General features: G+C 44.8%; 2 protein-coding genes across 9 annotated transcripts; one reads left to right on the top strand and one right to left on the bottom strand.

The window, feature by feature from the left end:
• Positions 1–44,889: 44,889 nt before the first annotated feature.
• Positions 44,890–55,970, top strand: GTF3A (general transcription factor IIIA). The gene is given in 10 exon segments (XM_012502035.2): positions 44,890–45,000; positions 45,002–45,265; positions 47,429–47,529; positions 50,192–50,288; positions 50,855–50,943; positions 53,037–53,110; positions 54,420–54,500; positions 55,084–55,313; positions 55,408–55,467; positions 55,708–55,970. Coding segments are annotated over 10 exon segments (1,272 nt in total). The 3' UTR covers positions 55,873–55,970.
• On the bottom strand, positions 55,918–71,262 carry MTIF3 (mitochondrial translational initiation factor 3). Of its 8 annotated transcripts, none has more exons than XM_030818596.1 (7): positions 71,169–71,249; positions 65,691–65,759; positions 62,319–62,482; positions 61,591–61,655; positions 60,565–61,025; positions 57,388–57,545; positions 55,918–56,168 (listed from the first exon to the last, which is right to left on the bottom strand). In XM_030818596.1, exons 5-7 carry the CDS (start codon positions 61,022–61,024, stop codon positions 55,950–55,952), a joined length of 837 nt encoding a protein of 278 aa, XP_030674456.1. In that variant the 5' UTR covers position 61,025; positions 61,591–61,655; positions 62,319–62,482; positions 65,691–65,759; positions 71,169–71,249; the 3' UTR covers positions 55,918–55,949. The 8 variants fall into 8 exon arrangements, with proteins under 8 accessions (XP_030674456.1, XP_030674458.1, XP_030674455.1 ...); XM_030818598.1 differs by lacking the exons at positions 61,591–61,655; positions 71,169–71,249 and adding exons at positions 70,516–70,582; positions 70,728–70,845; XM_030818595.1 differs by lacking the exon at positions 61,591–61,655.
• Between the last annotated feature and the right edge of the window lie 254 nt (positions 71,263–71,516).

Below are 71,516 nucleotides of genomic sequence, written 5' to 3'. Positions count from 1 at the left end.
TATTTATTTATTTTGTAGAGACAGGATTTCGCCATATTGCCCAGGCTGATCTTGAATTCCTAGGCTCAAATGATCTTCCTGCCTCAACCTCCCAAACTGCTGGGATTACAGGCATGAGCCACTGTGCCTGGCCTGTTATTTTTCTATCCTTGCATCAATACCTCTTGGTCTTAATTCCTGTATGTTTATAATAAGTCTTGGTTTCCAGTAATGTAGAAACTTCAATTGTAATCTTCTTGATGAATATCTTACCTATTCTCGGGATTTTGTATTTCCATATAAATTTTGGAAACGGATTGTCGATTTCTAAAAAAAAAAAAAATGCTGGCATTTTTATTTGGATTATATTGAATCTATAGCTCAGTTTGGAAAATAAGTAATTTAACTTTTCTAAGTCCTACGTTTCTCTTCTGAAAAAAAAAGAAAAAATGCTCACTGAGCAATTTTTAAACTGGAAAAAATCATTATAGAAATGCTGGATTTTTATTATAAAATGAGAAGGAACACAGGCAAGGACTGGGGCAAGGTCAGCCTACAGTGGATTTCCAGAAGGTTGGAGTGACTCTGGAATCTGGTTGCCCTCCGGCGGCACTGGCCCAGGTTGCTGGAGCACGGGCTGTTCGGCTGCCGGCTGCCGCTAGTTAGGAGTCAGGCTGGCTTCTAACTCAAGAGGCTTGAGTCCAGGAAGAAGAGGCCGTGGGGTTTTCCTGCACCGTTGTTCCCATCCCATCCACAGGGGGCGCCACATTTCTCCTGATGATTGTGTGTTTGCCTTCCTGCATCTTTTTCTTTGTAGACTGGAAACTGCAGAGCAATCACATTACCTTTATTTTTCAAATATGTCCACTGTGTGTCAGGCCCAGCTCTGGGTGGATTCATCTCCCCGCTTGTTCTGTACAGAATGGCACACTTGGAGAGAGGACCAGATGTGCCAATGGGGAAAGGGCATCAAGAGAGTCCCTCGTGACCCCCCGCTGTCTCTAGGGTCCCCCTTTTGTTCCCTGGAGCAAGTCCTGAGCCAACCTAAGGCCATTTGTGTGTTCATGTGACCAGGGCATAAAGGGGACACAACCTTCTTTCTCTGGAGTCAGCCTGTTTAGCAAACGCAAGGGTCTGACACCTCCTCTCTCCACCCTCCCAGCCTCAGCCTGCCAGTTCCAGTGGTTTCTTTCAAAGCTTTCACCGCAGTCCCCCGAACAAATACTTTTTTCCCAAGAGGCGTCCCCAGGCTGAAACAGGGGGAAGTAAATGTGACCCCACTGCAGTGCCTCCCACAAGTCATTCTGCCTCCTTCATCCTGTCCTGGTCTTCAGGGAGCCCCTGGGAGGGAGACCTGTGTCTGCAGTGGCCAGTGTCTAGCAGAGGTGGTGCCTCTATCCAAAGCCATGGCCCACTCTCCTGAGTGCTGAGTGAGCCCCAAACAAACCTTGGAGAACCTTCCTGCTTTCAGGTGTCCCAGGATCCCTGAGCACTTCTGCCCATCTAGCCTCCTAGAGGAAGCCCAGTCGGGGGTGGGTGGGGGAGGGGCGGTAGGGGAGTTAGCACCCTCTTGAGAAAAGCGGCAGGCAGCCAGGCAGCAAAGGACAGAAGGATGCTAGCTGGAGTATGCTCAGCCCAGGTGCCTGGGGAGGGTCCTCAGTGTCTGCAGCGGAGTCTGGATGTCCCTGCCATGGGCAGAGCCCCACACTGGGCAGGGCGGAGCTGGCTTGGTGAGGAGTCCTACCTGCCTCCACCGTTCCCTGAGTGCTGAGCGGCGTGTGGGCTTTGCCGGGATGGCTGAAGGAACAGAACCGGACCTGTGGTGTCCTTCTTTATCCCAGCCCCTCTGGACCCGGCCCCTCTGAGGCAGTGTGGCAGGTGAACCCCCTGAGGACACCCTCAGGCCCCCTTCTCGTTCCTAGGGTCAGGGGACGTGCTGCAGCCTGACCCCAGGAACATTGGGATTCCTACCTGTCCTATCCCCCCCTCCTGTTGGGGCAGCCAGCCCCAGCTGAGGGGAACCAGATGTGAGAGTCGGAAGCACACCCTCACCCTCCCTTCCCAGCAGCTGGCTAGAAGGCCTCTCTTAAAAGGCCTGGGTACCTGGCCATGGGGGTGGGGAGGAAGGAAGGGAGTGGGAGAGAATTAGACAAAGGAAGCCCACCATAAAACCAGCAGCAGGTCTGTAATCATGACAGCCCTTTGTTTAGAGCCGGTTTAAACAAGTTGTGATCCTTTGGAAGGGGAGGCCATAAACCGAGGGGGGAAATAAAAGTGTTTACAGCAAGGGAGACCCAGGTGCTGGGGGATTCGTTTGGCCAGGATCAATGCGGGAGCGGGGCTGGTGTGGCCTGGCCTGGCCTGGGCTTGGAGAATGGGCTTCCTCTTAGTGCCAGGCGGCTCCAACATCACAGACTCAAACCCGACGAGGGGCGGCCCTCCCCACCCACACCGGCAGTCGAGGGGCAATCCCACATTCCAACCTGGGGGCACAGGGCAGGGAGCCCAGATCTGCATCATCTAGAGATTAATTGCCTGGGGCCGCAGAGCTTACAGTCAGCGTCTCTGCTTCTCTACAAATTCCTTCATAATAGACTTGAGGGAGTTACACTAATAAGAGGGTGTGAGGACAGTTGTTTCTCACAGACATGCCTCTTAGTCCCCACTTATCAGGCTGGGAAAGTTAGGGTTAGGGCCCGAGGGAGTAATATGGTTCTATCTGACATGTCCCCAGCCCTGAGCCCCCCACACCTACCACCATTTCTGTCCTCCGTTCTGTTTAGCAATGCCGAATACATAAACATCACACAATCAGTCAGTCATTCCGTAAGTTTAATGAGCACCTCCGGTAGGGCAGAGAACCAGGGCAGGGGCCACAGAGGTACAGGACACAGTCTCTGTCCTGAAAGTAGGGCAGTTTGGGGATGACTAGCAGTAATATTCTCAGGACATGTCGGCTGGCATATACTCATGTTTTTAAAATAATTAATGCTCCCCAAGAATATATGTGTCCATGCAACCTGATACCTTTGGAGAGTGGCAGTACCAAATAAAGCTAACATGTTCCTTGGAAGAATATCGTGCTGATGTCCTCTCCATGTAATTTGTTGTTTGTGCTCAGCAGGAAAGGTTGCCAGACTTTTCTGCAAAAATTCACACCCATACTAATAAGGAAAATGAGTAGTCAGAAGCACAAGATGGATCAGGCCCCTCTTCCCCCTTAAGACATTTGTGTGGCTCTTTAGCCTGCAACATTTGTGGAAGTGGGGCAACTACGTTGGGGCCTCTTAAAGAGAAAAGTCCCCATGAAAATGTCCCTTCTGACATTCATGGATTCAATTCTTGGATCAGCCTGCCAGTTAAAGAGATGAGCTGTGTTCTGCAATACCCAATATGTTTTCTTCATTAGGAGAACAGTTCAGAAAATAAGCAAAGATGCCAGTTTCATCTTTAAAATAACTTCATTATTTATAAATTGATTTCAAACTCATTCTAGTCTAAGCCTGGCCACTCTGGTGACCTCCCTAGGACCATTTCCTTATTTGTAAAATAAGCATATTTATAATCTCTGCATTCCTGCTTAGTTAATAACAACAACAAAACCCAAATAGGATTCTAAGTAGCATAGTGGCCTGATCAATTGCGCTGGTGAGAATCACATTCCTAATCACACAGTTAGGAAGCATTTTGCGCCCTCCAGCATTTGGTAATATATACCATTTACTGGTGTAAGAGGCACTGGCCCCTCTCTCTCTTTCAGTGATTGATGCAAATTCTCTACTCTCCCAAAGCTCAGCTCCCTGGGGGAGAAGTCCTGGAGACTGTCCTTACTGTGCACTGTGAAGTCCAAAAGGTGGCAGCAGGCTTTATCTCTAATGGCTGACATCTTACTGCCTTTGCTGAACCCATTCCTGTGGGTCTCCCCATTGCTCTAAGGCAGGAGTGTGTGTCCTTCAACTGTGATGTTGAGCCATTGCATCAGGCGCCTCTCAGATACATAGCTGCTGGAGGACCAACCCTTGATATGGGGGTGCTGGGAAGGGAAGAGCGTGGTCCCTTTAAATGATACAGAAGGGGGGAAGGGAAGTGCAGGGGAGAGGAGGGCGTGGTCCCTAGCTAGGGCTCCACCCCCATGGACTTGGGTGAGGACAGGCATTTTTGTTGCATTTCTCAAGACCACCCTGGCCGACTTGCCATGCCCTTATCCTGGGCCTATAAAAACCTGAGACCCTAGCAGGCAGACACACAAGCAGCTGTACGTGGAGAAAAACACATCGATGAAAGAAGACAAGCCGGGGGACATCTAGAGACATCAAGGGGAGCATGCTGGCAGAAGAGCCCTCGGACAGATGCTGGCAGGCCATTGACCCGAGGAAGGAGGCGGAGTTTGGACGGGGCAGTCTGAGGAGAGCCTAGGCCGCCAGGTGGCCCAACTCTACAAGGAAAACCATCTCCCTTCTGGCTCCCCCGTTTGACAAGAGCTACTTTTACTCAATAAAACCTTGCACTCATTCTCCAAGCTCACCTGTGATCAGGTTCTTCCAGTACACCAAGGCAGGAAACCCTGGGATACAGAAATCCTTCTGTCCTTGTGATACTATGGAAGGGGATCTAACTGAGCTAACACAAGCTGCCTGCAGACAGCTAAACTCTTAAAAGAGCACCGTGTAACACATGCCCACTGAGGCTTCAGGAGCTGTAAACATTCACCCCTAGCCACTGCTGTGGGGTTAGAGCCCCACAACCTGCCCATCTGTGTGCTCCTCTAGAGGTTTGAACAGCAGGGCACTGAAAAGGTGAGCTGCACCCTCCATCGCACGCCCTGTGACACGGGGGGCAGGGAACTTTTCCGTTTTAGCATCAGGAGAGCCAGCTCAGCCAGCTCGGAAGATCCTGAGAGAAGCCAGTACATGGAGATCGTGCCCCCTGGGTCCTGAAGGATCCGTTTTATGAGAGGAGAAAACACGGTGCAGGGAAAAGGCATGAACTTTCAGATTTGAGTCAGTTTTGGATCCCATCTCTGCAACTTAGTAGTTGGACAAGTTATTTAACATCTCTATACCGCAGTTTTCTCATCTGCAAAATGGGGATAATAAGTACCCCCTCCCAGGATCTTGTTATGAGGATTACAGGAGATGATGTCTATAAAGCTTCCTGGTGTTATGAGTCCCTCCCTCCCTCCCTGCCTGCCTCCCTTCCTTCTCTCCCTTTCCTCCTGTGAAACAAAATTTAGTATCATTCTCTACAAATTCTGAAAAATGAATTATAACAAAAGTACTAACCCCTGTAGATGAACCCTTCCTGTGTATGAAACATTTCAAATTCCTTCATCAAAGGAATGCAGTTTCACTGTCCCTATACCCCAAATGGTGTTGGAGTGGTACTTCCGGTTCATGTACTGGAACAGACAGTGGAGGTATAAAAATGAATGGAACGATCATGAAGCACAAGGCAAATGAACACAGAAGCAGATAATTTCAAAGGCATGATGGATTTGGGGGAAGACAGTGGAGGGCCCTGCCTGACTTGGAGCAGGAGCTGGGAGAATGCGGTTCTGGTGAGGTTAGTCTTCCTGAGAAAGTGATGTCTTTTGTAGACAATAAATCTCTAAACTTTCAAGATACGTCAACTAAGTATCAACAAAATTGATTTAGAAATGATTAGTGGTGGATTCAACAGGAATAAGGATTTGCTCCATATAAGGTCTCCTGACAAACAGCTCCTGGGTGTCTACTCGTGAAACTGCACAGATGTGGAGATACAATGTATAAAAATGAATAAGAAATGACCCGTTCTCCAAGGAGCTTGTATTCTAACAAGCAAGTGAAAAACACTGTGATCAGCGTAGCTGATTCTCTGCTAGAAGTGCATAAAAAGTGTATTGAAACTGCGTGGCTTCTCATTTGCAAAGCTCCTAGTTTTCAGCCACTCAATTATTTTAGGGGCCACTCTTTGCAGGTCCATGTTCCTTTCCTGGCCCTGCTTGTAGGTGATTGGAATCTCAGAATTTGCTCTTGGCTGGGCAGCAACAGCCTATCTCTTTGTAAAACGTTTTGCAGTAACGCTTATCAGAGAAGTGAGGCACTCATCTTACAGAATTCACTAGGGAGTGGGTCCAGGCCAGGCAGTGTTGGGGAGGAGTTTAGATAGGGCAAAGGAGATGCAGGATCAGAGGCATCTGGTCAGGTTGGCCACCTCCCCCAACTTCTGCATGCTGATTTCTTTCCTTGAGCCTCCTCCCAGAGTCCCAGCCTGATGGTGCTTGAGAGGTGGGTTCCAGATGGAAAGAGGGAAAGGAAGAAACCCAACATTTAGTGAGCATCTATTCCAAGCCAGGCACGTTCCATTGAATGGTGACATGGGCTCTGGAGATGGGCATGGTCCCTCTTACAGTTCAGGGAGCTAGGGCTTGGAGAAACCTGTCCCAACACCCAGTGAACCTCGGAGCCGAGCCTGAGCTCCACCTGTGTGCTCCGCATTCTTTGCACACCTGTGCTTCCTAAACCAGAACACTCCTACGCATCACCATATGTGCTTAGTGGGGTGCTGGCAGATGAGGGCCAAATCTCAGTCACTTTCTCTTCATTACGGCACATGATGTAAACCTCAGTTTTATACTCCATCAGACTTGAGCATATCACGGAGTAGAATGCAACATGTATGTGTGTGTTAAGGGTCAAGAGATCGAGGCCATCCTGCCCAACATGGTGAAACCCTGTCTCATCTAAAAATGCAAAAATTAGCCGGGCGTGGTGGCGGGCGCCTGCAGTCCCAGTTACTCGGGAGGCTGAGGCAGGAGAATCGCTTGAACCCAGAAGGCACAGGTTGCAGCAAGCCGAGATCATGCCACTGCACTCCAGCCTGGTGACAGAGTGAGACTCTGTCTCAAAAATAAAATAAAACAAAATAAAATAAAATAAAATAAAATAAAACAAAACGTGATCTTCAAAGACATGTGAACTTTATTATCAATCTGTCTTCCGTTGTGCCCTTCCCTGCACCCAAAGTGCCTGCATCATTCCAGCTCCCTGGGAACTCTGAATCAGAGCCCATTGATTGAGCCTGCCTTGCACATCACAGGATATGCACACATCTGCCATGATCCACATGGAAAGTGCTTTGATTGAGGGCTGAATGCTGTGACGAGCATTAGAAATACAACAGGGATTCAGAGGGCCAGAAGTCTGGAAGGCTGGCAAAGCCAGGGGAGCACCTCTCAGGGGAGGCGGGTGTGGATGGGTGCAGAGGAGGGGTGACAGTCTGAGAACCCTGAATCCTGGAGGCGGCACTCTGGTGTGCAGTGTGTGGATGCCAGGAGGCTGGATAGTAAGGAGGACTGCTGGGGAGGAGATGAACCGCTAATGGCAAGATGGGGATCCATTTATTAAAGGACCTAAGGCTTGCGTTTGCTATGAGACTTTTGCTTGTGGGTTTGTGACACTTTGTGGTGCTGGAAGCACAGGAGAGACCAGAGGGAGGAGGCGGCTGGATGTGTACAGACTTCTATTTATTTATTTAATTATTCATTTTTGAGACAGGGTCTTGCTCTGTCACCCAGGCTGTAGTGCAGTGAAGTGATCACAGCTCACTGCAGCCTTGAAATCCTGGGTTCAAGTGATCCTCCCATCTCAGCCTCCTGAGTAGCTGGGACTACAGGTGCACGGCACCAAGCCCAGCTAATTTTTTTGTATTTTTGGTAGAGACAGGGCCTTACTATGTTACCCAGGCTGGTCTCAAGCTCCAAGGCCCAAAGGATCCTCCTGCCTTGGCCTCTCCCAAAGTGCTGGGATTACAGGCATAAGCCATCACACCTGGCCTGCTTTTTCAACTTAGCCTAAATTCTGTGGCAGGCCATCTACTTGCTTCATTTTAGCCCCTAAGTCTTATGCGATTGGTAACTGGTTGCACCACCAGTGTGCAAAGGGCTGAGGCGCTGGGGAGGAGGCGAGGGTTGAGGACTGCGCCAGGTGCTAATGCCCACTTCCTGTCACCTCTGGCTGGCAGCTCCCCTCTAGCCCAGCCGTGTGTGGCCATAGGGGGCTGCAGAGGGACGGGCAGGCTGGGGCGCCCAGAGCCCACAGTCTGGTGCTCGAGTCTTTGAGACACTACACAGCAACTTTTCTGAGTCTGATTTTCTGAAAACGTGTAATGTGCATGCTCCAGCTGCAGAAACATCAGCAGCGACCCCCCCCCCCATCTCCCCTCCTCTTGTTTTTGAAAAGGGATAGAAAATAAAAGAAAAGGGGATGTTCGCTTTCTGCTGGGTGGCTTGGAAATAGAGCTCAGAGCTATGGTCTTTTAAGATAGATTTACAAACAGATGCTGGCGCATCTGAGCAGAAGAGTTCTGATTTCACTTTGGCTTCTCAGTGACATGTTCTAAGGAGAAACAGAGACGCAGAGAGGAACAGGCAGAGGCTACACAGGCCTCAGGTTTGTGGAAAAGACGCTTGAACGCTGCTCTGTTGTGGGTATGTGCCCTCAGCCCTCCTCGCACAGACCCACGTTGCAGGAGCCGGGAGTGAGAGGGACATGGAAGCAGGGAGGGAGAGAGAGAGAGAGAGAGAGAGAGACAGGAAAGGAGCATGGGAGAGGGAGAGGGAAGGTTTAGAGAGGGGGAGGGGAGAGTTGTAGGCGGGAATGGATGGGATGCAGAGAGAAAGTGCAGATAAAAACAGAAATTGTCCTTTTGCATCTCTTTATTCTCCAGGCAAGTTTGACCTACTTTGCCTCCTGTCATCTGCTTTGGTATCTAAATAATGCTTCCCAGCCACTGAGTTCAGATTACTATCCAGTTATTTGAAGATCTGTTATCTCCTGACGGGGAGATGCTAACTGTCTTCTCATTCTTCACACCCTGCCACACCTCACAGCCCTTGGCTCTCTCCTTTGCTTAACATACACTCATCTGTGTGAGGGCCAGGGACTTGCTGGGTGGCCAGGGAGTCTGCTGCCTCCAACCCACGGAAGTGTGCAGACCGTCCTGTTGTTCCTGTTCCTCATCTCCTAGGCCTCAGCAATTACTGCTGCCTGCCTTGCTGGAGTTATCGAGAGGCTAGAGAGTCTTCAACAGAGATCATAGTATAATGACCCCCATGTACCCGTCCCCAACTCCAGTTGTCAGCTCATGGCCAAGTTTGTTTCCCCACCCCGATTATTTTGAAATACATTTTATTCAAAATACATTTTATTATTATTATTAATTATATCCCATATAGCTCATCATTGATAAATATTTCAGTATTTCTAAATGCTAAAACTAAAAAATATAACCACAGTATTATCTCATCTAAAACAGTAACCATAACCCCTCAATATAATTCAGTTATCCAATCAGTGTTCACATTTCTTTAATTGCCTATTGCCATGAATTGTTTTAAAGTTTACTTGTTTGAATTGAGAGCCACAGAAGGTCTGTGCGTTGGGATATGTCTCTTGAGCATCTTTTAATCTGTGTAGATACCTGCCCCCCTCCCTCAGAAACTGAATTGTTTCTCCTGTAGCGCTGCCTATAGGCTATGTTTTCTGCTGAAATTCCTCTAGGGGTCTTTAACGTGTGCCCTGTCCCTTGTATTCCCAGAACTAGAGGCTTGGTCAGGTGTGTGTCTGCGAGATTGCTTCATGGGTGGTGTGCGTCCTTACTGGGAAGTACACAACGACTATTTTTCTCCCCTTGTGTGATGTCACTAACTATTGGCGGGCACTGCCTAGGGCCATTCATTTATTTGGATTGCAAAATGATGATATTCTAATTCTTTCTTTTTTCTTTCTTTTTTGAGACAAAATCTCACTCTGTCACCCAGGCTGGAGTGCAGTGGTGCCATCTCCACTCACTGTAACCTTCAAGCGATTCTTGGGCCTCAGCCTCCCAAGTAGCTGGGATTACGGACGCCCACTACCACGCTCAGCTAATTTTTGTATTTTTAATAGAGACAGGGTTTCACTATGTTGGCCAGGCAGGTCTTGAACTCCTAACCTCAAGTGATCTGTCCACCTCAGCCTCCCGAGGTACTGATATTACAGGCGTGAGCCACCACACTGGGCCTTCTAATTCTAGCAATCCTTCTGTATTTATGAGCAATACTGTATACTATAAAGCAAAGCTTCCCTCATCAACTCTTTGGTTACCCTGAGGTCCAGATCTTATAGAAAATAAAGAACAAATGCCTAATTTTTTCCCCTTGATTTACCAGTTCAAAAATAAAGATTTGGTTCCTTAAAATCATCCAAAGTTACCAGATAAGCTACTGTTATGTTGTGGTGGTGTTTGTATTACTGTGAACTTGGGGACTTAAACATCTTTGGCCTCTTCAAGCTTGGCTCCAAGTCTTTTTTTTTTTTGAGATGGAGTCTTGCTCTGTTGCCAGGCTGGAGTGCAGTGGTGCAGTGGCACGATCTTGACTAACTGCAACCTCTGCCTTCCGGGTTCAAGCAATTCTCCTGCCTCAGCCTCCCCAGTAGCTAATCTACTGTAGCACCACCACGCCCCGCTAAGTTTTGTATTTTTTTAGTAGAGATGAGGTTCCACCATGTTGGTCAGGATGGCTTGGCTCCAAGTCTTTGGCGCCACCCGAGTAGCCTTGAGAGCTTGCTTGCTTTCTGGTATGAGAAAATATGGTACTTTTTCTGCCCCAGACATGCAATGGGCTGTTTCTCCAAGGACTCCTGGTTGCTTTTCATGGGAAATGCTGTGTAGAGATCATGATCTGGGTACCGGGAGTGTTAATGATCCCCAGGGGGATCATCTTTTCTAGGCGTTTTCTGTGAACAGATGTAGAAAATATGTATACTTTATTAAAGATAGAACTCGCCATAAAGTATTATTCTGATACTTCAATGCAAACCCAGTATTATAAGAACTGTACTTAACTTCATCAATCTTACACCCTATCTCCTTTCAATCACAGAGAAAAGTTCTCAAAGACACGAGCACCATTACTCATTTGATTTGTCCCACAAATACACAGGCAACAGTCTCAGAATAACAGTATCTGTGTGCCCATCAACAACATGATTACTGAAAGCCATGGAAGGCTCTGTTTGCAGCTCTTTTTGTCCTTAGGGTATATTCCACTGAGCATGGACAGTCAAGTGACAGTGCTTTCAAGTCAATTGCAATCATTCCTGCCTGGGTGGGGACACACTTGGGTCCATTTGTTTCCTTTTACTTTTAATTTTAAGAAATTGCTTCTTGATTTAATTTTGTTTTGTAATTATGTAGAGTTCTTACTGGCTCCAAAATAAACTATAAAATTTGGTATAGGAAAAAAGTTCATCCCATGGATTGTACAGAGTATGAAAGGAAAAAAACAAAAAAGAAAAAGGTCCACGTTTTTTCCTGGCATCTTTGATCTTATTCTTTTCTTCTATTAGCAAGAGTTAAAAAAAATTATGGCTTATTCTTCCATTTCTAAATATTTGTACATACTTTTATGACGGCTTTATTGAGATATAATTTACATACCATAAAATTCATCCTGGCCAGGTGCAGTGGCTCATGCCTGTAATACCAGCACTTTGGGAGGCCAAGGCGGGTGGATCACGAGGTCAGGAGTTCGAGACCAGCCTGGCCAACATAGTGAAACTCTGTCTCTACTAAAAATACAAAAATTAGCTGGGTGTGGTGGCACACCCCTGTAGTCCCAGCTACTCAGGAGGCTGAGGCAGGAGAATCACTTGAACCCGGGAGGTGGAGGTTGCAGTGAGCCAAGACCATGTGATTGCACTCTAGCCTGGGTGACAGAGTGAGACTCTGTCTCAAAAAAAAAAAAAATTCATCCTTTTTAAATGTGTGTGTGTCTTTTCTAAGATAACAGTGGCATCTACTAAACACGTTACGTTACTTTTTGCACTAACAATACATCCTAGACATTCCTCCCTATCAGTATATAGAGATCTCCTTCATTCATTTGCACAGCTGCATTGCATAAAAGTACCATAAGAAGTATCACAATTTATTCAACCAGTCCCCTACTGATGGATATTTGGATCATTTTCACATTTTTGCCATTACAAATAATGCTGATGTATTTTCATGTTTTGGCCAATGTACCTTTGGGATAGATTTGTAGAAGAGGAATTGCTGAGTCAAAGGGTGTCTGTGCAGGGCAAGGAAGAAAGGACTCGAGTAATGAGGGGAAATGACATTACTTTTATTGCAAGTGCAGCCTCTAGAGGCCTCTATGGATTTGCCGCGTTCTAGGCAGCAGGGGAAGCCTTTTCAAGAATCAGATTATCCCAGCTATCAGCCAGTTAATGGTTCATTTAAGATGCATTCCTAGATTTTACATTCATTAATATAATACATAGCCTTTGCATGATACATCTTTACAAAAGAGTTGTCTATCAGGCATGTGGTGCTGCGTTTAGAAATGAGAATAAGTTGCAGAAATGCAACTAACCATTCCACATATTCTCAACATCAGCAATGGAATAACTCTGAGGCAGGAGACACGGGGACTGGAAGTACCTAAACTTCACTGCATACCTGGTACCGTGCTGGTGGCTTTGACATGTACTCTCATATACTCCTACTGCCAATACCTCCTAGAAAGCATGCACAAACACCAAGCAATGGACCATTCTCTCCTCATTTTACAGATGAGGAAACTGGGATTCAGAGGGGTGAAGTAACCTGAGCAAAGTGAGTGGCAGAACCAGGGGAAAGGTAAAAATTATAATAAAAAATGCAAATTGTGATAATAGACATGATGTTATGGCTGGCGCAGTGGCTCACGCCTGTAATCCCAGGACTTTGGGAGGCTGAGGCGGGCAGATCATGAGGTCAAGAGATCGAGACCATCCTGGCCAACATGGTGAAACCTCTTCTCTACAAATTAGCCAGGCGTGGTGGTGTGTGCCTGTAATCCTAGCTACTCGGGAGGCTGAGGCAGGAGAATCGTTTGAACCTGGGAGGCGGAGGTTGCAGTGAGCCAAGATGGTGCCACTGTACTCCAGCCTGGAGACAGTGAGACTCCATCTCAAGAAGAAAAAAAAGATGTTAAGAAAATGTAGATGCTTTAACTAATATATTTGTTATGAATCAAGACTAAGCACTTAGCTTAAGTAAAATAAATATTCAACAGGCAATCCATTGCAGTCTACCTGATTTCAGAACTTATTATGTAGTTACAATTATCAAGAGTAGGTGGTATTGGTGGAGAGATAGACATCCAGATCAATGGAACAAAATAGAGAACCCAAAGATAGACTCATATGAATATGCACAACTAATTTTTGAAAAAGATGCTATGGAGGAAGGAAGCATCCCCTTTTCAAAAAGAACTTAACCTGATTCTCACACCTTACTACAAAAATTAACTTTAAATGGGTCACATACTGAAATGTAAAATGTAGAACCATGAAATTTTTAGAATGGCTAAAATTAAAAACAGTGACAAAGTCAGACATGGTAGCTCATACCTGTAATCCCAGAACTGTGGGAGGCTGAGACAGGAGGATAGCTTTAGTCTAGGAGTTTGAGACCAGCCTGGGCAATACAGTGAGACCCCATCTCTACAAAAAAAAAAGTACAAAAATTAGCTGGACATAGTGGCACATGCCTATAATCCCAGATACTCAGGAGGCTGAGGTTGGAGAATTGCTTGAGCCCAGGAGTTCGAGGCTGCAGTAAGCTGTGATTTCACCACTGCACTCCAGCCTGGGCAACAAGTGAGACTCTGTCTCAAAAAATTAACTAACTAACTAACTAACTAAATGAATGAATGAATGTGACAGCACCAAATGCCGGCAAACATGCAGAGGAGCTGGATCACTTACACACTGCTGAGGGCATGTAAAATGATGCCACTAGTGTAGAAAACATTTTGGCAGTTTCTTTAAAAACTAAGCATGCAATTACTACATGATCCAGCAATTGCACTCCTGGACATTTATCCCAGAACAATGAAGATTTATGTCCATAGAAAAAGTGATACACAAATGTTTATAGCAGCTTTATTCGTAATAACAAAAATTTGCAACCAACATCGATGCCCTTCAGTGGGTGAATGTGTGAAGTTTTGGAACATCTAGACCATGGAATAATACTCAACAACAAGAAGGAATAGACAGTGAACACACACGACAATGTGCATGAGTCTCCTGGGAATTGCGCTGAGTGAAAGAAGCCAATCTCAGAAGGTTACATACTGTAGGATTCCACTCACATTACATTCTTGAAATGGCCGAATTATAGAAACAGAGAACAGATAGATAAGTGGTTGCCAGAACTTAAGGAGTGGTGGGGACTGGTGGGAAGTGGTATTAATAAAGAGGGCCGTTTTTGGTAAACGACTTAGCTTGCCTATTTGTCATTTTCCCGACTTCACTGGATTTCTACAGTTTATTCTTTGAGCATCGTGTGTCTTTGATCAAAGGCTAATTTAAGGCTTTGGTCTTAGAAGGCCTGATGAGCAGATTGAGGAAAACCCCTGTTGTCATCCAAAGGTTCAGGTCAGCCATAGTCTTCACAGTTAAGGTCTAGAGCAATGAGCAATATGTACACGTGAACATTTTCATGTGTTTCTTTGTATTTAATTAATTAATTAATTTTTTTTTTAGAAATGAGGTCTTGGTATGTTTCTCAGGCTGATGTCTTTCTAATGCAGGAGTTCTGATTTTTTTGGTCTTTGGGCCTCTTTACACGGCCAAAGAGCTTTTGTTAGCATGGGTTATACATCTACCCCTATTTACCATGAACAGAGGAATGTAAAAATACTGATTTGAGGCTGGCGTGGTGGCTCACACCTGTAATCCCAGCACTTTTGGAGGCCGAGGCCGGTGGATCACTTGAGGTCAGGAGTTTGAGACCAGCCTGGGCAACATGGCGAAACCCCATCTCTATTAAAAATACAAAAATTAGCTGGGTGTGGTGGTGCACATCTGTAATCCCAGCTACTCAGGAGGCTAAGGCACAAGAATCGCTTGAACCCTGGAGGCGGAGGTTGCAGTGAGCCAAGATTGTGCCACTCCACTCCAGCCTGGATGACAGTGAGAAACCAAAAATACTGATTTGTTAATTCACTTAAAATAACAGTAGTAAATCCTTTACATGTCAACATACATATTCTTATCAAAAATAATTATAGTTTTCAAAACAAAACATTAAGTGGAAAGAGTAGCATTGCTTTTCATTTTTGCAAATCTCTTTAATGTCTTGCTTTGTAGTTTGCAAATCCTTTAACAGCTGGTTCTCACGTCTGTTTCCATCTGTTGTAATAGGCTGTTGAGTTGCAGGATATTAAGAACACCCAGCATCACTAGATATGCTGTTGGGAAAGGGAGAAGCCTGGGGACCTCTGAAAGTGTCTTGGGTCCCCCCAGGGATCCTTGGACCACACTTTGAGAATGGCTGATCTGGGGGATTTCCTCAGGTTTGGTCTGATCTTTCCTCTAGGTTGCAGTAGATATGCAAAGCTGGACTTTTTTTATTGGAGTCTTTGGGCAACGTGGTCTTTTTAGAAAATTTGGGGAACAGTCAACTGAAAATAGGATAAAGAGGGAAGACAGCATCTCCAGAAGGCTTTTTTTGGGAGGAGGCGGTGAAGTCTGTTTTTTTCTTATAAACAAGATTCTGAACACAAGGTCTGCACGCGCTCAGGAGGCTCCAGCATTTGGCGGGACTGAACAATGCTCCGAAACTAGCCCGGCCGCGGAGGACGCCCAGGTGATCCAGTCCTGGGAAAACGGGGCGTTTTAAGCAGCTGTGTAAAAGCAGCGTCTATCATGGCTTTCCTTTTAACGAGATTAGTCTTGCTTTTCCCCTCCTCTTTATTTCACTGTCTGCGGGCCACCTCTTGGCTCTCATGGTAATGTGATTAGCTGGCCTGTGGCCCACACCGAGACCACTGTCACAAAGGTCTCTGCTTACTTGAGTGCACCTCTCTCCTGAATGCAACATCTTGTGTTTATAGTCACAGGGGGTATTGTTAACTCTGGGATTCAAATAGAATGGGATATTTACGACACCCTCCTACCTCCCCCACCACCATAAAAGTTGATTCAGGGAGACATTTAGGGAAGAAATAGACAGAAGACAGATGTGTTGCCTTCCCCAGATGCTGAGGAGCCTCAATTGTTCTGCTTATGTAATGACTTTTTATGGCTGCTTGCAAATGCCTCTTTCGACTTTTAAAAAGGTGCCAAAGTCAAATATAGGTGGTTACTGAGAACGTTTTAGTAATCTCACCGGACACTCCAGCTGGCTCAAAACCCTCCATCAGAGGATATATAATAAGCATACATCCCTTTCCCACTTCATGGATATAACTGTGGTTTCCTCCTGTTTATATTTAAGACTGTGTGTGTAGCTACAAAAAAGCAATAGCGTCTTATTTGGACAATGAACGTTTTTCCGTAAATCCTTAATGATTCAATAATTGTTTTAAAGGCAATTTATATAATTACAGCAAGAAGAAAATGAAATTAATGGAGATTGTGCACCTCCACTTCTTCTCTTTTAATGCAAATCAATAAATCCAGTTATCTCTGAAGGACAAACTTGATTTCAGTGATTTTGATAATTTAGGTTAAATTGAATAGGAAAATGTCCAGGACAGTGAGAGTTCTCCTCTCCACAATGCTGTATTTTCATCAGCTTTTGGCCTCTCACTTTAGAGACGTTCTGCTCAAACACTCTCGCACTAGATGTGATCCCAGCACATGGGTCAGCATTGTGCCCCTCAGCCTTGACTTGGGAGGGATGTGTAGGAGGGTACTGGGTGCTCCACAGACCTGCGTCCACTGTTACTTCTCTCCTTCAGAGCCTGCAGCTGAGAAGCAAATCCGCAACTGATAGAAAAATGGCAAGACAGGGCAGAGTGCTGGAGTACATGCTTCCCAAGAACAGAACTCACTCTCCGCCTATGAGCCTAGTGCGAATGTCTTCTCACCTTTGAACAGTAATGGTAAATGTTTAACAACTAGCTCTTTGGGGAGAAAAAGAATAAACCCTGCTTTGTTGTGTTTGCCATTCCTGTGGCGTAAACACTCCCCTGTGGCTGATTTCAAGCCACCACTGTGACGTTGCTGAACCTGGGGTTGGGAAGAGAGGTGGGCACTGGCTCCAGCACGCCTCTGCATGCACTTCCGCTTTTTTCTGCTTAAATTATTGGTTAGATGCCCACACGCTCATCCTTTCAGGGAGACTGTAAGCATGGTGAAGGCAAAGGGAGTGTCCTATAGTCCCTGCATCATTCATAATGCCAGGCACTGTGCCCCCACAATACAAAGTCCTCCATAAATTGTCACTCAGTTGCATCACTACACTACTTGTGTTGTTGCAGTTGTTGGTATTGCTAGTTAATATTTATTGACTAAAATTTATTCTTGTTTTTTCCTTTTTTTTGAGACAGAGCCTCGCTCTGTCACCCAGGCTGGAGTGCAGTGGTGCCATCTCGGCTCACTGCAAGCTCTGCCTCCCGGGTTCACACCATTCTCCTGCCTCAGCCTCCCAAGTAGCTGGGACTACAGGCACCCGCCATCACGCCTGGCTAATTTTTTGTATTTTTGATAGAGATGGGGTTTCACTGTGTTAGCCAGGATGGTCTCGATCTTCCAACCTCGTGATCCACCTGCCTTGGCCTCCCAAAGTACTGGGATTACAGGCGTGAGCCAGCATGCCTGGCCTTTTTTTTTTTTTTTTTTTTTTTGAGGCGAGAGTCTTACTCTGTTGCCCAGACTGGAGTGCAGAGGTGCAATCTCTGCTCACTGCAACCTCTGCCTCCTCGGTTCAAGCAATTCTCATGCCTCAGCCACCTGAGTAGCTGGGATTATAGGTACACGCCATCATGACAGGATCATTTTTTGTATTTTTAATAGAGATGGAGTTTCGCCATGTTGGCCAGGCTGGTGTTGAATTCCTGACCTCAAGTGATCTGCCGGCCTTGACCTACCAAAGTTTTGGGATTACAGGCTTGAGCCACTGCACCCGGGCTAACATTTATTCTTATAAGAGCTTCACTTGCATTATTTCATTTGGTGATGACAAACATAAGCATGTATTAGAGAGAATTAGTATGTTGGTTGAAAGAATTGAAGAGTTGCTATTAGAGTTGTCTTCATTTGATGTCTGGAAACCAGGAAAGAATGTTTATTTATGTTCTCACCTCGTCTCCTCTTGCTCTTCCCTGCTTCCCAGAGCACTTCTTCCTCCCTGTTCTCTTTCCTTTTCCCACCCATTGCTTGTCTTCTCTTTTTAATTTTTGTGTACATATAAATATTTGCAAATAATTCTCAATCATTAGAGTGAAAACATTTTTCTTTATTCCACTTACAATGATCAACATCATCCTCTTGCAAAAACAAATCTTTTGTGTGTTTCCCTTATCAAGTAGTTAGGGGAATCCAAATATCTTTTCAAATCAAATCTGATAACCCTCCTGGCCTTGAAGCCCCAGAACGCCAGATGAAGGATGAGTCAGAAAGGGCAGATGACAGGACTACGTTTCTTTCAGGCCTTTGCCAACCTGCGAAGGTTCTCTGGACAGTGCTCTGAAGGGGACTCGAAGGTTCAGTGACCCAGGAGCCCAGAGACTTAAGGTATCATTTCAGCTCAACTACAGAATTATGTAACTTTGGGCAAATCATTTCCCTCATATTCATTCAACTTTGGAAAAACTTCCATGTTCTAATTTATGTATCAATCACTTGGGAATAACAACACATTTTCTTATAGGTCTTTTTTCTTTTGTCAAGTTCAAATATATGAGTTTGTGCTTTAAAAGAAGTATTATTCTTTGCACTTTAGACAAGAAAGTCTAAAGTATATGGCTTTAGATACCGACGTATAGGTATTTTACCATACTGATCCAAACTTGTAAAAGACTTCTCATTAGCATTGAGAGTATTTATTAAATATCCAGTTTTCATTTTTGTTGTTTGCTGGGCCCAGCAGTAAAGGCGATGATTTGTCTTTGAGTACAGTGAGGAGCCATGTGACCAAAAAGTGGAAACATGTTTGGCTGAACCTATGACTAATGTCCTAGGAGATGCTGTCAGTGCCAGCTCCTGTAGGTGATATCTCAGCTACATTGCCCCACATTTCTGGATTGGGCAAATGTGACAGAAATGTCCAGTTTCTATTAAAATACTTTCCTGTGCTTTTATTAATTTAGGCTGTTGTTGCTATAACATATAACTTTATCCTCAGATATTGAAATTTGGCCAAAATATAGATAGGACTATTTAAACAAGATTTTTATTTCAACTATTTTAGTCACTTGCCCATATGTATTTTTGGCATACATTCAGAGAATCATTTTCCACTTTAGGTTAAGCACTATTTAGTCAATAACTTGTTGAATGAATGATATTCTAGATTCACAGCTAGTCTCCTCAAAATGCTGCTATGAGAGCTGTCGTTTTATTCAGGAAGGGGGTCCGGGAAGGGGTCACGTCTCATCCTCCTCATCCACTAGTCTAAGGACTTCCAGTTTTTAAGACAAATGTACTCATTGTGGCCTAACAGGAGACACCTGCCTAAGCTTGTCAAAGGGTCTCGTTCAAACAACCAGTTTTATATTCTTGGCCCATTGGAGAACTCTGCCCCCACCTGGGCTGGTGCAGGGATGAAGGACTGAAGCATATTCCAGATAAAGCATGTTCACCTGTCTTGTCTTACTGGTCTCATGGCCTCCCCAGAAACAGGGGAGAAGTGACTGTTCTGTTGGGATACCCATCAAACACACATGGGTAGGGAGGTGCTGAGGAAGCAGACCCCAGAAAGCAGGATCCAGTGAGCCACTGGGAGGTGAAGGCAAATCGCAAAACCCATCAGTCCACTGCTCCCTGCACCCTGGTCACTACCAAAATGAGTCAAGTTGAGAGCTAGGTTTACTAGAAACAAAGGAACATTTAAAACTCATCAATGAAGCCCAGCCGGCAAGAAATGCAGAAGCATTTCAAAAACCAAAATGCATTTCCTGTTAAAAGACCTTTTCCTTAAAGCAGTTGTGTCAAGGCACCATCTGGGCACAAAGACACGAGTCTATTTGGAAGTACACAAAGGCTATCAGTGTCGACATTATTCAGACTGTGAGTGACAGTTCCATTCCTGCCAATGCTGTCTGCATTCTTCCTTCTCCAGGTAGGTCCCTCTTGGAAACCAAACGGGTGGATCTCAAAAGGTTGCCATTTCCCCTGACTTAAAGAAAGGAAGTTAGGCCTCTGCCCACTTTGTTCAGGCTTCTTAAGTCAAGAATTGTTTGTTTGTTGTTGTTCAACTTATTATTAAATATTATTGAATAGATAGTGCTTATTTAAATGTATTTTTTCTGTAACATTTTCCAAAGGGCAGATTTTAGCACTCAAAACTTCAAGATGGCTTCCAAATTTATATAGGCATTTTTCTCCCTAGGAGATCCCAGATGAGAGCTCCTCTGAGAAAAGAATAGTTTCAAAGTCTGTATTTCCTTACTGAAGTAACCTGGGGTAGGAATTGGAACCTGGAACAGGTCAGAAACAGCCCTTAATGGAAGCAGGGCAAGGAAACAGGGCCCATCCACCTCCAGCACCCTCACTCATTCCAACAAAAAAGTGGAAGCAAAAGATGGAGGGAATGTTTCTGTCTTATTTCTAAATGAATGGGTCCTTTTTGAAAGAAATTCAGATCCGTTGTCATTAAAAATCAGATAACGTGGGCCAGGCACAGTGGCTCATGCTTGTAATCCCAGCATTTTGGGAGGCTGAGGCAGGTGGATCACCTGAGGTCAGGAGTTCGAGACCAGCCTGGCCAATATGGTGAAACCCCGTCTCTACTAACAATACAAAACTTACCCAGGTGTTGAGAGGTGAAGATAGCTGGACTTCCTGGGTCGGGTGGGGACTTGGAGAACTTTTCTGTCTTACAAGAGGATTGTAAAATGCACCAATCAGCATAGGTAGGATTGTAAAACGCACTAATCACCACTCTGTAGCTAGCTAGAGGTTTGTAAAATGCACCAATCAGTGCTCTGTAAAAACGCACCCATCAGTGCTCTTTGGCTAGCTAGAGGTTTGTAAAATAAACCAATCAACACTCTGTAAAATGGACCAATCAGTGCTCTGTAAAATGGACCAATCAGCACTCTGTAAAATGGACCAATCAGCGCTCTGTAAAATGGACCAATCAGCAGGACGTGGGCAGGGACAAATAAGGGCATAAAAGCTGGCCCCTCCCCTCCTCAGCCAGCCACGGCAACCCGCTTGGGTCCGTTTGGATGCTTTGGAAGCTTTGTTCTTTGGCTCTTCACAATAAATCTTGGTGCTGCTCACTCTTTGGGTGCCTGCTGCCTTTAAGATCTGTAACGCTGGCTGCGTCCACAGCTTCATTTTTGAAGTCAGCAATACCAGGAACCCACCAGAAGGGAGAAACTCCAACTTTGGACACAACGTGGTGGTGGATACCTGTAATTCCAGCTACTGGGGAGGCAGGAGAATTGCCTGAACCCAGGAGGCGGAGGTTGCAGTGAGCCAAGATCAAGCCACTGCACTCCAGCCTGGACGACAGAGTAAGACCCTATCTCAAAAAAAAAAAAAAAAAAACCATGAAAAAAACTTTAAAAATCCACATTTGGCCAATAAAAGGACTAATACAGTTACTCGCATGGGGGAAAAAAGCATTTTTAGTCATTGGATCGGTATCATAAAATGTGTAAATCATGTATACACGTCCTTGGAAATGTCCTTTGGTATTGGAATTTGAGTTTTATGATCTGCTTATAACTAAAGTTTCTGGTTAAGATTTTAAGGGAGAGAAAACGAAACACTTTCAAAGCCAACACCTTGTTTCTCAGGACATAGCCCGGGGCAGAGTTTTATGACTGCGCTAGGCTTTTAGTCACTGGCTGGCACTTTCTTCCTAATTCTCAAAATGCTTCTAGCACTTCTTCTTTATGGTGGGGCTGGGCTTCCGGCACCTCCAGAAGTGCAGACTTGCCCAGCCCATCTTGGCTGTAGACAGACTGCTTAGCCACAGCTCGGCCCGAGCGGGACACCGGCAGTGACTGTGCCAAGGGGAGTAGGAATGGGAAACACATGGAAAAACCAGACTTTCCTAAATCACTGCTGCACTCAATGGTGTGCCGAGGCTGGCTGGCATAGGCTGGCAAGCATCTTCACGAATCTAAATATTATATTTAATAACTTCCCCGTTATTAAACATGGCCACTGTTGATAATTAAGTTTTATAAAGGTACACTGAAATAAGGTATATAAAAAACAAAGGTAAAAATGCGCAAAGCTCATTACTTCCTAATTTGTTTTTTGCTGCATTGTATTACAATTTATGTTCTTGAGGTTACTTAGGCTACTGAAGGTGTATGGTAGGAATACTACAGAAAGGTGTATTACTGTGAATCTTTCCCCAACTCTGCGGTCAGTGATGCCTGTCAGTAGACTGAAATCAACCATGGTGGGAATGTTTACCGGAAGAAGGGCAAACACCACAAGCCAGGGCTTGATTGTTTAGTTGATTGCCTAGACTTAAGAAAGTGATGGAGAAAATGTTAATGATGCAGATTAAACTTAAAACTGGGTAATGTGCATAGCCATTAAATTGCAAATTGCTTAAACATTGAAAATACCTTCTTCTAGCTTTTGAAATGCTATCTGATTTGGCAAAACAGTCACATCATTGATAAAGGACTGAAATTTTGACACAGTCTTTGTTATTTCACACTTTTTTTTTTTTTTTTTTTTGAGGCGGAGTTTTGCTCTTGTTGCCCAGGCTGGAGTGCAATGGCCCGATCTCGGCTCACTGCAATCTCGGCCTCCCGAGGTTCAAATAATTCTCCTGCCTTGGCCTGCCAAGTAGCTGGGATTACAGTTGCCTGCCACCACACCTGGCTAATTTTTGTATTTTTAGTAGAGTCGGGGTTTCATCATGTTGGCCAGGCTGGTCTCAAACTCCTTACTTGAAGTTATCCATTCTCTTTGGCCTCCCAAAGTGCTGAGATTACAGGCACAAGCCACCACGCCTGGCTTTTTTATTTTTTTTCACTAGCCAAGTGCAGGAGTGAGAAGGAGGAAACTATAGAATAAAGAGTTGGATCTGTAACTAACTATGAAACATCAGTTGAGATAACTCACTACCTTCAGACCAGCCACTTTTGTCTTACTCTTAAACAAAATGACAACTAACATTTATGTTGGTACTACACTTGTTCATCGGTTGCAACTACAGTTTGGCTATGGATACAAGATTCAACAAAAATCAACTGAAAGCATTTAATGAGAGTCGGTTATATGGGATTTATGATTAAGAGTATTGTATATTTAATTGTATATTTATTTGTAAGTTGCACATCACACATCTATATCAACATTTATCATAAACATGTATTAAACATGCACACACACAGACACACTTTTTACCCCTGAAAGCTGGCTGCAAACGTCTCTACTAGCACACCACTGCATACACTGGTGTAATGTAATTCCAGACTTCTAGGACTGGAGCCTGCAAAACTTTTTTGACAGCCCCCTACTTTGACAAGCCAGAAACCTCATGGCCTACCTCCCTCATTCACTTTCCATATGGCGTAGGAAAAGGGATTCCCACACACATCTGGCAGAATCACATACTTTTTTTATTTAGCAGTAGTGGCATGGGTGGTTCATATTTGAACCCAGTGCATTTATGTGTTCAAGTGTAGTTACCAGAACAGCATAGGCAGATGCTAGAATATACCATCACACACTAACCAAAAAACCCACAGCGAACTAAGTTGGCAATAAAGACACAAAACCACTGTAAGTTATAATTCAAAAGCAAGAAAAGCAGCAATTGTAAAGCATGACAACCTCAAGACAGCACTAATAGCAAAGAGTTCCTCTTCCAAACTCCAGGAATTCCAACTATGCCGCCTATGTGGGCCACAGGGCTGAGCCCTGCACAGCGGCCAGATCACTGGAAAGGAACTGAAATTAAACCCTGGGTAAATGCTAGTTCTATGCTAGTTTTAGTGTGTGCATGATAAACTGTACTGACTCCTAATGACTCACTTCTTAGGTCACAAATAATTAGGCTTCTATAGCAATGAAAGTGTCTGTAACCGCCTGTCATTGACACAGTAGACACGGAAAAATAACCTGAGTGGTTGTATCAGTGATTTGCTTAGCAGGAGGCAGGCTGGGCATTGGGTTAGCAGTACTAGCTCTAGAGAATTCTACCGCATCACTGATATCTTACACAGAACAGCTCTCTTCCTGGCTTGGACTTCACTAAGGCCATTTCTAATCACCACCAAGTTTGATTTCAACTTTGGAGTCAATGCAATCCTTATGCTAAATGAGATCCTTGCCAGTAGTTACTGGCACTGTCTGGCGTATTTGTGGAAGCATTAACTCCTTGAGGTAGTCAATTAGTTGCTGCTGGAGCTAAGTCCACGACAGAATTTCTGCAGTCAGCTCTAGGCAGGCCCACCTCCTGCCACACTGCTCTCCAGGCACATGGAAGTGTTTCCCTCACCACCAGTGACTCCTGGGGCCTAGCTCGGTCTCAGGCAGGGCAGCGCTCAGGAAGACAGCCATATATCACTCTACTCGAGGCTGCCTCTGATCTGGAAATTGTGGGTCTGCTTCTCCGTGTGCTGTAAAGAGCTTATCTTTCTGTTTGTTTCTCCAGATCGAAACAGCATTGGCAGAGGGACAGAGCCAGCACCGGGACTGACCAGGAGCTGTTCCTCCTTCGCCTCATTTTAGAGTTGATTTGGGGGTTAAAGATTACGCTTTTTGAGAGAGGTAGTAAAACATTAATTATGGGTAAAGTTCTTTCTCTCTTGCTCCATAGATTAACTGGCTGATCCTGTTTGCTCTATAAAGTGAACCATATTTGCTAAGGGTAATTTGAAATCAGCAGTGCAAATGGCCCCCTGACTTCCTCCTGCTGTTGGGCACTGTGTTGAGGTGAGTGCTGCAGGGCTCACGGTCATCAAGTCCCCCCAGTGGGACAAATGCTGCATATCTTGTGAGAACCACTGGATTACTAAGATGTTAGCAGCCCCATGGACTTCCTGGAGCCTGTCCCTCATCAGGAAATGTGCCATCTAAGGCATGCACATCAGTTCACAGTGATGCACGGTAAAATCGAAAGCCAGGGGTCTGATTACCTTGCATCACTGAAGGCTCTGATTTTATTCCCGTCCTGGGTGACCTGGGAGCATGATTCAGACTGTGCACCTAGGGTGTGATGGGTTTATTTGTTCATCACTGTCTTCCTTGGGTGTAGAGCAGGGTCTGGCATGGAGCAGGCGTTCCGTATTTGCTGAGCGAACACACAGATCGTACGACCTGCTCTACACCTGTTGCTTGCTGCCTCCACGTCACTTACAGTCTCACTGGGGAGATGCGAGTGTTACACGTGAGACCATGAGACAGCAGGAAAAGACTAGCAGAGCCAGGAGCTAAAACGTGGGCAAGGCCAGCAGGTCCCGGCAGGAAGTCTGCAGGCTCTGAGGCCCTCGTGGGCACAGGGCTGAGGTTGGGCAGGCGCCTCCGCGTCTGCTGGGCAAAGATCAGGTTGGCGCCGGGGTGGGAGGCTGGACAGGTGTGGAGGAGCAGGAAACACATTCCAGGTTTCCCTAAGGAAATGGGAAAAACCAGTTGTTTTAAAAATTGAACTGAATTCTTTTTTTTTTTTTTTTTTTTGAGATGGAGTCTTGCTCTGTCACCAAGGCTGGAGTGCCGTGGTGTGATCTCAGCTCACTGCAACCTCCACCACCTGCAAAAATTGAACTGAATTCTGTCTTAACCAACTTCCAGGGCATGGCCAGAGTCATCTGTAGCAGCGTATCCCCATGGACTGGGTTTGGGGCTGTGACTTAGTGCCTGGAAACATTGGCACCAAGCTGAGGCTCTTACGGTTCCATTGTTTGTGGTCTTGAGACTTGGCCTTCATAAACACAGCTCAGCAAAGGCCTCGTTATTGGGCAGGCCACTGCGAAGTTGCCCGAATCTGTGGAAGCACCTGGTGAATTCTGAGCACTCTCTAAGCAGAGTGAGAAGAACCCTTAAAAGTCACATTTTTGAAGTGTCTCTTATGAGTGTTGAAGACGGGGGCGTCTGCTGAGCTTATGGAGGCTATTTGCTCATTTGAGGGCTGAAGTTTGTATAAAGACTGGTGGTGCACGTGTATCACCAGTTGTAGCTGAAGCAGCTTGAGGAGGCTTTTCATGGTTGTTCAAGCTGTTTATAACAGCTGTGTATCCGCAGGTGACACTAGTGCTTGGAGCAGCAGAGAAGCCATGCTCGGGCAGCAGCTGCTTTGCAATCCATGCATTGAAATTCTGTCCCCTGTGCTGGTGGGGATGCTTTCTGTGGTGTCATTGAACTCAGTGTGTGTTGTTGCTGTTTGCAATGTGCTAAATGACTCAGATGCAATGATGGATGCTTCCAGGAGAGGCAACATGAGTCCTTGAATCATACAAATTGATATTCCACGGCCTCATGAAATCACTTCTGCTGAATCAGGTTTCTCCCTGATTTGGAGGGTGTGGCTGCACAGCATTTGACAGCACGGAGAGAGCAATCAGACTAATTTCTTATTATGTTCTAACAATATAAAAATCCAAACCACATAATTGAGGCAAATAATAAATCTTTCTGGACCATGATTACCCAATTTGACTGTTTAATCAAATCACAAAATAATGATCGAATTTGGATTTGATTATGTGCCTATAAAGATAACCAAGAAGCAAATGTAAGTAACTGTCAGTCAAAGTCTTCTCAGACAATAGCTTGCATTACAACACGCCAATTACATTTTTATCAGGTAGTTAAGTTAATTACCTGTGGTAAATGTGCTAGTGGGACAAGTGTAGATTGCTGTAAACATTTGCTGACCACTTTAAAATGCTGCTGGACCATATGGGAGGATTCAAGGGTACAATAGCATGCAGATGTATTTACACCTGCTAATGCCATATAAAATCCAATAAAGTGTTCATGGTGAAACCTGTGTGTCTTTTTTTCCACCACAAGATGGCTCTGTGGTGGTTTCTTCTCAGAAACCACCGGGGTGGCAGGACAAATTCATGGTTGTGAAGTAGCACACACACTCTGGGCAATGGTGTTGTCGAAACTGGACATTTGGTTTGAACCAGTGACTTCAGCCTCTTTTCCTTGCTGAGAGAAACCCTCTCCTTCCCACCCTCTCCCCCAAGCACCCGGTGCCTTTGGCTTCCCTCTGTTGGAGGTTAAAACAGCATCTGGGCTGGCCGTGGTGGTTCACACTTGTAATCCCAGCACTTTGGGAGGCGGGCGGATCACCTGAGGTCAGGAGTTCAAGACCAGCCTGGCCAATGTGGCGAAATCCCGTCTCTACTAAAAATACAGAAATTAGCCAGGCATGGTGGTTCGCGTCTGTAATCCTAGCTACACAGGAGGCTGAAGCAGGAGAATCACTTGAATCCAGGAGGCGGAGGTTGCAGTGAGCCGAGATCGCACCCCTGCACTCCAGCTGGGCGACAGAGTGAGACCCTGTCTGTCAAACAAAATAAAACAAAACCAACAACAAAAAAAACCCACCAGCATCTGGATCCTTCTGTGTTGGCAGGGACTTCGCCTATTTCGTTCATCACTGTCTTCCCAGTGCTTAGAGCAGTGCCTGAAACTGCACTTAGAAATTTGGGGTGTGCCGGTGGAGGCTGCAGTACCCGTGGAAGTCAGTGTCAATTCCAGGTTGTATCCACCTCCATTTCAGGGTGCACTGCCTGAAATTCATTCCCTGCATGGAAGGGTGGTCAAGCTTTATATAATTTTAATATACAACTTCTTTCATTTGTCTATTTATATTAAGATAATTCCTTTCCAAAGTCCCCAACCCTGTGTAGTTCAAAACTTACTTTCAGTTGGGAATAAGTCAGCCTTATTCCAATTTCTTCACCTACCATTCCCAGGCAGTACCAATTGCTGTCAGTTCTTTTTCTCAGGAAGTCTGTGGACTTATCTCAGCCTCTTCAAAATATTTTCTTTTTCTGCCAACCTAAAGCTTTCCACAATAGTTTTACTGCACTTGACTGTTTGCAGTGCTTAGTATGTGTTAACTTATTCAATTCTCCCCATGGCTTCTTGCCTCTGCTCAATCAGTTACCATCCAACTTTTGCTTTCCAGCATCCAAAAATGTTGTTGCTACAGTCTCTTGTCTCTGGTTCATTTGTCCTTCTGGGGTAATATGCTTTTTTGAAAAAGGACCTCACCATTACTTATTTGAGGGTTCAGAGGAAGCAGAAGTAAATGCTCATATTCGATCCAACATCTTTTATAAGGAGCCCAAAGTGAGCCCTTTGCATGTAGTGTCATTGACTCATCACAATAATCCTGCACTGTTATTATCCTCATTTCCCAGATGAAGAAACTGAGGTACTGAAAAGTAGAATAGCTTGCCAAGACCCCACCGTCAGGAAGCGGGACAGAACTAGAATCCAATTCCAGGCAGTCTGACTCCAGCATTTACCATCTTTTCTCTAAAAGAGGGGAGGTGCTAGAAATAGAAAACTGACTGAAGATCTGTTTAAGAAGTACTTAGACCCCTAAGCACACCGCACACATGTGCATGCATGCATACACACACACAGAGACACATACTCTGTACTGATTCTCTTCTATTTACCATGTTAGTGAGGGGGGATCTTCTGCCCTAAACAGTATAAGATGGCTGAACACATGACACCCAGCACTGGGCTGATGAGATGACAGCAGTTCATCAGTCACACACACTCACAGCCAGGGGAGGAGGACGCCACACACGGTGCAGGGCCACACAGCGGCTGCACTGGAATGAACCAGTAGGGGCTGTGGGAGGAGGCTTTGTAGTAACAGGAGGGTGAGGTGCTCCCTGGTTTCCACGGGAGGATGCGATTGGTTTGTTTGAATAATTCCACAGACTGGCAAGGAGGTGAAGCCTGTTAGGTGGAGGATCAGGTGGAGTGCTGCTGGTCTGGCTGAGAGGGGAACTGGCCAGGTGGACGAGATTTGTTGCTTGGGGGAGCATATCTGGCCAGAGCAAGGAAACTCATAGTCAGGCCTTTGGGGCCCTGTGAGGCTCTAAGACATTATGCAGCACATGACATTTTAGGTCTTACAACATGCAACAACACACACACAAATGCCCTCACTCCTCACTGTGGCCAATTTCGCCTTTCTGTTTCCAGAAGAAGCCTGGAGATAGTTATACCCAATGAAGACATAAAAGCACCGGGTCTCTGGATTGATGGGAATGGTACAGTTGAGGGTACAGAAACTAAGGAAAAGTTTATACAATGAACAGGGCAACTCCCACTCTCTTTCCCCACAACTAGCAGCCAGAAGAACGCAATGTGCAGGGACTTGAGGGCTGTGACCACCCGGAGAGGAAAGCCCTACAGACACCGGGGCTCCCAGTGAAACAGCCCAGCTCTTGGTCATCACTCATGAGTCCAGCGCTTCAATTAGTTTTTAATTAAATATGAGAAAGCAGCCAGGGATCTGTAGGGGAGGGAAAAAGGGCTTCCCTCCACCCTTTGGCTAGGCTACAAATAATTAAATGGACATAAGACAGATTATCAGGAGAAAAACCATGTTTAATTATGTACATATGCACAGCAGTCCCACAATATATGAGACTTGAAGAAGGGCCAGATGACTGAAGCTTATATCCCATCCTGAGCTACAGAAAGAAATAGGGCCTCGGGGCTTCTAGCAGGAGATGGCAACAAGGTATGGGAGGAAGAAGGGTGGAAATGCATGGTGAACAAAGGTTGTCTTGTGCAGATAAAAGGTCTTTCAGGTAATAAAAGTTGTCTGGTCTTTCAGGTAATAAAAGTTGACTGGAGCATCCCTCTTCCTGATACGGGTACTTTTTTGTTTTCACTTTTTAAAGGAAGTTATGACATTATAAGAGACAGAAGTTTTTTTGTTTCTTTGTTTGTTTATCTGAGACAGGTTCTTGCTCTGTCACCCAGGCTGGAGTGCTGTGGCGTGATCATAGCTTACTGCAGCCTCAACCTCTTGGGCTCAAATGATCCTCCCAACTCAGCCTCCTGAGTAGCTGGGACTATAGGTGTGTACCACCATGCCAGGCCTGACACAGATACTTTTACTAGATTTTCTTTCTAGATGTTACCTCCATTTACAAAAGGACAGCTTTTCAGAACTACTCCTGTATCTGCAGTTTCTCAGAATAATCAGCTCAAAATATGCCAAAGAAGTACATTTTTGGGGTGGTATCTTCTAATCTCCTATGTATTTTGGGGTGGTATGTTCGGAGTCTCAGAAGATCACCAAATAGCTGAAGAATTCTCTGATGTAAGACAGGGACCAATATGAAGAGAAGAATGCAAAGTGGAGGAAACAGATCATGTAGGGAGTTTCAAATTTCAAAATCACTACTATTAATATCCTCAAATAGATGAGAAGATAGCACATGCATAAAACAAGAACATGATGCTATGAAAAAGTAACAAGCAGATATTAAATTAAAAAATTTTAAATTTAAAACATAGCAGAAATTTTAAAACATAAAAATATGATAAATATTATAGAATATTTTAAAAACTTAATAAAAGGGTTAGAAAATAAAGCTGGAGAAATCTCCCAGAAAATAGAGCAAAAAAAAAAAAAAAAGAAAAAGAAGTGAAATATTTTCTAGTGAAAAGATGAGAACACTAGAGGATTACAGGGCATCATCCAAGAAGTAATTCAAGAATATCTCCTAAAACTACAGATACAGATTTCTAAGTCATGAGAACCCACTTTGTACCCAGCTCAATGGATGAAATAGACCAAACCAAGACACATCATTGCACATCATTGTGAAATGTCAGAACACTAAGTAGGAGAAGATCCTAAACATTTCCAGAGTGCTCGAGAAAAAACAAAGCCAGTAGAGACACATATAAAGGATCAGGAGTCAAAATGTTTTCAGACTTTCCAGCAGAATGCTGGAAGCTAGATGGCAATGAAGCAGTGCCTTCAAAATCCTGAGGAAACGATATTTCAAACTTAGAATTCTATAGTCAGTCAAGCAATCAATGAATTATGAGGGTAGGCAGACAAAATACATTTTTTAAAATTTTTATTTATTTATTTTTGAGACAAGGTCTCCATCACCAGGCTGGAGTGCAGTGGTGTGATCATGGCTCACTACAGCCTTGACCTCCCAGGCTCAGGCGATCCTCCCTCCTCAGCCTCCCAAGTAGCTGGGACCACAGATGGATGCCATCGCACCCAGGTAATTTTTCTTTTTTTCTTTTTTTTTTGGTAGAGAGGGGTTTTGCCATGTTGCCCAGGCTAGTCCCAAACTCCTAGGCTCAAGCGAATTGCCCACCTCGGCCTCCCAAAGCACGGGGATTATAGGCATGAGCCACTGCACCTTACCAAAAGTCATTTTTAGATATACAAGGTTTCCCAAATTTTCCTTCCTGTGTTGACTCCTCCCATCCCCAGGAAGCTACAGAGCATTCCATCAAGACAAAATGGTAAACCAGGAAAGACGAAGACTTGGGATCCAGGAAATAGGAGAGGGGCAAAGGGAAGCCCATGGAAAATGAGGAAAGGGGATCCAGGATGAGGGCTCTGCAGCAGGTTCTGGGAGCTCTCAGTCCACATGGGAACAGGTCAGAAGTGCTCCAGGAGAGGCCAGGTGTGGTGGCTTATGCCTGTAATCCAAGCACTTTGGGAGGCTGAGACAGGCAGAACACCTGAAGTCAGGAATTTGAGAAGTGCTCCAGGAGAAATTTCTCCCAAAGGTAAAATTGGTCAAATACCTGATGCGATATTGAGCTGCGATTCAGATAAGTTGAATTTGTGATAAATTTATAAGACACAAAAGAACAGATAAACAAAAAAAAATTTTAAACTCTGGGTAAAATAAAAAGTTTTTCGAGAAGGAAAGAGAAATCACAGTTTACCACCTACATAGCACTGATGTAATCATATTAGTACATATAAATACTGAAGACTGGTCTAACTAAAATTATGGCATAATCCCAGCAGTATGATGTGGCAATTGAGAGCGTAGACTCTGAAAGCATACTGTTTATATTCAAATCTGTATCCACCACCTACTAGCTGTGTGACTGGGCCGTTCGCTTAACCACTCGGTGACCCAGTTTCCTTATCTGTAACACAGGGATGATCACAGAACTTATTGTCTAGGGCTTGGGGCAGTATTGAGTGAATTAACACATGTAAAATGCCTAGAACAATGCCTGGAATGTAGTAAGTTCTATCAAGAGTAACCTAGTATTGTTTTGTTTCGTTTTTTGTCTTTTTGAGATGGAGTCTCACTCTGTTGCCCAGGCTGGAGTCCAATGGCACCATCTCCGCTCATTGCAACCTCCGCCTCCTGGGTTCAAGTGATTCTCCTGCCTCAGCCTCTCCAGTAGCTGGGATTACAGGCAAGTGCCACCACGCCCGGCTAATTTTTGTATTTTTAGTAGAGACGGGGTTTCACCACGTTGGCCAGGATGGTCTTGATCTCCTGACCTCATGATCTGCCCGCCTTGGCCTCCCAAAGTGCTGGGATTACATGCGTGAGCCACTGAGCCTGGCCCCTAGTATTGTTTTATAATCATATTAGGAAAATGTAGAGAAAGAGGTGAGCTGAGGGTGGGGGTGGGGATGGAGGATGGGAACTTAATTGTCTGTCATATTGCATAGAGGAAAATCAATAGGAATGCCTAAAACTGAAAAAGCAGGAAGCAGCACTACAGGAATGTTATTTAGAGATCTGAAGGAACATAGGGGGAAGAAAGCTAAAATGAATGTAGAATGAATGGTTGCTTCTGGAGAACAAGAAACTGAAGGGAATCCAGGGGATGATGGCACATTGTTTTTCACAATAAGCTTTACAAAATGATTTGACTCTGAGTTCCCCAGAAGCAGATCCTGAGATGGAGATTGGTGCACAAGTGATTTACTAAGAAAGTGCTCCCAGGGGAAACTGGTAAGGGCGGGAGAAGCACATCCCAGACTGCACCAGACCCTGCTCCAGCTCCAGGCAAGGCTGCCGGGCTTTGTCACTCCCTCCAGCACCTCTGGAGGGCCAGGCACTGAGATGGAGAGGGCCAAGGGCACCAAGGGCCACAGGTGGAGAGTCTCCTGCACCCCAGGGCACCCAGAAGGCTGGTGACATACCTCTGAGATGTAAGAGGATCTGAGAGGGTTTGGGTGGTGACCTCGAAATACCTACGAGTCCTAAAATATAGTTCAATATGCTGCAATGTGCATCTCCCAGCCAGGCTTTTCCAGATTTGTACATCACATGGGATTGGCAATAAACCCAACTTGTTCAACCACAGGGGGTCCCAGAGATCTGTGCTGGTGGATGCTAATGTGCAGCTTCCCAGGAAGATTTGCTTTGCTTTTCCAGGTACCCAACACCTTGTGTGCCTTCAAGCTTGAAGGAGAGGAATGATTGTGGGGTAGGGTTCTTTCTTGAACCCCCAAATTCATTCCATGGAGACAGCCACTCACTACTTCTAGGTGGGCATTAATGTTATGAGTGGGCTACACTCTGGAGATTAATTCTTGTTGTTTATTGCCACTCCTATATAATTTATTCAAGTAAAAACAGTAGTGTTTCAGTAAAGTCAATTGTAGAACAATTATAATATTCAGAAAGTATTTTTTTTTGCAAATACAGATAGCAACAAAAAACTCCTTCTTGCTCAAAATAACTTTGAAAGAGAAAAACTGGCCCTTTAATTTTCTCCAGAGGACTATAACCTAAATTTCTCCCAGATTTACATGCTTTCATTTATTAAGCAAAATAAACTAAACAGAAGCTTAATTAAAAGGTTGTATGTGATATGAACAAAGCTCACATGAAGTCTCTCTTTACCAATCCTGCTATAAATGAATGATCTCACACTCTAATGTTTTAAATACTTTTTACCACTAATATGGCAGTGGCCCCAGTTGTCTCAATGCCTTTAATAGACAGCGAGGGGCTGGAAGGTTCTGTGGCACATGCCCTGAGCATCACCTTGGGGCTGGCACAGCATGCCACATGGAGATGCCCAAAAAACATCTGAAAGATGGCCGGGCACAGTGGCTCACACCCATAATCCCACCACCTTGGGAGGCCGAGGTGGGCAAATCACCTGAGGTCAGGAATTTGAGAACAGCCTGGCCAACGTGGCAAAATCCCATCTCTACTAAAAATACAAAAAATTAGCTGGGTGTGGTGGTGCGTGCCTGTAATCCCAGCTACTTGGGAGGCTGAGGCAGGATAATCATTTGAACCTGGGAGGCAGAAGTTGCAGTGAGCCAAGATAGTGTCATTGCACTCCAGCCTGAGCCACAGAGCGAGACTCCATCTCAAAAAAACAAAACAAAACAAAACGAAAAAAACTGAAAGAACCAACCTGAAGCCCTTACACGCGGGTTTACTCCATTTTCACTGCTACCATAAGCAAATGTCTTTCTGTGGCAGTTGCTGAGGGAGGTGAAGTCACGAGTAAGACAACCACCTGCTTACGCACAGGATTCCTTGTCACAAACGATCCCATGGGAGGACACGCTCCCTTCCAGAGGAGCCTGGGCCACCCACCTTTGGGATGCTGAAGGAGGGTACTGAGCTGGAAACAGTCACCAGCTCCAGGACTTAAACTGTGACAGTGAAGACCAACTGAAAGATCTAAATTTGTCTTTTTTTTTTTTGAGTCTCACTCTGTCACCCAGGCTGGAGTGCAGTGGCACGATCTTGGCTCACTGCAACCTCTGCCTGCCGGGTTCAAGCAATTCTCCAGCCTCAGCCTCCTGAGCAGCTGGGACTACAGGTGTGCGCCACCGTGCCCGGCTAATTTCTTTTTCTTTTTCTTTTTTTTTGTATTTTTAGTAGAGACGGGGTTTCACCATGCTGGTCAGGCTGGTCTTGAACTCCTGACCTCGTGATCCACCCGCCTTGGCCTCCCAAAGTGCTGGGATTATAGGCATGAGCCACCGCCCCCGGCAAGATCTAAAATTTCAAATCATGTTGTTGTCCCCATTCTACCTCAGCTGCCTCAAGTTACTTTTGAAAAATTTTTTTCTTCTGGGTGCCATTGTTCATGCCTGTAGTCCCAGCACTAAGGGAGGTCAAGGTGGGAGGATCACTTGAACCCAGGAGTTTGAGATCAGCCTGAGGAACATAGTGTGACCCCATCTCCACAAAAAAATTTAAAAGACAACCATGCAGCTGTAGTCCCAGCTACTGAGGAGGCTGAGGCAGGAGGATTGCTTGAACCTAGGAGTTCAAGGCTGCAGTGAGCCATGATCACTACTGTACGAGAGACTGTCTTGAAAGAGGGGAGAAGGGAGAGGAGAAAGGAGAGGAAAGGAAAGGAAGGGTGAAAGAAAGATCCTTTTCTACTCACCTCAGGAGCAGGAATTCTGAACCTGGGGTCTGAAGTCTATGAAACTGCATGACATATATTTTGCTTCTGTGTGTATACTCTGGGGAGATGGCCCTGGGATGGTCCTGCAGTTGTAGTGATACAGTGATGCAGTGTAAGGGTGACAAAGGAAGAGCTTTTGGTATGCTGTATTTTTTTTCTACATTTGCTAAAGGAAATGCTCACATAATTCAGTGTCTTTAACCCTATCTCCATTGGAGAAAAGAATGACAAAAGGACTGCAAAGGAGAAAAGCTGAATAGAAACACTTCATCCCATCCCATTCCAGCTGCAAGTAGATGACGGCATGTTCCCTTTTTCAATTCTTTTCTCCCTCTGGATGGGGAGGGGCAGCGCACAGTCAGAAGAATTAGCAACTGTGCCTACATCTGCTCTAATCCCTATTTTTAGAAGAAGGAACATTTGAGACCAGCTGTTTTCTCTTCTCCATGGGTAAGAGAGTATTTATAGAAGTCCTGTTGAGATTCTGGGGCAAGTTTGTATCATCGCGTAAAGTAGAATAGTGGTTTTCCAGGATACATCCTGCAAGTTCTCAGACATGACCCCAGATGTCCCAAGGAGAACAGAAACCCTTCCTCTTCTATCTCTTCTCCATCCAGCCCTCCACTGCAAGAGAGATGGTTCCTGTCTCTGAAGCTGGCCCCAGCGACAAGCAAGAAAGGACTGGACCAGTCTGTACGTTCCTCATCTCTTTCGTCTTACATTGCTGTTGAGGTCAACATAGAGGCTGGAATCTCCTCAAAATGAACTGTTTTGAGCAAATGTGAACAAACCCATTAGTTTGACAGCTCCAAGAGGGAGAGAACTTGTGTCAAGTTTTAAGTCTCCCCCTGCAGGGGCTGGAGGCCACCAGGCACCTGGTAGTCTGCGCTGAGAGCCTGGGCTTCCCCATCCTCTTCAGGAGGAGAGGAGAGATGGATGGATTCTACCCCTAAAGTAAGCCAAAGAGGCATCCAGAAATGGGATGAGGGCTCCCTAAAGGTGACTGCTCACCTCTGCCAGGGGCATCTCTGGTGGCTCAGAGTAAAAAGCTGTCAGAGGAAATTAGCGAACACAAGGATCCTGCATGTGCTGTGGATGGAACTGTGCACATTGAAGCACCTGACCCTGTGGGTAATCAGAGAGCAATTAGACCTCGCTTACTAGATGGAATCTGGCCACCACAGACTGAAATGGATTTGAAGTGGATGGCAGTGATTAAGCCCACGCCTGTGGCGGTACCCCACAGGGTCAATTACAGCTGCAGGAAAACGTGATGAGGAGGGCTAATTAGAGAAGCCGGGCCAGAATCGCAGATGAGCCCATCATCAAGAAGGCAAGATGGTACTGTGTCTAAACACCACCCGCTAGATGATTCCAGATAAGCAAACATCCAAGGGAAGTGGTGGGGAGCATTCAAAGAGCAGACCCTGAGAGAGGGTGAGAAATCTGCTGATGAGTTCAGCTGGGAGCCAGGACAAAGGCACAGGTGACAGCCTGGGGGACCTGTCCTAACTGGGCGATTAGACAATCAGTGACTCCTTGAGGCTTCCTGAGAGACTGAGATATAGCAGGAAAGTGGCCTAGAAGTGAGAATCTTTCTTGTTGAATCCAGAGGCAAAGTGGAGAGCACTTTTTTTAACCCCTTGTCTTCCAGCTCACCTTACCAACTTAATGGTGCTCATCCACTCATTCACTTTCTGTCTGGGCCAATATTTGAGAACCTATTGTCGGAAACCATTTACAGATGGTTGGCACTTTGTCACTGACAAAGGTGTTCAGGCACATCATAATGATAACAATGCAAAGAGCTAACATTTCCTGAGCAATTCCTCTCTGCTGTGCATTTTGCTGTGTCCTTCACATGTATTTTCTTGTTGAATCCTTACAAACTGGGAGGTAGGTACCATTATCATCGATTGATGAGGCAGAGAGAGGTTAACTTGCCAAGAAGTCATGGGACGCTTGTAACACCTCAGTGAGTGAGGCAGGCAGGGTCTCCTCCATTCTGTACAAGAGGTCGTGCAGGCTGGATAGAGTTGCCTAAGGTCAGACTCAAGTCACAAATGGCAATTAGGGTCCAATCTGAAGGTCTTTCTACCATGCCATGTGGCCTATACGAGGAGAAACAGAGCATGTGGTCTGCTTCTTTAATTAAAAGTGTGTTTCTGTGGTGACGTCCTGGTTCCTTGCCTGACCTGCATGGACAATGGCTCTCACTAACCACCTTGGCTGTGCCGCATCCATCTGGGAGGAGGTAATGTTGGAGATAACAGGAAAATTGGCATACAAGGGACCACCCATTGGAGAATTTTCCAGGACAGTCCACATTCGAGACAGTTTGTGCAGTTATCATCATAACTACACTCATTCTTGTCACACTGTGTACAGTAAGTCTTCACTTAACGTTGTCAATAGGTTTTTGAAAACCACGACTTAAAGTGAAATGACATACCTTTGGTCCCTGGAGAAGGTCATTTCTATAATGTTGATGGCAAAAAGAAAATGTTTTCATTCAAAGTCATTTACCTTAGAGTTGCAGTTTCCAAGAACCTACTGACATTATTTTATTTATTTATTTATTTATTTAGAGACGGAATTTCGCTCAGTCACCCAGGCTGGAGTGCAGTGGCATGATCCCGGCTCACTGCAACCTCTGCCTCCTGGATTCAAGCGATTCTCTTGCCTCAGCCTCCCGAGTAGCTGGGATTACATGCGCCCGCCACCATGCCCAACTAATTTTTGTATTTTTAGTAGAGACAGGGTTTTGCCATGTTGGCCAGGCTGGTCTTGAACTCCTGACCTCAAGTGATCTGCCCACCTTGGCCTCCCAAAGTGCTGGGATTACAGGCATAAGCCACTGTGCCCGGCCCCTACTGACATTATTAAGTGAGGACTTACTGTATCTGATTTATGGTTAGGAAGACATTTTATAAAATGGCTGGATTTTGTGTCAGAGCCCCACCCCCTGCCAGAACCCGCTTTGTTCAAATGCTCTCTCCTCCATGTGAGTGAGTTCAGAACCACCAGGCCTAGGGTCATTTTGTGGCATGAAAAGCCTGGACTCTGTGTATTAGTTATGTGGCATAACAAGTTACCCTAAAATGCAGTGGCTTAAACCAAACACACATTTATCATCTCACAGATTCTGTGGGCCCAGAATCTCTTTCAGGGTCTCTCCCAGGCTGCAATGAAGAAATCAGCCAGGTTAGGGTCTCACCTGAAGGTCTGACTGCAGCAGAAGCCAATTCTAAGCTTGCATGATCGCTGGCAGAATTCAGTTCCTCCTGGGCTCCCGACTGAGGGCCTCTGTTCCTAGTTGGCTGTTGCTCAGAGGCCACCATCAATTATTTGCCTTGTAGACTTCTCCAACAGGGTAGCTGGTTAAAGCAAAGTGTGGAAGCCAAGAAGGTCAAGGAGGCAAGGAGGAGCGTGTGCTAGCGAGATGGAAGTCTCAACCTTCTGTAATCCAATAGAAAAAAAATAGACTACTATTTTTTGATTGCTTACTATGTACTGGGCTTTGTTAAACACCTCGCATGAATTATCTCATATAATTCTCACGACCACCATGTGGCATAAATATTATCTCCATTGTGCAGAAAACCTGAACTCCAGAGGGATTAAATATCTGGCTCAAGGTCAAATAGTAAATGCCAGAGCCAGGATTCAGTCAGGTCTATCAACCTCCAAAGCTCGTGCCTTCAGCCACCACCATTACTGAATTGCCATTTAATGGAAACACTCAAATTTCTTCTACCTGCCTCCTTCTTTTTGGTTCCATGGTCACCCCCTGGAGTCCAGACCTCCTACTCTGGTGATGATGATACCGTCAGGAGAGCAGTGTGCCTTCCTACTCTACGACTGTCTCCTAATCCTATTCTGCATCCTCATTTGCTTTAGTACCATATTTATCCTGTCAAGCCCTGAGTCAAAAAGTTATGACTACCTCCCTCTTTCTTATCATAGAATCATAGAACGTTAGAGCTGGAAGTATCACATTTATCTTGCCAACTTCCAGCTCAAAAAAGTCTCACCATCTCCCTATTTCCTATCAAAGAATCAGAATGTCAGAGCTGGAAGGGATCTTGGCTTTCTATTTGATGCAACTTCGTTCATAAGTTGGATAGTGGCAAGGGAGGAGGCTAACGTGGATTTCCACATGCTATGCCCATGATAAAATCACACCCACTCAGATGGTATAGAAAGAAGGCCCAGGCTTGGCAGAATAACGGGAGAACTGGGGAGATGTGGAGCCATTTGGGAGAGAATGGCCCCTGAGCAGGACTCTTTCCACATGTCTGGGGGGTGGCTGGTTTGCTCTCTGGACACTCCTTTTCTGATGGAATCACAGCTGACTATGGGAACTAGAGGACCAGAGCCTCCCTTGGGTGTAACTGAAGATGGGCACATAAAATCAACAGAGACAGATCATTTAATAAATGCAAGGGTGAGAGAAGGGAAGGGGCCATGGGTTCATTCAGCTGGGTGGATGGTGGCACTGCTCATGGAGACAGGGAAACCCTGAGGTCAGTGGGGAGAGCAGTTTTGAATATGCTGACATTGAGGTCTGTGAGTCATAGATTGGGCCTGGAGGCAGTTAGATGAAACAAGAATGGCAAAAAATTGGCTGTTGAAACTGGATAATGGGTCCAAAGGGGTTCTTTTTACTACTATGTTTTTGTATATGCTTAAAATTCTGTGATGATGATGAAAGTGTGAACAGGAAAACAAGAAGAAGAGTATGGACTAATCTTTTCAGTGAACCTGGCCATGAAGGGAAGGAGTGAGATCCAGCAATGACTATGAGAGGCATAAAAGGGAGTTGTCTGATTAAGAGAAGAGAGAGTAATATAGTTTGAATATTTCTCCCCTCCATATCTCAGGTTGAAATTTGACCCCCAAATTCAAATTCAAAGGGATCAAATTGTTAAAGGTGGGGCCTCATGGGAGGTGTTTGGGTAGTGGGGGCAGATTCCTCATGAATGACTTGATGCCATTGCAAGGTAGGCCGTGAGTTCAGAAGCAAGTTCAGAAGCAAGTTCAGAGTTCTTGCTCTGTTAGTTCAAGCGAGAGCTGGTTTAAGAGAGCCTGGCATCTCCTCTTCTCTCTCTTGCTCCCTTCCTCTCACCATGTGATGTCGGCTCCCCTTCCCTCCCGCTGTGAGTGGAGGCTTCCTGAGGCCATCACTAGAAGCAGATGCTGGCACCATGCTTCTTGTACAGCCTGCAGAACCATCAGCCAAATAAACCTCTTTTTTTTTTTTTATAAACTACCCAGCCTCAGGTATTCCTTTATATCAATGCAAAATAGGCTAAGACAAAGAGACCTGAGCATATATATTGGCTGAGGGGAAGCACCAGCAAAGAGGGTGTAGAAGTTAGCTATTGCCACATAATTACTGCATAACAAAACTACCCTAGAGCTATTGGCTTATAGTCATTTATGGTCACAGATCTGTGGATTGGCTGATGGTCAGCTGATGGGAGGCCAGGCTCAGCTGGGATGGCTCGGCTTTGCCCCTCACATCTGTCTTCTTCCTGAGACAGACTAATGCAGAAATGTGGTCCTTGTGGCAATCGCAGAGCACAGGGAGCAACACGTGAGGTCTCTTGAGGCCTAGGCTTGGAACCTGCACACCATCAGTTCCAACTTACAGAATGGAAGCAGGTCATGCGGATGGACTCATAGACAATAGGTGAGAAAATATCTCCAGCCCCCTTTACGGGCAAAACAAAGCCACATGGCAAAGGGAAGCTAGTACATGACATTTACTCACTTGAGCGGGCACACCATAGTTCTGTTTAAGTTCACCTTCGAGGTTGACCTTCATGACCCACAGTTTTATCACCTCCAGACCGAAGCTGTTTGGGCCTGGGGAAGAGCTTGAACCCCTATTGGGCCAAAGGTTCTCTTTCAGGGGTCATTAGCCGTGGGGAGTTAAGGGAACAGATTACATAAGGTCTGGGCTGCTTGGGAGGAGCCAAAGCCCTCAGAAAACTACACTCACAGAGGCAGAAACTCAGCCTTACAGACGAAGCTGATCTGCAGAGAAAAGAGTGGAGAGACAGGCAGAGGTGAGGAGAGGCCTGGGCCTGCGAGGACTTGAAACCTGGGAGGGTAGGTGGGCAGGAGGGAGGAAAGGGAAGGTCAGGGGAGGGAGAGCTGAGCAACACACACAAATATGCACACAGGACATGAATGCAGCAGTCTAAGGGATGCCTGGAGAGCAAAGGGGGAGTGAGACTAAGGAGGACAGCAGATCCCAACGGTGACAGACTGAGACCCAAAGTGTTTGCAGACAACTCTCCCACCCTGAGGCCTTTCTGTAGTTGGTCCCATGAGATCCCCTTGTATCCTTACAATAACTCCCTTTTCATTAGATTAGTTTGAATGGAACTATGTTCCCTGCACACAAAAGATTCCTTGCTGAAGACATTCATGTAAAATATTTAAGGCTTCACGCAATGAGTTCCTAGTTGTTCATTCAACTAACAAATAAGGTTAGCCCTTCATGTATGCATGTCATCTTGCTACTGAGGACTCGAAAAGAGTATCTTCCAGTCCCTAGCCTTATAGAGGTTAAATCAAGATCAGGGAAATAAGAAATTATGTGCCTAAATAGTTAAAAATAGCCCAACACATTTGAGCATTACTATAGAAAGAAATGGCCACAAAAGTTCAAAGGAAGAGAAGGCGGGTACAGGTGGCAGTCACCAGGAGAGGCTTATCTAGAGGAAGCAGAACTTGATCTGGGCCTGGAATTGAGCCTCAGGTAGGAAGGGGCCTGGAGGAGGCCTGCACCCTGGGCTTCCATGTCCCACCTGAGCATTGTTACCTGATTTGTAGGAATAATAGCTAGCAGGAATACAAATACTTTGCAAATACTGGTCTTGTAAATTTAAACCTAAATAGTCTCAGGTGTTTTAGGGAGAGGACATGGGCAGCTATAGGCAAGAGAGACCAAAGGCAGGAGAGTGTAAAGGCAGGAAAATCTGTTGACAGGCTGTTACAGGTGTCAAGGCCTGGAGCAAAGAAAAGCCTAGCAGAGGTGGGGAAGGAGGAAAATGGATAGGACAGGTGCAGAAGCCAGCTAGGGAAGTGCAGAGGAGAGAGCAGGTGATATTGTCAATGGTTTCTAACCCTGAATAAGATGCTCATTTTACTGGTATGGTGGCAACAGCATTTTCAAAAGCTTCCAGGTGACTAATGTGCAGCCAGGGTTGAAAACCACTGTTATAAATTTTCATGGCTGGAGACAGAATTATGCCACCATTGACAGAGAGAAAAAGGGCAAAAAGAGGTGTGGCCAGACAAAGGCAGTGAGACTGACTTACAAAGAATGTTGAGTTTAAGTTGACTGCCTGACATTCAAGTAAAACACACACACACACACACACACACACACACACACACAACCAAACCCCAGTTGTCATCTAGAAATGTGGGATATTAGAACAATTAGAAATTAGAAAAACACATTGGTGGCCAGGCACGGTGGCTCACGCCTATAATTCCAGCCCTTTGGGAGGCCGAGGTGGATGGCTCCCTTGAGGTCAGGAGTTCGATACCAGCTTGGCCAACATGGTAAAACCCCATCTCTACTAAAAATACAAAAATTAGCCGGATGTGGTGGTGCGCGCCTGTACTCACAGCTACTCAGGAGGCTGAGGCAGAAGAATCATTTGAGCCCGGGAGGCGGAGGTTGCAGTGAACCGAGATTGCTGAGATTGCACCACTGCACTCCAACCTGGACAACAGAGCAAGACTTTGTCAAAAAAAAGAAAGAAAGAAAGAAAGACAGAAAGACACATTGTGAAGCAAACTGCAGACAGAAAGGAGGTGGAGCCGTGGATCACAGGGTGAGAAAGAACAAAGAAAAAAGACCAAAAGTTGTTGAGTATACAGAGTGACCTGGATCCTGTTAGCTGCTTTACGTGGAGAGTTGTTGGAAGAGCTGTAGATTGGTGGTAAATGTGTCTAGCACAGGGGATGGCACATAATAAATACAACTATTGGTTAATAGAATCTCATTTAATTTTAAAAATGACCCTTACTGGTGGGTATTAACAGTCTCAGTTTAAAGATAAGAAAAGAAACTCAAAGAGCCCTTATCCAAAATCCTAGTTAGTAAATTTAGAGTTGGAATTCAATGTCAGGGGATTGAGGCTGAAAGCCAGCGCTCGCCTGCTATAATACATCAGCGCACAGGGCTAAGCACCAACCTAAAAAGGTGGAAGAACGATTGTTCAAGGAGACAGGACAAGTCAGGAAGGCAGGGGGAAGCCATGAGTGTGGCTATGCTGCATGGGGTCAGTGGCCAAGAAAGGCCAAAAGAAAGGAGGATCTCAGAGATTTACTGTGCACCCTGGCCCTGGGCATGAGGCACGGGGAGGAGAAAACCAGAACCGGCGCAAGGGAAACCATTTTAGAATTCCGGAGTTGTGGGAGGGATGTGTGTAGAATTCTCCCATCCATGGACAGGGGCTAGAGTGGCAAATGAAGAAAGCAACAGGTGGACCCAAGGCATAGACACTCTCTCACAGCCCCGTTATCTTGAGACGGAGGACGAGACAGGCGTTATCAACTTTCCCACTTTCAAGATGAGGAGACTGAGGCAAAGGAGTGTTTATGAACTGGAATACTCAGTTCATGAGCACTGATGTTAAGCCCTGGCTTGTTTCCAGAACTGCACTGCTGTGCAGGGACCTGTTTATCATATTCCGACAAGGGCTTAATGATTCGGAATAATGCAGGATGTGAAAAATATGGATCTGGCGAACATCCCACAAGTCATCCTGGCAGTTATCTGTATCCAAGGACATTTTTTAGGCATGTGGTCCTCATAAACTAAGATACTCATATTTATTTAGGCCTCTCAAAAGTGCTTCTCAGGTTTTAATACGCACTGAATCACCTGGAGATTTGTTTCAAGTAGGTCATCGAGGCTCTAGGGCAGTGTTCCCAAATTTTTCCTTTTTTTTTTTTTTTTCCAACCACTTGGTCAGTTTGCGGGGGTGGGGAAGGGTAGGATGGGGAGACATCTGTATTTATTCTTTTAGAGCTCGGGGTCTCACTCTGGGCTCAAGCGATTCGCCCGCGTAGCTGGGACTACAGGTGCGCACCGCTGTGCCAGGATAGTGGTTCCCAAACTTTTCTGCGCATTGAAATCACCTAGGAAGTTTCCAAAAATACTGATGCCTGTTTCCTACCCCCAGAAATTGTGATTTAATTGGTCCAAGTATGCTCTAGGCTTCGGAATTTTGTAAAGCTCTCCACGTGAATCCGAGCTTAGGAACCTCTGAACTGGGACTTGCAGCAGAAGCACGTAGAGCATGCAAGGAAACGAAACCACACAGGACACACTAGTAATGTGGCAACAGGCTAACTTATGTAAGGCTAGTGCTTGCCAGAGTGTACTGGAGGACGGGAAACAAGTCCCATTTAAGCAGTGCCTCGGGATTTGAGTTGCCTGTGAAACGCAGTAGCATTTGCCGAGGACGCAGAAGCCCCCGCCTCTCATCCAGGGTGGGCCGCGGCGGGGCCTCCTGGCGCATGCGCGATCTCCCGGAGCATGCGCAGCAGCGGCGCCGACGTGGGGCGGGGCCTGGTGAACGCGCGCGCTTCCGGAAGTGTGCCGGCGTCCCGCGAAGGTTCCGCCGGGAGCAGCGGTCCGGACGCGCTGGTTCCCGGCACGTGTCTCGGCACGTGGCAGCGCGCCTGGCTCGGGGCTTGGGGGCGCCGGCGCCCTGGATCCGCCGGCCATGGTCGCCGAGTCGGTGTCGTCCCTGACCATCGCCGACGCGTTCATCGCAGCCGGCGAGAGCCCAGCTCCGACCCCGCCGCGCCCCGCGCTTCCCAGGAGGTTCATCTGCTCCTTCCCTGACTGCAGCGCCAATTACAGCAAAGCCTGGAAGCTTGACGCGCACCTGTGCAAGCACACGGGGGAGGTGAGGGGGGCGAGGCTGCCAACCCTGGGCCTAGGGATGGCGCGTGGCCCCCGGGCAGCCACTGCAGTCGTGGCCAGGGCCGCAGGCCCCGCTGTGCGGCGCGTTCAGCTTTGATATCCAGGACTTAGGGAAGGAGCTGAGGAAGTAGACAAGAAGTTCTAGGACCTTCGTTCTGCGACGTTGATATCCATGCCAGGGGCTCGGGGCTTACTAAGCAATCATTTCCCCTTCTTTGATCGTGAGTCTCGGCCAGTCAAGTGCCTCCCGTAATCTGCAAATAAGTGCGAGGTTTGAGGGGGCACACTACTACTAGACACCTGTCAAATGCTGGCCCCTAGAGCTGGTACAAAAGATGGGTTACATGTACCGGGGGTCGTGAAAGCAGCATGTGCTCATTTCTTCATAACTCCACACTGGAGAGAGCAGTGAGCAAAACAGGCAAACCCAGGGTTTCTGCTGCCGTGGACCTTCGTTCCTGGGTCAAGCCGACCACAGGATAGGTGGGAATGGCATGCAGTGTTGTGGTCAAGAAAGGCCTCTCTGTGTGAGCCGTATAAGAAGGAAGGATCTAGCCTTGCAGACATTTGAGTTGGGCAGAGAGAACACAAAGGGAGCCTGTGGCCCTCGGGGTGGGAGGCAGGTGGGTGTGTTTAGGTGCGGAGATCACCATATGAGGTCTGAGAAGTAGGCCCATTAGGAGTTTGGATTTTCTTTTGAGGGCAGGAGGATGTCAGATACCATGATATGACGTGGCAGCCCATGTCACACACAAGTGAGGAAAACGAGGGTCATGGAGGTCAAGGAATCGGCCCAGCTTCCCAGTTTTTGGCAGAGCTAGGCTTCACACTGCCTCAGCTTAAAGCCCTTAGTTTCTTAAACCACTGGGCTGCAGTCCATACCTTTGCCCCTTGCACCTCCTCTAATTTATGGGCCACCTTCTCCAGGTGTCCTCCTAGGCCTCATTCCTTACCCTCTCCAGCACTGGAAGGCCGACCGCTTCCTCCTCGAGACCTCTGGTTCTTTTCCTCTTCCTCGTCTGCCCTTTTCATTGGGTCCTCTTCTGCCCTCTGCATTTTCCACCCCGCCCAGCTCCCTCTTGCAGTCTTACATAGCCACTGGCACCACTCATAACATCCTTTATGCTTTACCCTTCTGCCCTTCCTCTTGCCCGTTCTAGCCTCTAAATTCTGGGCTCTGTATTACCAGTAAATCCATGTAAGAGCTTGCCTTTCCTTTTAGACCGGTGTGCTATATTTTGGATACTGGCGCTACCAGTTTCCTTAATACGGGTTGAAAAACTTGGAGTCATCTTTGTTGTCCCAAATCTCTCATGCAGATTAATTTGACAAATGTTTATTGACATTTATTGACATTGACGCCTGCCGCTGTGCAAGGTTCTGTGGCTCCGCCCCTGGTGGTATATAGCTCACTGTGCTCCTGTTTGCTTGTTTTGCTCCTAGTACTCTCATGGAGGCCTTGGTGCCTCCCTCCTGGACGCCTTGGTAGTATGCTTTTCATAGTTCGATGCACCAAACTGGTTATTTGGGGTGTGTGTTTGGCGTTTACTATAGGTTCAAAATGAGTCACCCCCTCCCAACTCCTGGGTCACAAAAGGTGGTTGCATTTAGGGTGTTGAGCTGTTTTCTTTGCTTCGCCCTGGCACCTGTGAGCTTTTTCAGGTGTGACACACTTTCCTAAAGCTGTGCTTGGCATGATCTTAGCACAGACCCTGGGCTTATCTGGGATGAGACAGGCCTCCCTCATTCCTCTGCCCTAGGCTTGCTTTTTTACATGTTAAATCATGCGGTGGCAGGGATCCATGCAGACAAGCCATGCTAACAGCCAGGGCGTCTTTAAGAGGGGGTTGCTGTGAAAGCCTGCTGCTGGGTTGGGAGCAGGTTAAAAATGCTATGCCTGCTTATTTTAAATGCTGTTCATGGAACAAAAATCTGTGTAGTGACTTTGCGAGAAGTTGTGGTGTTTATGTTGTGTAACTTTGTGCAGGAACACTGCGTCTTGCAGCGGGTGCACAGCTCTTACTGAGTAGAAACCACCTCTTCATAGGAAGCCTGTGGCCTTAACACTGGGCAGTTTAAGCTTTTAAATAATACCAGAGTTACTAACTAGTGCAGGAGTGACATGCTTTTTCTTTTTTCCTGCTAGAGACCATTTGTTTGTGACTATGAAGGGTGTGGCAAGGCCTTCATCAGGGACTACCATCTGAGCCGCCACATTCTGACTCACACTGGAGAAAAGCCGTTTGTGTAAGTAGAGACCTGTTTTTAGGCTTTTGAAGTGGGTTGTGTTGGGCATATAGACCCAGTAAGAAGATTGATTGTTAACTCACGAGATCAGGAATGTGAAGCCTGGCAGGGTGCAGTGGCTCATGCCTGTAATCCCAGCACTTTGGGAGGCAGAGACGGGCAGATCACTTGAACCTAGGAGTTTGAGACAAACCTGGGCAACATGGTGAAACCCCGTATGTACAAAAATACAAAAATTAGTCAGGGGTGGTGGTTTGTGCCTGTAATCCTAGCTACCCAGGAGGCTGAGCTAAAATGCTCATGGGTGGGGACAAGCTAAAGTATAGCAATACAATGGGATACCCTACAGCCAGGAAAATGAACGCAGATGCTCTCTGCAAAGCCATGAGAAAATCACCAGGGCACTTTAATTGAAAAACCAAGGTGCAGAAGAGGCCTCTTTAGGCTACCTTTATGTGTGTGAAAAAGCTAGGGGGTGGGGGGAGGGGTGAGTAGTGGGTGTTGGGTAGGCAGGAAGCAACTATATTTGTATTTGTTCCTATTTGTAAAGAAGTCTTAAAAGTTACATAACAAAACTAAAAATGTCATCTGTTTTGGGAGCAGTGGGGGATCCTGGCCAAGTAGGGGGTGGGGATGGTAGGAAATGCCATGCAACCAGGAACTACTGGACATGACTCTTCCAGCTCACGATCTAACCCAGACCCTGCCCCTCTTCAGCTATAGATCCCCGTTTCCCACTGCTCACTGGACAGTGCTACTTGGCTATCTCTGTGTCTTCTTAAATTCCATGTGGTAGGCTGGGTGTGGTGGCTCATGCCTGTAATCCCAGCACTTTGAGAGGCTGAGGTGGGAGGATTGCTTTGAGGCCAGGAGTTCAGGCTGGGCAAGATGGTCAGGTCCATCTCTATTAAAAAAATAAAAAAATAAAAAATTCCACATGGCCCAAATTTGTCACAGTCAAACTGAGCTCGCTTTTCTCTTTGATCTTCTCTCATGTTCTTGTCTGGAGAGGTGGCCTCGCTGTCTGTCCAGTGACCCATAGCAAAGATAAGGCAGCTCCCTGGACTCTCCATTCTTTCTCCCATCCCTTGCAACATGTGGGTTGCCAGGTCCTGTAACTGACCCATCAGATCCAGCAGCCACTGTCTTATCTCGGTCCCTTCCTCTGGCTGGAATGACAGTCTGCAGGCCAGCCCTCTCCCCCAGTGCCCTCCCGTGTGCTTCCCTTAAAGCTGTGCAGTGCTTTCAAGCACGGCCTACATGTGAAGTCCAGGTTCCAAGTGTGTCCTACAATGACCTGCGTGATTTGGCCCTTTTCTGCTTATCTTGCCCCATTTGCTTGACTTGCAGGCATGAAGTCATGGTCCAGCTGTGCTAACTAACCAGCCCCCTCTCCAAGTGTGCCGGGGTCTCTCACTCCCACTTGGGTCTTGTCAGGACTCTTCCTGGCCTGTCCTCCTGCCCCACACTCGGTTGGGTTAGATGCCTGTGTCAGGTTTAGAGTGAAGAACGGCAGGAAACCCAGCACAAGAGACGCTTAAACAAGATGGGCTCTTTGTCTTGTGTGGCTGAAATACAGAAATAGAGAGGCAGGAGCTCTGGAGCCCCTTCTAACTGGTCTCTGCCATCCTCATCTTGGGCTTTAACCTCACTGTGATGCCTGTTGGGGCCCAGCTGTCACATAAGCATGCCACTGGCAGGAAGGAGGAAAGGGCATAAGAGGCATGCCCCCTTATTTAGAGACTTTATGGGGGTTGAGCAGGATGGGCTGGACTCAGCCATGAGCCGCCCTAATTGCAGGGGAGGCCGGAGAGTGCGCTTTCTGTCGGCCACCTGCCCAGCTAACACTCAGCATTCTGTCCCTGCAGTTAGGGGGGCTTCTAGGGTCTCTGCCACAGCGCCCCTCCCATTTGTGGGCCTCTGCACTGTGCCTCCCATGGTCAATGCTGGCTTGTCTCTGCTTGGCCCTAGGAATGGGACAGTGCCTGCCTCAGGGTTATCAGTGAGTGATGGCTAAGATTGAGGCTGGGAAAGGAAGTCCTGCTTCATCCCTCAAGCTTACGAAGGCTCACCACAAGAGGCACCAATTTTCTTTTGGGGGAAAAAAAAAAAAACAACAACGAAAAAAAGATTTAGATCATTCAAAGCCAAGATGTCAAGATAAGGGGAACTAGAATGGCTTGATAAGCCAGAGAACATAATGGTTATGGTTCTGCTCTAAGTATCTGTTTTACCTCTAATGATAAGCCAAGACAAGTTTTATTGAGGCCTTTCTGGAAATCCAGTTTATAATGACATGCCAAGCAGCATTAAGGTTGTCAGATTGTAAGCTGAGAATAATTTATCTTAAGCATGATTTAGGCCTAGTGTAGGCTTTTGGGACTAGTGTATTTCACCTTCCTATCTGCCCAGTGTGTATAAAAGATGACTGATGTAGTGTGTATAATTTCAGAAGCCTAATATGAAAAAGCATTTTGTTACATGATAGTCGTCAGGTTGAGAGGTCTATGTGGTATGGCTTAACACTCTGGAATTCGCTAAGACTATTTTATAGTATTACTATTCTTTGGAATAATTAGCTTTTATAAAGTAGGAAGATATATGTGTTTTTAAAACTTCTTTTCCCTTGGCTTATTAATATTTTGGTTTGTATAACTTACAGTTGTGCAGCTAATGGCTGTGATCAAAAATTCAACACAAAATCAAACTTGAAGAAACATTTTGAACGCAAACATGAAAATCAACAAAAACAATATATAGTAAGTATGATTTTATATGCTTAAATTTTTTGAGTATTTTTACACTTGCTGCCTATGTTTCTGACATTTTCAGCCAGGTGCGGTGGCTCAAGCCTATAATCGTAGCTTGAGGCCAGGAATTTGAGACCAGCCTGGGAAACATAGTGAAATGCTGTCTCTGGAAAAAAAACAAAAATAGAAAACAAAAAATTTTGGGGTAACAGAGACCCTGTCTCTAAAAATTAAAAGTGAAAAATAAAGTTTTCGTCAACCAAATTTTGTCTGTCAAATGTCTGAATTTACTTAATGCCATCAGAATGATAAAGGTTTTATTTTGGAAGCAAACATTGTGCAAATTAAAGTGTATTGGGAGACTATTCCAACTGAAACAGTTTTGCTTTTTCAAATGTTATGATTCTTCAGACCTTTTTGAGATAAAGCAGAATTTTACAGTAACAAAATGGGTGAAAGCAGAAATTTTATATAATCTCCAAAATTGTTTTATCTTGAGGATTCTGTTATGAACTGTTGATTTCGTTTTGACTTTCCATAAGACTAATGAGCCTTTACAATTTACAATTTAACAGTGCAGTTTTGAAGACTGTAAGAAGACCTTTAAGAAACATCAGCAGCTGAAAATCCATCAGTGCCAGCATACCAATGAACCTCTCTTCAAGTAGGTACTTCATGTGGCTGAAAATGCCTGGATTCTAGGTGTGAATAAGATTGGAAATGCAAGGGTGGTGTTGAGCATTGTTTCATGTTTTTTGGCCATTTGTATATCTTTTGAGAAATGTCTGTTCATATCCTTTGCCCACTTTTTGATGGATTATTTGTTTTTTTCTTGCTGATTTGAGTTCCCTGTAGATTCTGGATATACATTCTTTATTGGATGCATAATGTGCCAGTATTTTCTCCCACTCTGTGGGTTGTCTGTTTACTCTGCTGGTTATTTCTTTTGCTGTGCAGAAGCTTTTTAGTTTAATTAGGTCCCATTTATTTATTTCTATTTTTGTTGCATTTGCTTTCAGGGTCTTAGTAAGAATTCTTTGCCTAGGCTGATGTCCAGAAGTTTTTCCAATGTTTTCTTCTTGAATTTTTAGTTTCAGGTCATAAACTTAATTTGAGTTGATTTTTGTATAAGGTGAGAGATAGGGATCCAGTTTTTCCAGCACCATTTATTGAATAAGGAGTCCTTTCCCCAGTTTATGTTTTTATATGCTTTGTTGAAGATCAGTTGGCTGTATTTGGCTTTATTTCTGTTTTGTTCCATTGGTCTAAGTGCCTATTTTTAAACCAGTACCACCCTGTTTTGGTAACTGTAGCCTCGTAGTATAATCTGAAGTCCGGTCAAAGGAAAAGAAGTCACTATATGAAAAAGACACATGCACACGTTTATAGCAGCACAGTTCACAATTGCAAATACATGGAGCCAATTTAAGTGCCCATCGACCAATGAGCAGATAAAGAAAACGTGATGTATATACACCATGGAATACTACACAGCCATAAAAGGGAACGAAATGATGTCTTTTGCAGCAGCTTGGATGGAGCTGGAGGCCATTATTCTCAGTGAAGTAACTCAGGAATGGAAAACCAAATACCATAGTTTTCACTAAGTGGGCACTAAATATGAGGACAAAAAGACAGTGATTTAATGCACTTTGGGGACTTCGGGTGGGGAGTTTGGGGAGGGGGGTGAGGGATGAAAGACTACATATTGGGTACAGTGTATGCTGCTTGAGTGATGGTGCGCTAAAATCTCAGCACCACTATAGGATTCATCCATGTAACGAAAAAACACTTGTAACCCCAAAAGCCATTGAAATTTAAAGCAACAGTGGGACAAATCTTCTGAAAGCTTCCTAATCAACAGTTTTCTGTTAATATGTACTGCATATGCACATTTATATTTTAAAGGTTTACTTTGCTCTAAAAGAAATATTTAATGTGTTTCAAAATAATTTTTGAGATTATTCTAGTCGTGGTTAAGCTTAAAGGCTGAGAAATTACTTAACTAATCAAATAGAGCCTGTGCAACTATATGAAATGTCATTATGGAGACACTCATTATGCTTTTCCTGTAGAACAAAACAAGTAATTGGGTTTATCTGCAGTTAGGGTTTTTTGAGTAACATGAGGGGGGCTGGACAAGTTGGGTAGACCTGCAAAAGGGCCAGCGGCTCTCTGCCTGGCTCTGGCCATCCGGCACTTTCCCTTGGCTTGCACAGGCTGCCCTGTGCCTTGGAGTTGCTGCAGTGACCCTGCCTATCCTTGCTTGTGGGTCTGCTGCTGCTGCTTTGCTGCTGATGGCTTTAGCACAGAGGGGGCCCGTGCTTTTTATTGCTCACCAGAGGCAGATGCATCTACTGCTGTGCTGTCTTGCACACCCCCTGTGCAGCATCATTAGGAAAGCTAGACACAAGTGATTCAGAATGGCTTAGGGGTTTACCTAAGCCAAGTCAGATAACCTCTTGAAGTATCTTTTTGTAGCCATGAAAGCAGAGTATATTTCCGGAGGTATAAAGATGAAAACTGTTTAAATGGTCAAAAAAAAGTAACGTGACTTTTTTCTCCAACAGTTTGTTTTGCCCTAAAGCTGGTCAAGTAACTTGAATCTCACCTGTGATGAGGTCTACATTTTAACATGGGTTTGGTTATGGGAAGAGGCAAGACTTTGGTGGGAGAAACAGGACAAAGTGCCATTGACCTTGAGCGGAGTTCTCTGTGAAAATGGATTGGCTAATACCTCATGTGTTGCCAATGCAGGTGTACCCAGGAAGGATGTGGGAAACACTTTGCATCACCCAGCAAGCTGAAACGACATGCCAAGGCCCACGAGGGTGTGTACGGACAGCCTGGGTGTGCTCCTCTGAGGGGGATGCCAAATCCTGGGCGCCTTTGAATCTGTTCTTTGATCATGCTGAAAAGATGGGAACCCTGTGGCAGGGGACACCATCCTGCTTATTTGGGTCTTACACTCTTGTCCAAAGAGGCACTGTATATGTCTGTTTTTCCACTACCGTATCATTGCTGTTCACATGTAATGTGTTGTTTGTTCACAACAAGCGCCTGGTTGCACATTACACTGACGAATGTGCTGATGCTCCAGCCATGGCTTTGATGCTTCTGTCATTTTTAACCTCTTCTATTAATATTTACTGCCTGTGCCATTCTTTTCCTTGTTGGCCATTCACAAGGCTTGGATAATAGTGTGACATTTTGAGAGCCATCAGATGTTACATTTCTTAAAAAAAAAAAAAAAAAAAAAAAACTTGATTATATTAACTATTTGAATCTATGATCTGTTTCCTTGAGGGATTTTTGCTAATCTGTATTTCAATTTCCCAGGTCCTAGAATTTATGATTTTTTTTTTTTTAAGAGGTTAGTAGCTAACAGTGAGAGGGAGCCTCATTGTTTTTAGTTTCTAGTTGGGTGGAACTCAGCCCTGCTGTTGTATACTTATTAATCCCATTTTAGTGCTTTGCACATTGTTATTCAGTGTTTTTCTCTGGGTCCTTCCAGTTTATTTTCTTCCTTAGCTGTACTCTTTAAAAAAAAAAATTTTTTTTTTTTTTGTGATAAAGTTAAAATGTACCCTACTTTTTTTGTGCAGTATGACACTTACAAGATGGCCAGACTAGAGGAAGCCAGAGGTGGGCATGGTAACACTACTGAAAAGTTGGTGGTGTGCCACGGACAAGGGACTGACCGCAGAGTATGTTTGCTGAGGAAAATAGAGGCAAGGATAGAGCAGGCAGGCAGAAGGGAAATGAGACATGGAGATAGGAGGTTAAAGCAGTTGGGAGTCCATACACAGCCCACCCAACTTCCTGAGAACGCTTCGAGAGGGAAAGGCATCCTTCCTGTGAAGTTTGCCAATTCCGTGATCACGCTGAGAAGATGGGAACTCTGTGAAGTTTGCTTCACAGGAAGGTAAAATCCTTAAAGGGAGGCACCTTGCTGTGCCACTGTTCAGTTTTACTATAACGTCAATCTTTTTTTAGTTTTTATTCCCACCTCAAGAGGCTGAGTTGAATACTATTAGGCGGGGAATGGAAAATTATATAGGCACCTAAGTTTCCTTTCTAGTTATGGTCAGTGTTTATGCTGAGTATTCATGACAGACAATGCACCGATTTTTTTAATAGGCTATGTATGTCAAAAAGGATGTTCCTTTGTGGCAAAAACATGGACGGAACTTCTGAAACATGTGAGAGAAACCCATAAAGGTAAGGCAGGCATGAATGGCAGGCATGGTGTAAATGTTTGTCCCCACAGAACTGATTTAGTGCTTTTCAAGAGTGAAATGCTGTGTGCTTTAAAGTAAAAGGGTTTCTCTATGATATTTTGTGAAGTGCTGGGTATGATGTTGTTGGAAAGGTGAGCAGAGCCGTGCCAGGTCTCTGAGCCACCCCACCATGCACAATTAGCATGCTGAAGGCGGTGGCAGGTCTGTAGTGAAGAATTTCGGGAGGCACTGCTGTTCTGTGGGACCGCCTGGGAAACAGTACCCTGCATACTGGGGGACAAGGAAGGACACTCTTTGGTCTGCTTCATTTTCTGTACCTCCCCACAGTCACCTTCCTGAGAGCCCTGCCTCTTGGCAAGTGAACAATGACTGTGTGGCATTTAAGAACTTCCGAGAATTGAGACAAACTTCCTAGGTGATAAAAACTGGGGTTGTTTCCTTGGGAATTTCTGATTTGTATATAGTGATCAGGTTTCAGGCACTGAATGTTACTTATATATTAGGTATTTTTTCTAAATGGTAATATCTGGGGAAATTGGTGAAATTTGTCTCTGCCCCACCAGAGGAAATACTATGTGAAGTATGCCGGAAAACATTTAAACGCAAAGATTACCTTAAGCAACACATGAAAACTCATGCCCCAGAAAGGGATGTATGTCGCTGTCCAAGAGAAGGCTGTGGAAGAACCTACACAACTGTGTTTAATCTCCAAAGCCATATCCTCTCCTTCCATGAGGAAAGCCGCCCTTTTGTGTGTGAACATGCTGGCTGTGGCAAAACATTTGCAATGAAAGTAAGCACTCACCCTCATACTCATGGTCCTATAGTCTATGCTTTCACAACACTGTTTTCATATTAATATTTAATAACTTTCCCTTTCATTGTAGCAAAGTCTCACTAGGCATGCTGTTGTACATGATCCTGACAAGAAGAAAATGAAGCTCAAAGTAAGTTGAAACTACTTAGGCAAGCTTAGTTTTCAAGTGGAAATTGTTTAAAGCTAGAAGGAGTCTGTTTGGAATTCTTTTCAGCTGCTTTACTGTTTGAGTCTGCACTACTGTTGAAGACTTTACTTCCTCATACAGCAATGTTGTATACTATATCTGCTGGTACATACGACTATCGTAAAATTACCTCAGACAGTTTTGATTTTGAATTCTAATCGTGTGTCTTCCTTACTCCCAAAGGTCAAAAAATCTCGTGAAAAACGGAGTTTGGCCTCTCGTCTCAGTGGATATATCCCTCCCAAAAGGAAACAAGGGCAAGGCTTATCTTTGTGTCAAAACGGAGAGTCACCCAACTGTGTGGAAGACAAGATGCTCTCAACAGTTGCAGTACTTACCCTCAGCTAAGAACTGCACTGCTTTGTTTAAAGGACTGCAGACCAAGGAGCGAGCTTTCTCTCAGAGCATACTTTTCTTTATTAAAATTACTGATGCAGAACATTTGATTCCTTATCGTTTCCATGGTCTTTGTTCAAAGTGTCTCTTTCCTGGGTCTCTTGAGTTTCTCTATAGGCTTTCTCCTCATTTTTGCTCAAAGCACGAAGAACACACATTAAAGCTTTTCCTCCTTGAACAGCTTGTGGCCTAGATGAGAATGTAGCTATTCCAGGCATAGTCTGGAGTATTTGATGAAATATCTCCTCCTAAAAAAGGGAAACAGCCAAAGATTAATTTAAAATCAGAGGCTTTGGTGCTTTCTAGTGTTCTGCTTGAACGTTCACAAAAACTGGCACCCTTGCATTGCTGCTGTCGGTTAAGTGATTAGCTAATCAGTTCATATGTATCTGGTTAAGTTGACTGAAATCTGTACAATAACACCATGTGACTAAACTGACGTGCTGAATGCTTCCTAATTTTAAATCTCCACTTTGTCATGGCACTAAGAGGCTATGTTTGGCTCAGATTACCCTCTCCCCAAAACAGAAAGCACTAGGTTTGGGCATTGGCAAAATACCTCCTCATCCCCAAGGTGTCAGCCGAGCAGTTCCCAGCACTCTCTACCGCCCCTAACAGAGTCTCTCTCAGTGACTGAAACAAATGGATACCTGGGCTCAAGAAATTCTGAATCAGCTGGGTTGGGACCTATGCTTAAGTGACTCTACTGTGGAGCTGGATTACTAAGGATACCCTTAGTGGATGATAAAGTTATCTAACTTTAAAAAAAAAAGCAAAATAGGTATTCCATAAACTTACGGGATTGGAAACTACACACTTTCTAGAAGACAGTCTACGTAATTAATGCCCCTCATAAATACAAAGAAGAAACAAAAGATCTATAAAGTTTCTAATTTTCCTGTTTAAGGGTTATTCTACAAATTATAAAACAATAGTATATTGCTTTTAAAGAATAAAACTTTTCATATGGCAAAATACACTGTAATGGAAACTATATCTACAGTATGCTTAGTTTTGAAAAGCAAACTAGAAAGCTGTTAACATCACTGGGTGGAAGAATTACCAGTCACTTTGTCTTTATATTTCAGATTTTCTACAATTTTTTTTTTTTTTTTTTTTGAGAAGATGCTTGCTCTGTCACCCAGGCTGGAGTGCAGTGGCGCGATCTCGGCTCACTGCAAGCTCTGCCTCCCGGGTTCACGCCATTCTCCTGCCTCAGCTTCCCCAGTAGCTGGGACTACAGGCGCCCGCCACCACACCCAGCTAATTTTTTGTATTTTTAGTAGAGACGGGGTTTCACCATGTTAACCAGGTTGGTCTCGATCTCCTGATCTCGTGATCTGCCCACCTTGGCCTCCTAAAGTGCTGGGATTACAGGCGTGAGCCACCACCGCGCCTGGCCTACAATTGTATTTTTAGATCAGAAGACCAAAAGCACGAGCAGTGGCTTGTACCTTCTTTACTTACCATTTCATTTTCTGACATGTCTACATTTTTTCCTTTCTTTATAGTAATCCGGACTAGGTGTTTTTTCTTAATCCACTGCTGAATCTGTTTAGTCTTTGTATCCAAATCATGTTGTCCAATATTTGAAGACAAAGTCAGTTCCTTTCTCAGGGTTGGTCCTGGTTTGAAACAGATAGGGTGCAAGGACTACTGACTAGTCCACTGTGAAGAACTTCCCAACATGCCCATCGTAAAATCCTAGGTTGCCAACTGACAGTCTTCTCGCCTGGCTTTCAGTTTCACAGACCAGTAAATGTCTTTTCAAATGGGGGAGATAAACATAAAGGTACCAATTTTTTACCTGCCCTGGAAGGGTACTTAAAATCTGAAATGCTTCCAATTATTGTTAACCATCGTTTGTTGAAAGAACACCAAAAGACAGTCGTTTAAAGGATCAAGTTCGGCTTCATGGTGCACTTAATATCCTTATCAGCTGTGGGTTGGCATCTGGGAGTGCTCTACCCACTCCTTTTGAGATGCTCTCCTTGCTACTAAGGGGTCAGCCAGACTGTTGGACAGGTAAGAGGGTCCCTATGTCCTGTGTTCATGCCTTCTGTCTCCAGAAATCCTGCCTACTGGGAAATTACAGAGAAGGAACCGGCTACTCAATAAAGGTGTTGGGACAATTGAGAAGTTTATAGATGACAAAACGTTAGGTCTCCCCAGATGTACTAATGTTCTACAGGTGAAAAATACAACTTTAAAACAAATAGAAGAAAAGACAGAATGGTTTGTCATCTCAGGATAGGGGAAGGAATTCATTAAGGAAAAAAAGGCAAAAAAAAGTGAAAAATCTAACTGGGATAAGGTTTTTTGCATCATACACAACAGAGAACCCTATGAATCAGGAAGAAAAACCATCTACGTAGAAAAAGGAATATAAACAGGCAATTCACAGAAGAAAAAAGATAGTGAAATACACATTAATTTCTCACCATTAAAATGACAAATGAGGGAGGAGGTAGAGAAACTGCATACACTGCTGCTGAGAGCAGTTTGATCCATTTAGGTTCATAGACCCTAGAGTATGCACCAGGGTTCATCATAAAGATTGGGGGCCAGGTGTGCTGGCTCACGCCTATAATCCCAGCACTTTGGGAGGCTGAAGCAGGCAGATCGTTAGAGCTCAGGAGTTCAAGACCTGAGCAACACAGCGAGACCCCGTCTCTACAAAAAAAAAAAAAAAAAAAAAGAGCCAGGCATGGTGGTGTGTGCCTGTGGTCCCAGCTGCGTGGGAGGCGGAGGTGGGAGGATTGCTGGATCCCAGTAGATAGAGGCTGCAGTGAGCCGAAATCACACCACTGCACTCCAGCCTGGACAACAGAGCAAGACTGTTTTTTGTTTTTTTTTTAAACACAGGGTCTCGCTCTGTCACCCAGGCTGAAGTGCAGTGGCATGATAATGGTTCTTAACTGCAGCCTTTGCCTCTTAGGCTCAAGTGATCCTCCCACCTCAGCCTCCCGAGTAGCTGGGATCACAGGTTTGCACCACTACACCTTGGTAATTTTAAAATTTTTTGTAGAGATGGGGTTTTGCTATATTGCTCAGGCTGGTATTGAATTCCTGAGCTCAAGCCATCCACCTGCCTTGGCCTCCCAAAGTGCTGGGATTATAGGCGTGAGCCACCACGCCCAGTAACTTTTTTTTTTTTTTTTTTTTTATGAGATGGAATCTTGCTCTGTCACCCAGGCTGGAGTGCAGTGGCGTGATCTCGGCTCACTGCAAGCTCCGCCTCCCAGGTTCACGCCATTCTCCTGCCTCAGCCTCGTCGAGTAGCTGGGACTACAGGCACCCGCCACCACGCCCGGCTAATTTTTTGTATTTTTTTTTTTTAGTAGAGATGGGGTTTCACCGTGGTCTCGATCTCCTGACCTCGTGATCCGCCCGCCTCGGCCTCCCAAAGTGCTAGGATTACAAGCGTGAGCCACTGCGCCCGGCCAACTTTTTTTTTTTTTTTAAGTGACATAGTTTGATGTCATTATCCTCCCTGGTTGGTCTCTTCTGAATATTGTTTTCCAGTCAACATCCTTGTTAAATGTGACATTACAAAACTGAGCCGCAGATAACGTGGTTTTCTGAAGGCACACAACCTCACGATGCAGTGCTGGGAGCAGTCATCTGATGCCTGTCCCCGTGCGCCATCCACTGAACTTTCATAATGATTAGCACTGTTTAGGAACTATGAAAAACAAACATCTTTGCTTAATATCCAATTCATGACTTCTGTGAGGCTTAAATGACAAGTGCCTTGTCAAGTGACTGGTTGTATATCTAAGAGTGTTGCTACCAATATTGTAACAAAATGCTTTGGCATGGGAGATGCTCTGTGAATCACTTTAGAGTTTAAAAGGTGCTTCCAGGCTGGGCGCAATGGCTCACGCCTGTAATCCCAGCACTTTGGGAGGCCGAGGAGGGCAGATTACTTGAGGCCAGGAGTTCAAGACCAGCCTGGCCAACATGGTGAAACCCCCTCTCTATTAAAAATACAAAAATTAGCTGGGCGTGGTGGCAGGCGCCTTTAATCCCAGCCACTGGGGAGACTAAGGCAGGAGAATCGCTTGAGCCTGGGAGGCGGAGGTTGCAGTGAGCACACATCGCACCACTGCACTCCAGCCTGGGCGGCAGGCAGAGACTCATCTCAAAAAAATAAAAAGGTGCTTCCAGATAATTAACCGAACACCTCCACTTTAGAGTTGAAGAAGGGGAAGAAAAACAAAAGGAGGGAGGTTAAATGAGTGGCCCGGCAGAGGGCAGAGGGCAGGGAACTTGAACGTACCCCTCCCAATCTCACTCCGTTTCACCCATCAGCTACTCAGCTTGCCGCGGCATTGGGAGAAGGCCACAGGGCAGGGGAAAGAGTTCTCTTCACTTTGGTTTGTTTGCCTGGTTTCTCCCACATTTTACACAGGTTTAAAGGGAAGAGACAACGGGCAGGGTATTATGGAAAAAGAGGGAAAAAAAGGGAACAGGAGTAAGTGCAGGATGAAGGAGGAAAGACAGACTGGGAATGGTGGTAGAATCGTGGATTTTCTAGTTTCTCATTTCCCTATTGTCACGGGCACCTTGACAAATGCTAGAATTTAAACTGCTGATTTGTAGCCCTTAAAGGATTCAGGGAGCCAACAGCAAAATACCTACCAGTTTTGGGGCTCGCCTTCTCCATCTCCCTCAGCCTCTGCCGTTCCTGGAGGATCTGCAATCCTGTCATGAGCTGGTACTCTGCAGGTTCTATGCTGGTGTTCCTTTCAACCAGTCGCAGGTCTCGCTCATCCATAAGTCTAATCACATTTGCTCGGTGCATGTTTCCCAAATCATTGCCCTTCTCATCAAATAAGTGAATAATTCGCTGACTAATTTTTCTTCCAACGTTACTAAAAACTGTTTTATTCTTTTTTTTCTTTTTTCCTTCATTCTGGGTGTCTTCAGCGGTACTAAAGGCTTTTGCACGAATTAGGAAGGAAAGTCTTGGGGGAGAAGCAATAGGGGATGACTGTGCTGGTGCTGTCTTTTGCACGATGTGTTTACCAAAACATCTAATGCAACTATTTTCAGACTTGACAGTTTGTAGTGTTAACCTCTTTAGAAAAAGAGCAGCCATCCTGAGAAAGTAGTAAGAAGAGTTCATTAAAATTCAATCACTTATTCCCTTGGTCTGACATTGTGGTACATGGCAGGGTGTGTGTGAGGTTGTGGAGGCTGTAACTGCAAGTGTGAGGGAAATGCTGTTCTCTAGACTTTCAGATCCACACACAGGAAGTGTACACTGATAAAGTGGACTAGCAGGTGACTCTGGCCAGACTAACTCATGGTGGTACTGTCCCCAAGACAAGTGGCTATTAGAATAAACTGGATTTACATAGCATTTTGGTTTCACTTTTTTTTTTTCTGTACACATGATCTCATTTGACTACTTAGTTGACCCCTGAACAACTTGGGAGTTAGGGAAACAGACCCCCTGTGCAGTTGAAAATCTGTGTATAACTTTGACTCCTCGCAAACTTACTAATAGCTTACTGTTGACTGAAAGACTTATGAATAACATAAGCAGTTGATTAACACGTATTTTGTATGCCATATGTATTATATACTGTATTCTTACAATACAGCAAGCTAGAGAAAAGAAATGTCATTAAGAAAATCACAAAGAAGAGAAAATATATTTACTATTCAGTAAGTGGAAGTGGATCACCATAAAGGTCTTCATCCTCATTGTCTTCACATCAAGTAGGCTGAGGAGGAGGAGCAAGAGGAGGGGTTGGTCTTCTCTCAGGGGTGGCAAAGGTGGAGGAAAATCCACATATATGTGGACCCCATGCAGTTCAAACCTGTGTTGTTCTAGGGTCAACTGTATTTCTCATGCATCTTGTAGTGCCCACTCCAAAAGCGAGTATCATCTTAGGGGTTTATTTATGAGGATGCAGTACATAAAATGCTTGGTGATTCATAAACACCAATTGATAAACTTCTAATATAATTAACTGTTAACAATTTTTCAATACATCTGATGGTATATAGCAGATAGGAACACACTATGGGAAAGGGACCTCTCCAGGAAGGAAGCCAGCCCACTGCGAGAATAACTGAGACTGTCAGAAAACACTGTGATACAAATCAAAGTGCTGACCTCATAAACTATAAAGATCATTCTCAAGGTAAGGCAGGTATTAATTACTACCAAATGTTAACAGAGGCACGTATGGTGACAGTGGTTTACTTCATGGTTATGAGACTGAATTTGAAGCACTTACAAATGGCACATTCATTTTTTAATTGCTTTTCTGTCCTTCCATTCATGCATTTGGTAAATCTTAGAAGTACAGGCTGAAAGAGTGCCGAGAGGACCCATTCATCTCATCTAGGGCATGCTAGGAATAATTAAGAGAATCACAAACTTGGAGAGGTGTGACTTGTCAAAGATGAAAGAGGAAAACAGAAGGTGTCTTCAGGGTGCTTCTCAAAGAATGGTCCCAGAATCTCCTGGGGTGTTTAAAACTGGAAGTTCCCTCTGGTCCCTGGCTTTGAGCCCACCGGGCTGTACAACCCACTGATCTCTCACCTGTCATGTTCAAGAGTGATATGCAAAAAAATATGGTAAATTAAACAGAAAGTGATGGACATGCATATTCTCAACACCCTCCTTACCTAGTTTGGTAACACCCAACACTCTTAATTTATAGCTGTGGTGCCAATCTCTTCTCTGAGTTCCACACCTGTAGGGTTAACCGCCTACCCAACCTCTCCACTTAGATATGTAATAGTCATTGAGGATTAATGTGTCCAAAGTTCAATGCTTTGCCTTCCACGCAAAACTTGCTCCTCCCTCAGCCTTCCCTGTCTCATGTAATGGCAACATATTCTTCTGGTTGCTCAGGCCAAAAATACCAACGTTATCCTTGACTCTTTATTTTCTCTCAGCAACCTATCCGCAAAACCTACCGTTCAACCAGTATAACCACTTCTCACCTTCTCCACTGCTATCATCCCACTCCCAAACTGCTGCACCGCTCAACTGCATCACAGTAAAACTGCATCACAGTAACAGCTTCCCAACTGCTCTTCCTGCCTCTGCCCTCACGCCCTAGAGTTTATTACTGCTGGGGCACACAGAGCAATCCTTAAAAATGCATAAGTCGGATCACGTTCCTCCTCTGCCCACAACCCTCCCCTGGCTAGTATCTCACTCCAAGTAAAAGCTAAGCTCTCTACCATGCCCACTGGCCTGTGCTGACCGTGCTTCTTCTGGCTCACTCTGTTCCAGCCTCCTTGCTGTTCCTTGTAAACAGTGAACACACCCCTCCTCTGGGTCCTGGCACCCAGAAGTTCTCTCTCCCTGGAACACTCTTCCCTCAGATAGCCTCATGGTTCATTTACCTCGTCTCTGCTCAAATGCTACCTATTCAGCAAGCCCTTCCCTGACCCCTCCATAAAAGAGCACACCCCAACACTCTCACACCCATTACCTTCCCTTTTAAAAACTTTACTGCATTTATCACTGCTGGACACATTCTATATTTATTTGCATGTATGTTCATAATCTTTCCTCACTGGAATGAAAGCTTCATGTGAACATGGACTTTGTCCATTTTGTTCACTGCTGTGTTCCCCGGCACCACAGCTCAGAGCCTGGCTCAGCGTGTACATGTCGAATGAATGCATGGGCCGAAGGAAACAGCCAGGGAGCTATGGCGGGGCTGCTGGCATTTAACCTCTACGCCTTCGGATGCGTCACGAATGCCTACAAGCTACACCCTTCACATTTCTAGCTGGCATTTCAGATGCCCGTCAGTAATGGTGAGGATGTGTGGCCAGATGCTCCATCCACAGTGTATGACATGCATTGATTTATGGTTATTACCCAGCTGGTGGCTCCAGCTGTAGATGCTGTAAAGGCTCTAAGGTGGGAGCAAAGTGATTTTAAGTCACTGACATACTGTTTAATAAAAAGTCAGATCTTTTGTGAATGGAGGAAGCCCCCAAACCAAAAAGGAAGAAAAATCTGAAAAGATCAGAGAAGATTTTTTTTTCATTTATCAGAAAACTAGCAGCAGCATCCAGTCCCAAATGTCACTAGGTATTCTGCTAGGGGACTGTAAGTTCCTGCTCACAAGCCTGCTCTATAAACTTTATGTCTAAAATCAGTGTTGTTTCTTTCCAAAGTCTGTATTAGCAACAACGATGTAGAAGTTATCACATGTAAAATCATGTTACTAAACAGATATATATAAATTCAAATATTCTTGATGTATACAGTAGACAAAACAGTTCACGGCAATTAAGCTTTAATACTAACTCAATATTGGCTATCTTTTTCCCTTAGTAGTTATGAATAAAAGCTAAAGTGCCTTGTTTAATAAATTATCAACATATTAAAATATAAAAAATTTCAAAATTTGATTTTTTTCAAACAAGCACACAAAATAACTAGATATAGGAAAAGATGGAAAAAAAATTTATAAAAATGTTGAAGACAAAAGCAATTCTTTCCCCTATTTTTCCTAATTGCCAGTATTTCTCAAGTTTTTGTAAGTATTTTATAAGTATTATTTTTATACTTGAAAATACATTTTATTTATTTACAAAATAAAGACTATTTCAGAAAAATGATGTAGCTTTTTTAAAAAAGCTTTAAAAACACTTTCCAAGAAGGAAACAAAGGAAAGGGAAAGAGTAGAAAAACACTGGGAAGTAGGGCCGGGTGTGGTGGCTCACGCCTGTAATCCCAGCACTTTGGGAGGCTGAGGTGGGCGGATCACAAGGTCAGGAGATCGAGACCATCCTGGCTAACACGGTGAAACCCCATCTCTATTAAAAATACAAAAAAAAAAATTAGCCGGGCGAGGTGGCGGGCGCCTGTAGTCCCAGCTACGCGGGAGGCTGAGGCAGGAGAATGGCGTGAACCCCAGGGGGCGGAGCCTGCAGTCAGCCAAGATCACGCCACTGCACTCCAGCCTGGGTGAAAGACAGAGACTCCTTCTCAAAAAAAAAAAAAAAAAAAAAAAAAAAGAAAAACACTGGAAGTATATAACTTTTAAAGTTCTTTGCCACTAGTTTAAATTTTTAAGAAGCTTCAATTTTTTTGATGTATACAGCAAACAATGCAATTCATTGCAATGAAGCTTTAATACTAAATACTGGCTTTAAATCAGCAAAATTGAAAATATACGTTTCTTCAAAACAGGCCCTTATAGATAAAAATATAAATACAAAGTTAAAACAATCTGTAATATTACATTTAAATTGCAGCTATCAACATAAATTCATAATTTAAAAACTTTTTATTAGGGAACTTTTTAACCTTGTACAGAAAGAACTGGATAATAAACAGCACCTGGGTTTCATCTTTACCCCTCAACTATCTCCCCCCAACCATCCAGGAATGCTTTCAAAGTAAATCCTACTTTTTCAGGAAATAGTATGTATCTCTAAGAGGTACTCCTTAATCTTTTTAGTATTCACAATAACATTATCCCAATTAAAAAACGTTCCTTTATTTCGTCAAATATTTAGCTTTCAGATTTCCATGATGGTATTATGATTTTGTTTGTTTACATGTCATTTACAGTTTGGCAGCATGAAGAGACTCCCACTGGTCAATTTTGGTGTAATTTAAACAGTAAGGCATAATTACTGTCATTCACTTCAATACACTGAATATACAAAAATCTATGAAAATGATAACTTGCCACAACTGCATGGGACTATTATCTTGATTCTTTACTTTGAAAATTGGTAATTAAATATAAAGAACTGAGCATTTATCCTACCTTTTTTAGGAAGAACTGTAATCATCCCCAGTTGATGAGGAAAAGCTCTTCTGTAGAGAAGAACGACAGCTAATAAACACAAAAGAAAAGTAAAAGTAATTAGAAAATCATGCCACACACGATGTCTCACACCTGTAATCTCAGCACTTTGGGAGGCCAGGGCGAGAGGATCACTTAAGGCCAGGAGTTTGAGACCAGCGCGGGACACATAGCAAGACCCAGTCTCTACAAAAATAAATTAGCCAGGTGTGTTGACAAGCAACTGTACTCCTAGCTATTGGGGAGGCTAAGGAAGGAGGTTCACTTGAGCCCAGGAGGTTGAGGCTGCAGTGAACTCTGATCACACCACTGCACTCCAGTCTGGACAACAGAGCAAGACTCTGTTTCAAAAAAAAAAAAAAAAAAAAGGAAAGAAAGAAAATCACCATTTTTCCAACCCCAGTGAAACTACTGATTCAGGCAGGGATGGACGCAAGAGAGCTGATGCCAAAGGGTCACACACAGATTACTTTCAGACCGAGAGGGAAAAGCACACTCTGCTGAGGGTAGACAGCTGTCTGTCATCCTAAGCCAACGTCAGGCTCAGCATCTCCAACAGTGGGCCAACCTGCCATCCTTACCACATCTCCAGATGGGAAGCTACCCAAAGTGCATGGCACCTTCCATTAAGCAGCTTTGCCAAGAAGGTTTGACCTGAACCTGATGCAGGGTCTAGCTTCCAGCTTCCAGGGGATCCAAGGGCCAGACTCAGAGAAACAATAGAAGATGCCATAAGGAGACAATCTGACAAATCTAGATGGAACAAGACACCTGGTTAGTGTCTAAAAAAGCCAATGCCGTTGGGAATGAAAAGGGAAGAGGGAAGCTATTCTTGAGCGAAAAAAAAAAAAATCAAGGAGACATAATTATGCTGAAAAGACATGTTGGGGATGAGGGAAAAAATCTGAATAGGGACTAGGTATTAGATACTATTAGAGACATATTGTTAATTTTTTCTCTTTTTTTTTTTTTGAGACAGGTTCTCACTCTGTCACCCACACTGGAGTGCAGTAGGGCAATCGCGGCTCACTGCAACCTCCGCCTCCTAGGTTCAAGCAATTCTCCTGCTTCAGCCTCCCAAGTAGCCGGGATTACAGGTGTGCACCACTACTGCCTGGCTAATTTTTGTATTTTTAGTAGAGATGGGGTTTTACTATGTTGGCTAGGCTGGTCTCGATCTCCTGACCTCAAATGATCCACCTGCCTTGGCCTCCTGAAGTGTTGGGATTATGGGCGTGAGCCACGGCACCCACCTGTTAATTTTCTTAGGTGTGAAAATGGAATTCTTAAGAAACAAATGCTGAAGTATTTAGGATAGTGTCATGACATCTATCACTTGCTTTGAAACCATACAGCAGAAAATATAAACAATGCACTTATGGCAGCATTTGCTGAATCTAGGTTATGGTTATACGGGTGTTCAATAATTAATACATTTTTAAAGAACAAATCAATAGCCTAGAGGGAGGAACGGTTCACTAGTAATGCCAATGTAACTATTCTAGTCTGTGTAAGTTCTAAATTTCACTGTAATTTAATACATTGGCATTCTGGCTTTGCACATAATTTTAAAAAATATTCCCTTTATTCGTTTTAAGCCTATATCAAAGTGACCCATAAATAAGGAACTTTATAAACTTAAAATTCTGATTTTTTTGTAATGCGTAGTGCCTTTATTTCTTCATTTAGTTTTCCTTAAACTCAAGTCTAAAAGTCTCATCATAAATGGTGATGGGGGCAGATGGGAAGGAGGCTGGCATAAAAAAAGTACACATTAGGTACAATGTACACGATTCCGGTGGATGGTGCACTAAAAATCTCAGAATTCACCACTACATAATTAATCCATGTAATGAAAAACCACTTGCAGTCCAAAAGCTACTGAAATAAAAATTTTAGAAGAATAAAACAAATGGTGATGGTTTCAGTTTGAGGCAGAACTTGTACAATATTTTGCTAGTGAACGGTTAAAAGTTAACTGGTCTACAATGGGGCGGTGTTTCTCAGAAACCAGGGCCTGTCGGCATCACCTGGGGATGCTTTTCAAAACAGATGTTTCCTCTTCCCTATCCTGTTCAGAACCACTGGGTTAGGCCAAAAAAAAAAAAAAAAAGATGAACTTTAAGAAAAAGTAAGAAAACACTATTAAGTGGGGTCAAGGGTAGTTTGAGCTAGGATGTCTGGGACTGCCCCTAACCTTTCAAAGTTGAATAAAAATAGGAACCCAAGGTGCCATGCACTTTGGGCTACCCTCACCAATCTCTGATGCCTCTGTGAGGTAAACAACACTAGGCTGAATAGGCCAGGAGACTAACTCAAAACAGAAACAAACGCTTACATTCTCATGATAATCCTGGTGCATTTGCTGCACTCACTCCCACAACTATACTCTCCGAGACAGCCACAATATTCTAAAAGCCAATTAATTTAATGTCAATTACTTATAATGCATAACTTTATAGTATGAGATAACCATTTTTAATTCGACGATTACTCAGACTTTATCTGAGTTTTGACAAGTGCATACACCTTTGTAACCAAAACTCCTATCGACAAAACATCACCATTATCCCAGAAAGTTCCCTCTTGCCATTTCCAAGTCAATCTCCATCCCCAAGAGGCAACTATCGTTCTGATTTTTTCCCATCATAGTCGTCCTAAGACTTCATATAAATGGAACCAAACAGTATCTACTCTTTGTTGTAAGACATCTCAGCATGTTTCGAGATTCATTCACGTTGCACGGATCATTACTTTGTTCCTTTTTATTTCTAATAAGTGTCCTCCAAGTATATGAATATATCGCAGTTTTTAAATCTAGTTTTCTGTTAATGAACACCTAGGCTGTTTTATTTATTTATTTATTTATTTATTGGCTCTTATGAATAGCTGCTGTGAACATTCTTGTACCAAAAAAAAGACAATTATTACTGCTCCAAAGGACAGCTGTATTCCCTGTATGATTCATTATTTTGCATTCTACTGGAAGTACTGATTAAATATTTGCAAGGAAACTTCCTGGAACATGATTTAAATATGTGGTTTAGTAGATATGAGGGGTCGGTGGGTGGGCATTCTTGTCCTATAAAAAATCGCTTGCATGCATTTGAAATCATGTGGACTGGAGAGACGAAAATAACTTCTATTATTTGTTCACTCACTGCTTTTCTCATATAGCTGATATTCACAAGCTCATACTGTTATCTGTTCTTTCCTGGGAGTTTGGATCAAAGTTGCCTAGATTCTAGCGGACTAAATATTTGTGAAATTAATTTTGCCAATTCTCATGACCCTAAGAACTCTTTTGCACCTTCCAAAGAAGTTTCATAAAGTCCTTGCTTCTGCCTGCAAACTGTCCCAGTTGCCCCATTCTGGCCTGAGCAGTGCAGCCTTAATCCCAGAGGACCTGCGCTACCGTTACTGAGCCTTCATGCTACCCTCCCTTTGCTCTGGTTTTGCTCTTCCATAGGGAGCACATAGAGTACTCTCCATAATAAGGCTGAGCTGTTTACGTGCTAGAACTCCCATTTAGAACACTGGTAAAAGCCAACATATATCTTTGGCCAACTATTTAACCATATTTTTTTAGCTATTAAATTGAAATAACAACCATATGTTTTAAAAAGCTTTTAAACCCAGAGCTAAAGATTCTGCATTAAAAATTGGACTTACGGCCGGGTGCGGTGGCTCACGCCTGTAATCCCAGCACTTTAGGGAGGCTGAGGAAGGCAGATCACTTGAGGCAGGAGTTCAAGACCAGCCTGGCTGACATGGTGAAACCCCATCTCTACTAAAAATACAAAAAAACTAGCCGGGCCTGGTGGCGTGAGCCTGTAATCCCAGCTACTTGGGAGGCTGAAGCAGGAGAATCACTTGAACCAGGGAAGCAGAGGTTGCAATGAGCTGAGATCGTGCCACCACACTCCAGCCTAGGCATCCAGTCTAGGAAACAGGGTGAGACTCTCTCTCTCTCAAAAAAAAAAAAAAAAAAAAAATTTAACTTATTCTCGTATGTTAATCCTATGTTAGTCTTCTTCCAGAACTCTAGTGATGGGATCACTACCCATCCACAACCTCCAGTCACCTCCAAGACACCTTTGACGCCTCCACTTTCCCAGTCAACCCAACACCAAGCCTCATCGACTTCATTTCCTAAACCCCACTCGAATCCATCCAGTCCTCTCCGTATCCAGTCACCACCGTCAGTTTAAAACATGCACCACCTCGTTTGGATTCCTGCCAGTCTCCTAACTCGGCTTGAGCCCTGGCAACCAGTTCCCACTGCACTGCGGTGACTACACCCAGGACCCTCCTCACCTTAAATAAAACTGCTCCGAGATTAAAGATCTACACCTTCGCCAGGCCAAAAGGCCCTTCCCACCTCTCCAATTTCTTCTTTATGCCTAGGCCACACTGGCCATTCGGTTTTTGAAATACAGTACTCTTGTCCTTGGTTTAAGAAACGCCAGATCAATGCCTAGCGCATTCTTCTGATTACCTCCCAAACTAAGCCAGTTCTCCCATCCCTTCCCCAATTTACTGAGCTTAACACTGAATGCTTCTACAGTCCAGTTTATCTTTCCTTTAAAACATTCATTACAATTACAGTTTTGTGATGATCTTAGTACTACTGCTCTCCATCACTAGACCGTAAACTCTACGAAGCAGGAACAAAATGGACTTATTCGTTACTGTGTTGTGCCTGGCAGAATAAACAGTAGTCGATTTTCAGATTCTTCTCTCCACCCTCTACTTTTCTAAGACTTAGACCTTTCACAACACGTACTTGAAACTGAGACTTCTCAGTAAGAGAACTTGGTTTACTTGGTTCACGTCTTAAGCCACGGAGCCCACTAAATGACAAATGAGAAAAAAAATCCCAATCACTTCGCGACCTTCCCCCATAAGGCCTCCTCCCGCGGCAGCAGGCAGCAAGAACAATGCGTTTGGCCAGCATGTCCTGCGCAGGCGCCCTTCGCCTGGCTCGCTCTGTCCCACCTGTGCCAGGCCGTAAGCGGCAGGATCACTTCCGGGAGCCCCCGACCCGATTGCGGGTAAGACGGCTGTGACGCCCACCAGCAGAAGGCGACCCGCGGAGCGTCCGGGCTAAAGACGGGACGTAGCGACGTGCTGCGTGCGTGCGCACAAAAGTGGGCGCTCATGGCGGGACGGAACTAGAAAAGCACAGTAGGGCCGGCGCCGACTCTAGGTCTAACATCCCTGGGAAGTTCGTGCAGCGGTCTCGCTGAAAATGGCTTTACAGCCCGGCAGAACCCCCCGACTCCGCAGCAGGACCTGCGGAGCCTCTCCGCCCTCGGTACCGGCGGGACGGGGTGGCCCTGACCTTCCAGGTGCCTCCTTTACAGGAGCGCCCCCTAAGACCACGCCCTCCCGGTGCCGGTCCGCGCACCGCTCCGCACGCCTCATATTTAGCATTACCTGGGCTAGGGCAAGCGATTGGTATACTCTAGCGGACGCAAGTGCAGCGGCTCCGCGGTGAGTCCCCTTCGCTCTCCGTAGTGGGCGGGGCTTCATCCGCATCCTTTAAAGGAAAGGTGATGGGCGGAGCCGCGCTTTTCTACTGTTGGGATTCAGTTCCGCCGACCGAAAATGCGGAGAGCGCGGAGGAAGTCACTGAGGGGAAAGTGCTGCTCACCTGGCTCCCGCCGCTCCGCAGGTGCGGTGAAGGCTAATGTCGAATTTCTGCAGCAATCGGAGCAGCCCTTCTTCCAGTTACATTAACACCAATCTCGGTCTCCTACTAGGGCTTTATAAATAGCTTTCATA

This window comes from Nomascus leucogenys, chromosome 9, assembly GCF_006542625.1.
Source record: "Nomascus leucogenys isolate Asia chromosome 9, Asia_NLE_v1, whole genome shotgun sequence".
NCBI lineage: Eukaryota > Metazoa > Chordata > Mammalia > Primates > Hylobatidae > Nomascus > Nomascus leucogenys.
This window is presented reverse-complemented; position numbering and strand designations above follow the sequence as displayed.

What these genes read in the sequence shown, in the direction of transcription:
- MTIF3 (XM_030818593.1), bottom strand. Translation starts at nt 61,051, where the DNA reads ATGAACTCTTCTTACTACTTTCTCAGGATGGCTGCTCTTTTTCTAAAG. An exon ending in GAAGGCGAGCCCCAAAACTG is followed by an intron (nt 57,546 to 60,564) that starts GTAGGTATTTTG and finishes GTTTCAAACCAG; the next exon opens with GACCAACCCTGAGAAAGGAA. An exon ending in ACATGTCAGAAAATGAAATG is followed by an intron (nt 56,169 to 57,387) that starts GTAAGTAAAGAA and finishes TCCCTTTTTTAG; the next exon opens with GAGGAGATATTTCATCAAAT.